Source organism: Cynocephalus volans, chromosome 17 (genome assembly GCF_027409185.1).
Source record: "Cynocephalus volans isolate mCynVol1 chromosome 17, mCynVol1.pri, whole genome shotgun sequence".
Taxonomy (NCBI): Eukaryota; Metazoa; Chordata; class Mammalia; order Dermoptera; family Cynocephalidae; genus Cynocephalus; species Cynocephalus volans.
Window position 1 is genome coordinate 5187857 of NC_084476.1, and position 68760 is coordinate 5256616.

Consider the following 68760-nt stretch of genomic DNA (forward strand, 5'->3'; position numbering starts at 1 on the left):
AACAATAGAGGCAAGTTGAAAGTAAAAGAATGGAAAAAGTTATAATATGCAAATATTAACTGAAAGGAAGCAGAAATCTTTTTAAAGTCAGATAAAATATACTTCAAGGCAAAAAAGAGTTAACAGAACCAGAGAGGGATATTATATAATAATAAATGGGCCATTCCACAAACAAGACAACAATCGTAAATGTGTATGCACCAAACAACAGAGCTGCATAATATGTGAATCACAACTCATAGAACTAAAAGAAGAAATAGACAAGTCCACACTTACTGTTGCAGACTTCATCACCCCTCTCTCAGCAATTGATAAAACAACTAGACAAAAATCCACCAGGCACCTCAAACAACTCAAGGACATCAACGACTGACATATTCTAATTGACATTTATGGAATGCTTTAAGCAAGAACAGCACTGCACATGTTCTTTTCAAGAACCCACAAAACATAAACCAAGACAGAGTATATCCTGGATCATAAAGTGAACCTCACCAAATGTAAAAAATTTAAATCACGTGGAGTGTGTTCTTTGTCCACAATGAATTGAACTAGAAATCAATACCAGAGAGACAATGGGAAATCATTCTCTAGGTGCTTAGTCACTAAAGAACACAGTTCTAAACAATCCATGGGTCAAAAAGGAAGTTTCAAGGCAGATTTAAAAACACACTGAACTGAATTAGAATGAAAATACACAACGTATTAAAATTTGGGTGACACAGCTAAATCAGTACCGAGAGGAACATTTATAGAATAAATGCATACATTAGTAAAGAAGAAACATCTAAAATCAATCATCTAAGCTCAAAATCAAGAACCTAGCATATGAAAATAATAAAAACAGGAACAGAAATCAATGAAATTGAAACAGAAAGATAATGAAACAAAGGTCTGGGTTTTAGAAAACATTAACAAAACTGAGACATTTCTAGGAAGGCTGACAAACAAAAATAGAAAGAAGGCACAAATTGCCAACATCTGGAATAAAAACAGGGACTGTTGCTGCAGACCTTGTGGGAGACGATTATTTTTAGTCATGTATTTCTATTAGTATTATTTCATTTCTACTGCTTATAACAAAATACTAAGAACTGGGTAATTTACAAGAAAATGAAATGTATTTCTTACAGATTCACAGGCCAGGAAGTCCAAAGTCCAGGGAACACATCAGGTGAAGGCCTTGCTGGTGGCAACAGTGACACAGGGGACTCACATGGTAGAATGGCCAAGCAGAGAGAAAAAGTAACCTCCTTATTCACTCACCTTTTAAAGCCACCAGAACCACTCTTATTATTCCAAGAATGGATCGATACATTCATGAGGGTACAGTCCTAACAACCCAATCACCTCTTTGAGGCCCCACATTTCAATAACCATAATAGGATTTCCCACCCTCAACAGTTCCAGTAGGGATTAAGTTTTGGGGGGACATTCAGTCCAAGGGAGAGAGAGAGAAAATCAAAACAGACGTGTGTGTGTGTGCATGTGTGTATACACATATATACATGCACACACATGCACACATACACACTTACATACATAAAATCAGGATTGGAAGAAAATCCCACCCTGCCAAGGTGACTGTAGCCATGGCCACTGATTCCAGGTCCAGAGGCAGGAAGAGGAGGTCCAGGATCCAGCTCCTGGGGAGGGACAACTGGGGTTTCTCTGACTCCAGAAAGGAGGCTCAGAAACCCTCCAGATGCATCCTCGATGTTATAGCTTTTTATAACTTAATGGAGAGCCATGGGCCTAGGAAGACAAGGGGCACAAATGCAACCCCCAGAGCTGTAGATGAGATAGCTGTCTTCTGATAGGGTGGCTTCATGTGTGACACCCTGTACATGCCAGCAGAACAGAAGCTGGGACCTGCAATGAGAGGTGGGGCTATAAAAACTGCTAGACTGAGATGATAACAACATGGTGAGAGAGAAGGATGAAAATGCGAAGACACCATATCCTCACCTTAACATGAGCTAGCAAGCCAACGTTCCAAGTTACCCAAAGAAATATCACATGAAGACAGACTGAAAATGAACAACTGGTACAGGAATTTATCCCAGATAACAAATCGTTTGCCAAATACTTTTCAATCGCAGCAGTGTGATGAAGATTCCAAAGATTAAAAAGAATAAGAAATTATAAAATTAGAACTGGCCAGGACATTTAAAAAGAAGATATAAAATAGAATAATTATGAGTCTTGAAGAGGAATACCATAGTAAATAAAAACACAAAAGACAGGATAAGTTTAGACTTGACATAGTAGAAGAAAGACTTAGTATACTGGAAGGCAGTAATGATAAAAATCAATGAAAACATAAAAAAAAATTGAAAGAAAAAATTGAGGTGTTAAGAATGAATTCAGAGTCTCCGGCCTATATCTAGTAATGAAATGGTATTGAGGAAACTGACCAGAGTGCAGCAGCTCTGAAAAACAACAAGAAAAACACACACACAAACACACACACATGAAGTTCATACACCTGGACAATAGACCAAGAGGCTCCAAGGGCCGCCCATGGCTCCCTTGGGAGAGTGTGGTGCTGATAACACCAAGGCCACGGGTTCGGATCCCTATATAGGGATGGCCAGTTGGCTCACTTGGGAGAGTGTGGTGCTGACAACACCAAGTCAAGGGTTAACATCTCCTTGCCGGTCATCTTTTTTTAAAAAAAAGAAAAAAAATAATTTGGGGATAATTCACATCATTTCCATGTTTTCTCCCCATCCCATTCCTTTCCATTTATCCTGGCCCCACAGCGTCCTTCACTGTTGGTCTCTGCCTCATGCACACATCGTACGCTTGTTTGGTGTCTTTCCTGGGCATCTCACAGACCCGTGAGCGAGACTGGTGCACAGCAGTGCTCAGGCAACATGCACAGCAGGACGATGCTAGTGCAGGACGTCAGGCCCGTCGGGGCTGCCGGTGGCACTGTTGTTGGCTGACCTGACATCCCTCCGTCCTCCCATACAGACCAGTGTCCTCATGGGTGATGACCGCCCTCTGAGCTCCAGGGTGAGTCTGATCGATCTAACTGTGACCCATCCCCTGGTCTGTGATTGCTCTGGAATGTTCCAGGAAGACCTGAGAAGAAACATGCAGAGGGCATCTCAGAACCCAGCAGGAGCCCTGTGGGATGAGCCAACCCTGTGGACCTCACATAGATGGACATGAAGAGCCAGATCCTCGATGGCATCATGGAAGCCTGACCCACACTGGGACTCCAGCCACATGAGCCACGGCATGGTCAGGCTGATTCAACAGCGGGATGTAAAGCCCGGTGCCCAGCAGGTGCGTTTGAGCCAGCTGTGCTGTGGACAGTGGGCGGTGGGCAGTCGGGGTGACATGGGCATCAGCGGAGGTGAGAGCCATGACTGGTGTGGCATCACGGGAGAGGGCGGTGCTGGGCAGTGAGAAGTCAGGTGAGACACAGGGGCTCAGAACAGCCACCAGCCACTGTCAGAGGAAGCGCCACTGCCGAGTTCCATCTACAAGGAGTGAGGCACTTTGGCAAAGCAGCAGGATGTATGTTCAAAATTACAGCAATGACCTTTAAAACATCAGAGGCAAAGCACACCTGTCTCAACACGCTGAAGTCCTCGCTGCCAGGCAATGACGCAGCCCACTGTCCCCGTGATAGCCGACACCCGCATCTGTGAGCACGCTGGCTCGGCTGCCTGGGCGTTCTGTGGAGAAGAGAAGCTGGCAGCTGGCTCCAGGTCCCAGCACTGAGTGCCAGGCAGGGGGACCTGCCACACCCAGTAGCTTCCGAGGGTCAGTTCAACAACCACAGCCCTTCCGTAGACCAGAGGAAACAAGGGCTGTCCCTTCACCCCTGCTCTCAGGGGTCTGTCTTCTCTCTTTCTGTTCTTCATTTTGTTTTGTCTTTTGGGAAGCGGGAGATGTCATGGGTTACTGTAGAAACTATCCAGAACTAGAAGGGTGACAAAGCTGCTATTCCTCAGTGAGACGCTTCAACGTGGACTCTGGGGCAGCCCTGCAGCAGGGCCACTCTTTATAAATCCGCTGTTTCTGTTCTGAGAATGAAGTTCTCTCTTCTTCCTTTGCTTTGGTTCAGGTGCAGAATCACTCTGGACCACCTCTGATCACTGTCTTTTAACAGCTTTGTTGACACGTGATTTACGTACCATAATGTTCACCCATTTGAAGTGTTCAATTCAAAGACTTTCAGTGCCTTTGCAGGGCTCTGCCACCATCAGCACAGTCTAGCTTTGGAACATGCCCATAACCCCAAAAGTCCCTCGTGCCCATTAGCAATCGATGTCCAGTCCCACCCCAGCCCCTGGGAACACGGCTCTACTTTCTACCTCTGCAGGTTTCTCTATTCTGGACATTTCATGTAGGTGGGATCACACACTATGTTGGCCTTTGGTGACTAACTTCTTTCCCTGAGCATATGTTTTCAAGGCTTCTCAGTGCTGTTGTGGGAATCAGAACTGATCCTTCTGGCGGGATGATGCTGCATGGCACGGATGGACCACGTTCTGTCGTCCGGTCACCGGCTGAGAGACGTCTGGGTGGTTCCACGCCTGGGCTGTGATGGATGACGCCACTGGGAACGTTTCTGCCGTTCTCACAGGTGTGAAGAGGAGTCTCATCGTGGTTTCGATTTGCATTTCCCTGACGACGTTGAACAACTTTTCATGGGCTTATTGGGCACACGTGTATCGTCTTGGCTGAAACACATATTCAAATATTTACCCATTTTATAGAAAAGTTTTCCATCATCCTATTATTTAGCTGAAATAGTTCTTTATACCGTCTGGATCCAAGTTCACAGTCAGTTCTATGATTTACAAATATTTTTCTCCCAATCTGTAGCTTCTCTTTTCACTTTTCATAATGGTGTTTCTTGAATCATGAAAGTTTTAAATTTTAATGAAGTAATTTATCTTTTTCTTATGAATCATGCTTTGGGTGATGTGTCTAAGAACCCCTGCTAACTCAAAGTCCTTTTAACATTTTTTGGTGTTATCCTAGAAGTTTTCTAGTTTGGGCTCTTACATTTAGATTTATGATCCATTGTGAGTTAAATTCTTAATATTCTGTGAGGTACAGGCCTAAATAAATATTTTTTTCATGAGCATATACAATGATCCCCGCAGTATGTGTTGAAATGCTGCTTTTTCCCTAATGAGTTGCCTTGGGACCTTGTCAAAATCAATTAACCATAAATGTCGGTGTTTGTCACTGGACTCTAATTCTATTCCGTTGATCTGTACCTCTATCCTTATATGGTCTTTTTTCTTTTTGTTCTTTGTTTTGACCCATGCATGTCCCCTCAGCCCACCTGAGTCCCTCCACAGCTGGGGGAGCTGCTCTCTTACAGGCCACCAAGTCCCCCTGGAGCACCCACGTCCCTCCTCTCTGCCAGGTGACTCCCTCCATCACCACAGGAGCCACCTATCCTGCAAACTGGAACCAGCCAGTAGTGTGGGGACATCAGTGCCCCATGTAGGACCCTTCACTCATAAGGACAGAGCCCGTCCAGGTGCGATCCAGGTGCGATCTCCAGCAAGACTGATCCCGGTACCCACACTGGGCTCACACATCAAGGCCCCTCGCTGGCTTTCCTCATCCCGCCTCACCTTCCCATGTCCCCACGTGGTCTTCCTGCGATCATCTGCAGCAAACGATTCATCCCTGAGTCCTCGTCTGCTCTCACGGACCCGAACTACAACAAGGTTCCACACTGGTTGGTGACCTGAGCAGATCATCAAACCTTCTGGACTTGAGAGTCCTCCCCTGTAAACTGGGGACAAAGGCCTGCCTCCTAGAGTCATGAAAGGACACACAGCACGTGAAGATGCAAAGTGCTGCACAGTTGAAAGCCAATTGACTGCGACGTGAGACGCAAACCGGGTGAGGAGGCAGGAGCTTGTGTGGCCGGGGAGTGTGCGGGCAGCCTGTCCCAGTGCCGGGGAGAGCTGCAGACCAGGGAGACCTGCAGGGTCCGGCCACCAGACAACCAGCAAAGATGACGACACCGCAGAGACTCCAGTAGGAAAGAGCCAGTCATCTGAGGACTAAGGAGCCCTTGGGAAAACCAGTGAGGCCCCGGAAGATGTCTGCTGAAAGGCCGCGATTTGCTCAGAAAGGTGTGTCACAAATATCTAGTCACTGCTGCATTAATGCTTTGTTGCTTCCAGAAATCAAACATACTTGCAATTAGAACCTACATTTTGTTAAATTTAGAATACATTTTTCCAGAGCTTTTAATATTTTATTAAAGCAAGCAAGCCTTTTCTCTGTTATTTCCCTCAAGAACCTTTTAATAAAATGTCTGATTCCTGGTGCCCATCATCCCTGCTACCCCAGTGGACGCCCCTTTCATGTCACACATTGGACGTGAGGTCCACGGGGCAGCGACCACGACAGGTCAGGCTCACTGAGGGAGCTGCAGTGCTGGGTACACGGAAGGGCCAGTGAACATTTGCTTAAAGAATGAATAAGTGAGTGAAGGAATGAATGAAACCAAAAAGCCAAAGTCCTCTCAAGATGCCTTTATCCCAGGTCTGAGCCCAGCTCTGTCTCCTCAAAGCTGGGGCACTGGCTGCACCCAGGCCTGGCCAGGGGCGAGGGCAGTTTGTGCTGGTGCAACTGTGTGCGGTTAGCACGTGGCGGGGGAGGGGCGCAGTCAGCTCCAGCAGAACTCGGAACCTGGTTGCCAGGCACCCACAGTCCAGACACAGCCCCCTACCCAGCTCACTTGGCCGGAGTCACTGGAGAGAGACACATGCTTTCCTGTTGTGTCCCCATGTGCCGAGGCTCAGGCCTCAGGAAACCCAAGAGCGGGAGCCTGTGCCAACGCCTCAGGCGCTGGGTCAGCCCTCACCTCCGACGCTGGTGGCCTTTCGCCCGGAGGAACCCAAAGGTAACACGGGGGCCGGCCCGTGGCTCACTCGGGAGAGTGCGGTGCTGATAACACCAAGGCCCTGGGTTTGGATCCCATGTAGGGATGGCCGGATGGCTCACTTGGGAGAGCGTGTTGCTGACAACACCAAGTCAAGGGTTAAGATCCCCTTACCGGTCATCTTTAAAAAAAAAAAAAAAAAAAAAAAGATAACATGGTCAGCCAGGCCAGGGCAGCCCAGGCCAGGCCACCGCTGGCCTCTAGCTGGTGACAGGGGTGACCCACTCCACAGTCGCAATCCCGGGGGTCTGGGCCTCCTCCCTTCCTCCACCACCACGTCTGGCCCCAGCCTGGCCAGGTGCAAGGTCACCTCTCACACACCTGTAGGAACATCCAGGAAGACACCGTGTGCTGTCCCTGTCCTCACTTGCCATTCTGGTGACAGGGACTCTGCATTTTGCTACTGATTTTGTGTGAGCTGCTCTTCCTTTTCCCACCCAAAGTGAAAATGAGTCAGCCCAGGCCCTGGATGACACCTGCAGGGTGGGGACCGTCACGGCAGGCACCCTGGAGAAGCTGGTGAATCACCTGGTGCCTTCCCTGCAGAGTGGGGACCCCTTCTTCGTCCCCGCCTTCCTCTGGACCTACAGGAGGTTCGCAACCACCCGGCAGGTGCTGGACCTGCTGTTCAAGAGGTGAGCGTCCCCCCCCCAGCACAGTGGGGACTCGGCCAGCCACTGCTGTGGACCTGGGAATGCCACTTCACCTCTCTGAGACTCAGTTTGCTCACGTGAGGACAGGGGTGCTCAGAGGACCCCCTCCTAGGGCCGTTGTAAGGACAGTGGGGTGAGCCGTGGAAAGAGCCCCCACGCCTGGCCCTGTGGGATGTGCTGCCCGGGTGCTGTTGCTTCTTACTCCTAATTTTCCGTCCCCGTGGAGAAGCTCTCTGCCTCCAGCGTCACTCACACGTGGCCTCGAGCAAAGCGGTTTCCCATTTGTAGAGGAGGTTCCAGGTTCCACCTGGGGGTCCCTCTCTGTCCTGGGTGTAGCCAGAGCAGGGACCCCTGGGGGCTGGCCGAGGGGCCCCAGGCCCACTCAGAGACCTGGAAAGGAGCTGGTTATGGCCCATTCATTCAGCGAACATACATGAAGCACCTACTGTATGCAGGCACTTTCCAGGCATTTAGAGTAATTCAGTGAAGGGAGCAGACAGTCCCTGCCCTCCATTCTAGTCAAGGCGTCACCCAGTCCCACTAGCGCTCCTGGCAGGCAGTGGACACAGGACGTTAGACGTGACGCCCTCCTGACCTCCTCTAGGTACGGATTCTTCTGCCCTGACCGTGAGGAGGACGACCAGCTGAAGAAGTGAGTGGGCTTTGGGACAAGAGGGAGGGATCCTGTCTCCACAGTGGGGACATTTGGGGGCTGTGGCTGGGGAGGGCTGGGCAGTACCCCGGCCCCACACATCTGGGGGTTCCCGCTAGAGGGCTGAGGTCTGGGGCTTCCCCCCAGGAGGAAAGGAGGCAGAGAGCTGGGGCGAGTCCCGGGCACCCTGGGGAGCAGAGGGGAGGCTGGTGGCTCAGAGCCGGCCCGTGACAATCCATCCCCACCGTCGCGTCCCATCCAGGCTTGCCCACCCCCGTCCTGTATCGGGGGCCGTGGACAGGAGGTGTGGGGAGCGGCCGGCTCACACTTGGGCCTCGCTCTCAGCCCTCCGGGTCCAGCGGCACGTGGGCCAGGGTGGCCCCTGACTCTGTGCCCGCCCCACCGCAGCACCGTCTGCTCCTTCCTGGGCTGCTGGCTGGACCTCTTCCCGGAGGATCTCTGCCAGCCCTCGGACCTCAGCAGCCTAAACCAGGTGATGGCCTACGTGCTGCTGAACGTGCCCCGCTCGGCCCTGGCGCTCCGCGTCCACCTCCTCCTGACCCAGCTGGAGGACCCGGAGCCCAGCCAGGCAGAGCCGCGCTGACCCCACGCCCGCCCGGGTCCCCACGCTGGTGGCCTTCCACCATCCTTTCCTGTTGCCCATTGTTGTTTGTATTTATGTTAGGAACTTGGTTTTTAATAAAATTTAACTTTTCAATTATTTAAAATTGTACAGTTCAGGGACAATTACGTGCATTCATGGTGCTGTGCAACCACCACCCCATCTACTGCAGAACGGAGCCTCCAGGCAGAGCAAGGGGGTCCTCGGGAGAGGACCCTCACCAGGTCTCCCCGGAGGAAGTGAGAGAAGCCCCTCGTTTACGGGGAGCAGGTGCATGTGGAGCCCGTCGAGGAATCCGGGAATGTTGCCCTGGCTCGGGCAGTGGGACCTCGTGGTTAGGGACATGGGCTGTGAGGTCAGAAAGACCCGGTGACTTTGGGAAGGTGTTACCATGCGAGCCTCAGTTTCCTCCTCTGTGAACTGGGATGGAGCCCCCTCCCCTGGAGTTATGGAGACAAGTGAAATGTGACTGCACTTGGCGCCCTGGCACACACTGGGAGCTCAGCAGCTACTAGCTGAGGACCCCACAATGAGGGTCACAGGAAACGGCCTCCTGTCCCAGTTGGAGGCACATTCTCAGGTCGCTGTTGGCTCTGAACCCTGTAGCTGTCAGTCATTGTCATGAGAGATGTTAAGTGCCTGTCCCCTGTGTGCCAAGAATGGGGCTCAGGAAGAAGAAGCAGAGAGTGATTTGCACAGCGACATTGCAGGAAGTGGTGTCTTTGGCACAAGAAAGAAACTGGGCCGTGGTCCCTGACCACACTGGCTGCAGACTGCCCTGTCACCAGGGGGATGGGCTGCCTTCGCTGGAAACAGAGAAGCACAGATAATGACACTAATAACAGTGACAGCCCCTTCCTGTGCTGCTACTATGTGCAGCACCTGGCCAGGCACGTGCATGACTTGTCATCTAGGAGACAGTTGCTGCTGTCAGCCCCACTTTACAGATGAGGAAACTGAAGCCCTGGAGAGGGAAGCACTTGCCCAAGGCCCGGATGTGGCTGACTCCGGGGTGTGGCTTCCCCGGCCCCCGAACCCAGCCTGCGTGTGCACAGACTCAATGGTGTGGGAGTGGGAGATGGAGAATGTGAGGAGGTGCAGAGTCCAGGAGGGGTTTTGTTGTGTTTAAGATGTTCAAGGACTTGATGGTTTTCTCAAAGGATTTCTAAGCTCTTCCAGAAGGACTGGTGGGTGGACTGAAGGATGCAGCCAAGCCCGGGGGAATTTATATGTGTTTGTCTGAGGGAATTGGCCTGATACCAAATCTCTCAAAGTCCCCATGCAAAGCAAGACTCTCCTCCAGAATATTCCATGGATCACCACCAAAATAACCCTATGCCACCTGTTAGCCTTTGGAAGCTGTGGATGCTGTTGACCTGCGGGGAGGAGAGATGGGGTAGGGGGGACAGGGTAGGAGAGGGGACAGCAGAGGGGACAGGGTAGGAGAGGTTCGGAGCAATGACCGCTGTGGACTGGCAGTGAGGATGCCATCAGCAGACACAGCTGAAGGAACTGAGGACCTGACAGGCCTCTGTCCCCTGTGAGAGTATCTCATGACACCTCCTGACACTCCCATGAAGGGGTGGGGTGGTTGTCCCATTTCACTGGTGAGGAAACCGAGGCTTAGGGAATGTGCCTCCTCTCTGCCCTATAGATGGCAGAGGCAGGACTTGAACCCAGAGCCTGTGACACCCCATGGGGCCCGCCTGACAAGAAGGCTGCACACAGATGCCACGGGCAGGACCTCTGGGCTCTGCAGTCCCGTGAACCTTTGGTCAAGGGGCTCATTGAGTAATGGTGGTTGGGAAGGAATCCAGAATCCGAAGTCAGAGAGAGAGGCATCCTTGTCCCGCCCAGGCTCTTTCTAGCTGGTGACCTCAGGTAAGGTTCAGAGCCTCAGTTTCTCCATCTGTTCAATGGGAAATACCCGGGCCTGACTGATGGGTTGTTGTGAGAATTTCCTGAGAAACAATTTGGGGCTCTTTCCCTATGCCAGGCACCCATAAAGAGCCACCTGCCAGGTGGTCACAGCGTCCTCCAGGGCTCAGGGTCTGGGAAGTCCCTCCTCAGGTGGCACCTCCTGTGCCCTTCCCCAGGAATACCCAGCAGTGCTGGAGGAGAAGTTGTGGAAGGCCCGGGAGGACAGCACGTGGCAGGTGAAGGGAACTCAGCACTGGAAAGACAAATAGACACACCCTGTGCCCACCGTGCAGGGCATGCCCTGTGACATCTGTGACCCCAGCCCTCATAAAGGCTCATCTTGTGAGGACTGTGGCTTTTGTGGTTTCATTCACTCATTCACTCATTCATTCATTCTTTGAGCAAATGTTCACGGGTCCTCCCGTGTGCCCAGCACTGCAGCTTCATCAGTGAGCCTGACCCGACGTGGTCCCTGCCCCATGGAGCTCATGTCCACTGTGTGATGTGAAAAGGGGAGTCCACTGGGGTAGCAGGGACGACAGGCACCAGGAATCAGCCACTTTATTAAAAGAGGTCGGTATTTGAGAGAAATAACAGAGAAAAGGCTGCTTGATACTTCAACTTGAAAAATGAAATAAAGATATGAAAACCAAGTCATTTTATATTTAACAAAATGTGGGTATTAACTGTAAGTATACACTGATTCCTAGAACTAACAAAGAATACATCCAGTATCGATTGGGAATTTGTGATACAGTTTTTATTATCAAATTATGGAATTTCAGCAAAAATCCTTCTAGGGTCTCATTAATTTTCCTAATGGCTCTTTAATTCTCTAACACTTAAATGATTCTCTTTGGAAATCCATCATGTTATCTTTTTTTTTTTTTAAAGATGACCAGTAAGGGGATCTGAACCCGTGGCCTTAGTGTTATCAGCACCACGCTCTCCCAAGTGAGCCACAGGCTGGCTCCTATGTTATCTTTTTGTTGATTTACTCACCTTCAACTGTTCGGTGGCCTGACCCTGCCGGTCTCCCTTGTTGGCAGCTCTCCCCGGCCCTGGGACAGGCTGCCTGCACCCTTCCTGGCCACACAAGCTCCTGCCTCCTCACCCAGTTTGTGTCTTACGTTGCAGTCAATTTGCTTTTGACTGTTCAGCACTTCGCATCTTCACATGCTGTGTGTCCTTTCATGACTCTGGAGGCAGGCCTTTGTCCCCATTTTACAGGGGAGGACACTCAAGTCCAGAAGGTCCAGGCAACCTGCTCAAGTCACCAGCCAGTTTGGAACCTCAGCGGAGTTTGGGTCCCTGAGAGCAGACAAGACTCGGGAACGAGTCATTTGCTGCAGATGATCCCAGGAAGCCCGCATGTGGACGTGGGAAGGTGAGGTGGGACGAGGAAAGCCAGCGAGGGGCCTTGATGAGTTAGCCCAGAGTGGGCACCGGGCTCAGTCTGTCTGCTGACCTTGTTCCACCTGAACAGGTTCTGTCCCCCTGAGCAGAGTGTCCTATGTGGGGCACTTATGCCCCCACACTGCTGGCTAATGCCAGCTTGCAGGAGAGGCGGCTCCCGTGGTACTGGAGGGAGGCCCCTGCAGAGAGGAGGGACACAGGGGAGTGGCTCCCCCAGCTGTGGACTCAGGGGGCTGAGGGGTCATGTACAGGTCATCAGCATCAAGGCCACCCCACGCTTCCCAAATCCCAAGCCAGGACCGTTTGCACCACTGTGCCTGGCACCCTCTTTTCTTAAAGCCACAACTCCCACCTGCATGGCCCTTCGCAGTCTGCAGCTGCTCTGTATGTGGGTGAGCCCCTCCAGCCTGGAAAGGGCAGCCATGCCCGTGGAGTCCTCTATGTTGTAAACAGGGAACCAAAACTCAGAGAGGGCATGAGACATCTCCAAAGTCACTCATCTAGGGCCGGCCCGTGGCTCACTCGGGAGAGTGCGGTGCTAATAACACCAAGGCCCCGGGTTCGGATCCCATATACGGATGGCCGGTTCGCTCACTGGGTGAGCGTGGTGCTGACCACACCACGTCAAGGGTTAAGATCCCCTTACCGGTCATCTTTAAAAAAAAAAAAAAAACAAAAAAAAACAAAGTCACTCATCCAGAGAGTGGTGCAGCTGTGGCTCCTGCCCAGCTCGGGCGCACCCCGAGACAGGGCCTGCAGCAAAAGCACTAGAAGTTTGTAAGTACGTACCCCCCAGCACAGCCAGGGGGCTGCCTCCCTGGGGTCTCCACATGCAGGTCCGGTGGGAGAGGTGGAAGGAAGTAGCCTGCTGAGGTCCAGCCAGCTGGGCTGGGAGGGCACCCAATACCCAAGAGGTAACCACAGAGCCTGGCCAGGCTCAGAGCAGCTGCTGGGTAGGTCACCCCCTGGCACACCCCGCCCCGAGACGAGGGTGCAGTCATCCAGCAGCTGCTGCTAGTGTACGCCAGGGACATAAGGGCAAACCGCAGCTCATCCGTGCAGGAGTCTCTGAGGCGAGGACTCTGCTTCCCTCTTGCTCTAAGTGGAAAGTGGAGGTGCCAAGATCACTCCTAGCCAGTAGGTGGCAGCGCTGGGGTTTAAGCCAGGTCCCCCCACCCAAAGGCACAAAGCTCCCCACTTCCCCTTAGACCTTACTCCCCTGGGAACTTGGAGTGCTGAGCAGGGCTGTGGGAAGTCAGGAGCCACCTGCACAGTTGTCCTGGGCTACTCCACACACCAGACACACCTAGCCAGGGTCACCTGTCCCCTGACCTCTCCCCTGGCCTTTCTCCTGTCCTGTCCCCCACCAGTCTAACACAGTGTCCATGTGCACACACACAAAACAGAGACTAAGAGTCCACGAAACACTAGCCCTTCTTGGGAGGCTGTTCTCTAATGTTTTCTATTTTATTGAAAATCCCAGGGCCAGCCCGTGGCTCACTCGGGAGAGTGCGGTGCTGATAACACCAAGGCCCCGGGTTCGGATCCCATATAGGGATGGCCGGTTCGCTCACTGGCTGAGCGTGGTGCTGACAACACCAAGTCAAGGGTTAAGATCCCCTTACCGGTCATCTTTTTTTTTTAAAAAAAAAAAAAAAGAAAAGAAAATCCCAGCCTAACCCACTAACTCAGTTCGTGGCCCACTAAGAGGTGTTGATGGGGACCTCTGTCTCACACTGTCAATTTAAATGGCTGCAGTGTGCTCCCTCTGCCAGGGCCACCAGATCCCTCTGACGAACACCGGGGGTGTCCTGTGCGGGCTCTTGGAGGAGGGCAGCGATGACCACGCACACGCATGACCTCCCTGCTCATGTCTCTAATCCTCTCCTCTGGTTTCCAGAAGTAGACAAGCTGAATCAAAGGGAGGGCACTGGGGTCTTATTCCCAAGTCACCCTCCAGGAGTAGAGTCCAGACCCCCCTGCCACTGCTAGGAAGTTAGTGTCCACCCCCCTCAGCCATCCCAAGGGTTTCTAATTTCAAGGGGTTTGGGGGAAGTTGCTGCAAGTTTGGTAGGTGAGAGATGACACCTAATTCATGCCTTATTTCATTGTCCTCATAAGGAGGGAGGCTGGATTTTCATCTTTCAGCCATTTCCAAAGTGTGGCCCCTCCCTCCACCTTTGGGTGAGCCTGCTGAACACACACACCTTCCCTGGGCACCCCCAGGGTCCAGGTCTGCTTGTGGGTCCCAGCACAGCCAGGAAGCTCTCCCCTAGGTGCTGGGAGCTCAGGTCCCAGCCTGCGGGGCCCTGTCATTTTCATAAGCCACAGTCTGCTCCAGGGGCCCCAGTGTGCTGGTACCGGGCAGGTGCTGGGACAGGGCTGCGATGGATTTTGCATGCATCCAGGCCCGGCCTTGGCTAGCGCAGGACAATGGGCTTGGATTAAAGAGTGATCCCTGGGGCCGAGCCCGTGGCGCACTCGGTAGAGTGCCGCGCTGGGAGCGCGGCGACGCTCCCGCCGCGGGTTCGGATCCTATATAGGAATGACCAGTGCACTCACTGGCTGAGTGCCGGTCACGAAAAAACGACAAAAAAAAAAAAAAGAGTGATCCCTGGATCCTCCTGGGTTCTGGGTGGGCCAGGCATGAGGGCTGTCAACACACTAGTCCTCCTGAATGACCAAGTCAAAGAGCAAGCTGCCTGGTAGGGAGGGGTTGGCCCAGAGCCCACCGAGCCCGGGCATTTTTCAACCCCAGTTTTTGGGGCAGTTCTGCATTGTCCTGATGATGAGAGATACAGAACCCCAGTGAATCCAACACAGGATAAAGCGGCCCAGGGTGAAGCTGGGATGAGACCGAGCCTCCCTAACCCTGTACACACCGCAGGTGCTCCACCAGGACTCCTAGAGACACAGCTTGACAAGAGTTGGAGGGATCTATCACCTCTTTTTGTTTGTTTTGTGTTTTTGTTGTTTTGGCAGCTGGCCAGTACAGGAATAGAACCCTGGACCTTGCTGTTATCAGCACCACACTCTAACCAACTGAGCTAACTGGCCAGCCCTGTCACCTCTTTTCACAGTGGGAAAAACTGAGGTTTTGTCCAATATCACCGAGCAAATCAGGGGTGGAAGCCTGGGCAGATGGTCTGAGACCTGAGGTCCATCTTCAGGACTCTCCTGTTGCCACCCACCTACAGGCACCAAAGCCCAGGAGGGCTAAGGTCAATGTCTGGTTCTAAACTGAGCTTTGCAGAGACATTTGCTTGGCACCCAGGAACACTGGCTCTTGCTCCAGACAGAACTTTCTCCCTAAGGAAAGGAAGGTGAGGCCCACACGATCAGCTACAGGGCCTGCCTCCACCCTGCTGAGCCCCCTCTACCCCAGCTCCATGGCCAGAGAAGTTCTGCATACCCCCGCCCCCCACCACCCCTTGGACATTAAAGGTCTGGGGAGTCCTGCCACCGCCCCTGCTCATCCCCTGACTTATTCGACCATGGAGTCCCTCATTTCTAGAAAATACCTTGGGGTATCCTCTGGCATCCCAGAAGTAGGTCACAGCTGGAGACCACTTCTGGAGGAACTGTGCCTGGTGGGGAGCCTAAGGCGTGGGTTTGGAGTCAGGGACTCCCAGCCCAGCTCTGCCACTAACCAGAAGGGAGACCTTAGCCAGTTCCCTGGGGGACATGGTCCAGTTCCATCAGTAAACTCAAACCCTGGCCTTCTGGGGTTACCGGTGGGAAGACAGAGCACAGAGAGTCCTTTATCTGCCTCACAGGACCTAGGCCAACTTCATGGAGGAACCAAGGTATGCATTTACTCACATGCCCATTTTACAGATAGGAAAACTGAGGACCAGTGAGGGGAATGGCCACATCAGGGTCTCAGGTAGCACAAGGGTTCAGACCAAGGACCCCACATCCCTCCACCACAGGCCCCACCCGGGCTGGTCCTGAGCTGCTGGACAAGAACTTGTACATGACCTGCCCATCCAAGCAGCAGCTCTGCAATGACCTCAGACCACATGCCTGAGACCCGTGTTCCCTCATTAAACTCCTGCTCGGGCTGGCTCCACAACAGCGGGGACTCTGCTTGTTCACTGCGGTCTTCCCAAGCCTCTAGACAGCACCTGGCACACAGGAGATACTTAGTGTTTAATGAATAAATAGATGAATGAATCAGTGTGAAGCCCCCAACAGCCCTACCAGGTGGGTGCTCCTATTTTACAGATAAGAAGCCTGAGATACAAAGTAGCCTTGGGTGAGTTCATTCATTCACGTACACATTCATTCATTCATTCATTCATTCATTCATGCATCCAGCACCCGTGTGCTGCTCCCTGTTGTAGGCAGGCACCTGGGATACAGAGGTTTAGTAAACCCCAGACACCATCTGCCCTCGAAGCTCACAGCCTAACAGGTGGGACCGCATCTCACCACAGCCAGTAGAGGGGACCCTTGAACTGGGCCCCAGCTTCAGTGGTCTGCTGCCTAAAAAGATGTTTAATAATATTTAGTAACGGTTTTTAAAAAGCTATACACACAGACACACAGACGAGGGTACTTCAAAAAGTTCATGGACAGATGAAGTTCACAGGGAGGGTTGAGGCCAGTACACAGAGCATCCTGGGCTTGCTCACTTTTTCATTAGAGAATAGTTAGAGGCCCTGGTGTCCAGAAGGCAGATGAGGGAACTTTGCAAACATAAACTAAGTCGCAGGCCAGGTCCCAGGGAACCAGTGCTGGCAGCTAAAAACGAAGCATGACCTTTCAGCCCGTATTCACTAGCTTCCAGGGCCTGTGCCAGGCACCTGCAGACGCTGAGGAAACAGGCCCTGTCCTGTAGGAACCCGGGGCTCTCCAGGGAAATCCAGAGGACACAGACAAACACACCCCGGGACCTGGGAACGATCTGGTTTACGACTTCGAGCTGCACTGTGGCCTTGAGCAAACCTACAGCCTCTCTGAGCCCGCTGTCGTGGCCACTTCTCACTTGGTCCTCCACGCTGTCACTTTGGCTGGTTTCTCCCTCGCCCCCTCCGTCCCCCCTCCGTGTTACCATCTCGTCCTTATTTACCCTCAGGGCCTCTTTCTTTCGTCCCTCCAGTTTCTCCCCTCCCCCACCACACCTAGCAGAGGCCTCTGCCTCCAAAACCCTCCAACCCTACGCTTGGCTGACCCCTGGCGAGCTGTGAGGGGGCCCCTCCTGGGGTCCCAGGGCCCCTGGGTGAACGAGAGCAGCCCTTCGTGGAAGGGTCAATGCTACCCCCTCAGGCCTTGGGAGGAAAGTATGGCCAACCCCACCTTACACCGGAGGAAACGCGCTCGTGGTCCCCCAGCCAGGGAAAGTCGTCAAGCTCAGAGGCCCTGAGCAAAGGAACACCGATCAGTAAGTGCGACCTACTTTCTTCCCCTAACTGCTCCGAAGCTCTTTTAAACATATTCAAGTTTTCCCCCAAAATCGTTTCCCTCATTTCTCCGCCCGCGCCCCCGTCCGAGGTCCAGGACCGTGCTTCCCGCCCCCATGCTGGGACCGAGGCATTCCAGGCCCAGGCCCAGACGAGGAGCGGAGGCCAGATCCCAGGTCAGGGGCTCAGAACCCCGGGTCGGGACTACGGCGAGGGGCGGGGCTACGGCCGGTGGGCGGGGCTCGCGCGCTGGGGGCGGGCTGGGGCCCCGGGCCCGGCGGGAGGTTCTTGTTGTTCCCCGGCCGCCTCATCCCGCCCAGCCCCCATGACTAACGGCTCTGCTCCGGGCTCTGTCCCGCGCGCTGCTAGGAGCGCCCCGCGGCCATGTGGGTATCGCGAGGGCCCAGGAGAGCCGAGCCCCTGGTTTCCGAGCCGGCTGCGCCCCTCCGTCCATCCGAACTCCGGTCCGGCCGCAAGGAGTGAGTCTGCACCCCGCAGGAATAGTCGCGCTCCCCGCCCCACCCTGTCCCCGCACTGCACCGCACGGGGGCGGAGGAGGAACGCCCCGAGCCCGGATCCCGCACAGGTGGGTGACAGTCTAGCTGTGTCTGGGCCCCGGGCTCCCGGGTCCGGACTCCAGGCTGGAGCGGGTGGGGCTCGGGCCTGGGCCTTGCGTCGGCGCGAGCGACCCCGGCGGCCTGAGTCCCGCAGGAGGCTGGCGTTAGCTGGGCTGGAGGTCCGGGCTGCGCTCCAAGGCCTGGGTGGGGAGACTGAGGCCCCAGAAAGAGGGAAAGGAAGCGGGCTTGCCAGCGACTCCCGAGTGAGCGTGGTCCTGACCCCCGGGACCCCAGCCCTGGGGTCTTCCTGTGACTCTGGGCTGACCTCTGCAGGGCAGCCAGGGATCTCGCACTCACTGTGGCCCGGGCTGTGCCAAGCGCTTTACAGCCATTCCCGCACGTCATCCTCGGGGACGTGCGTGCTGTTCCCCGACCCCGTCCCCCTTTAGCCGAGGGGCGGGGGGATGACTTGCCAAGGTCACCTGAGCCAGTGAGAGCCGACGCGCGTTGCCGCCATCCCCTGGACAGCCCAGGCCCCGCCACCCACCCCCAAGGGAATCCCGGCCGCCCCTCCCTGCGCAGCCCCCGGGAACTGGGTGTGTCCCCCCCGCCCCCCCCCCCGTGCCTCAGGGCTAGATTGTCGTTGTCCTAGCTGCTGCCCAGGGGAATCCTCTAAGCCCGCCCCAGGGCTCCGCGCTCGTGCCGCGGTCCCTGCTCCTCGGCGCGCCGGCCTCTGCTCACCTCCGCTGATGGAAGGGGCCTCCGCGAAATTGACCCCAGCACTTCTCCTAAGGGACAGGTGGAGGCTCCAACTGAGCCCTGAGCCGCTGCCAGAGCTGAGCGTGGGGTCCGGCTGGACTAGGAGAGACGGGGAGTACACGTTCCCCCGGTGGGTGGCCCAGGGGAAGGGAGGGCTGCGGGCGAGGCCACTGACCGGGAAAACGAGCATCCTTTGCAGGTGTTCCCAGCTCCCCAGCTCCTCGGAAACGCAGGCTCAGACCCCGACAGCCCTGCAAGAGGGGACCTGATTCACCAAGGTCCGCGGGGTCTCTACAGGTGCCCAGGCCTTGGCACAGCAGCCAGCGATGCACCGTGGGAGGCTGGCCCTGGGCTTAGGGTTCTGCCTGCTGGCAGGCACAGGCCTCTGCTTCCTGTGGTGAGTCCACCCCATGGAGCTCTCCATCCCTACTCACCCCATGACTCCTCCCTGTCTTTGCATGTCAGCCACAAAACCTTGATCCCCTCGTGTTATTTTCCGGTCTCACCAACCTCTCCTTGCTCAGTCCCAACTCCAGCCAGACCCACGTAGTTTCAGTTTCTGAATTTTGCCTTGTACTGGCCTCTTGGCTTTTGACTTGCTCTTTCCTCTGCCTGGACCATTCTTCAACCTGTGTTGATGAGGAACTCCTGTTCATGCTCCCCAATCCACTCCCTGTGTCCTGTAAGCTCCTGGGGCTGCCCCTCACCCTGCTCTTTGTGTGTGGAGCCTGGCATCAAGAATACACATACCCCAGGAATGAATGACTGCATGGGTAAATGAGTGACTGCATTCAAGGTCTGTGATGCATGCAGGGAATACCAGACTTTGTCCTCCAAGGTCAGCCACAGAATGACAGGAGACCCCCCTAAATGCACTGTTGGGGCCTTCACTCCCAATATTAGGTGCCAAGTGGGTTTTTAGCCTCTGGGGCAGAGTGGAGTCAACCGGTGTTTTTCCTTTCCAGGGTGCATGTTGAGAACTGGTTGCCAGTCTCCTATGTCCCCTATTACCTCCCCTGCCCAGAGATCTTGTAAGTATGGGGCTAGATGAATTGGGGACCCTGTGGGCTGCTCACAGTTGGAGTTTTTAAGGTCACTTTGTGAGTTCCCAGGTCCTAAGCTCATGGCTCTGATAAATGAGACAGTGTTTAGGTAATTTATGGGCTGCCACAAATGTGGAGTGAAATTCCCATTTCAGTTTTGGAGCATCCTTGTAGCCCCCTGAATGGTTTGACCTTGGACACAAGTGAGCTCTGAGCCTCACTTGCTGCATCTGTAAAATGGGGTGGTAAAAGTGCCCCTCGCAGGCCACTGGGAACAGGGAGTGCGATGATGCCTGTCAGCAGCCTGATGTTGCCCTGGTGCACAGTAGGTGCTCAGTAAACAGTGCTTTTAGGACTTGACCTTTTTGCTCACTTTTGTGTTCTATGTGGATTCAAGGAACAAATTAACATGTGACCAAAGTCTTCTCCACATAACGAATCTGACATCTTGGCAGTAAAGAGTGAAAAAGTGGGGCTGGCAGGTTAGCTCAGTAGGTTGGAGCGTGGTGCAGACCAAGGTCCAGGGTTCCATCCCTGTGCTGGCCAGCTGCCCGAAAAAGGTGAAAAAATGGGTTAGGACAGTCTCAAAAGAGCATCCGGCTCGTTGGTCCTTTGCTTTTCATGACAGCTAAAGGAAAGTTCGACAAACACCTGGACCATGACTACTAATTAACAACGAGGCACGTTTTATTATAAACATAGTATAGTAAATGAGGAACCTAGAAAACAGAAAAGATGACAGAAAAAGAAAACTTTTCGGGTCCCCCTTGTCTGAGTTCTGCTCTGATTTCTAAGTTCACTGTTGGTCGCTGGCTTGCTTGTTTACTGTGTTTTTTTTTTTTTTTCTTTTATTAATTTATTTGCTGTGCTTTCTAATTGAACAGATTATACATTTTCATGGTTCTAAAAGCAAAATGGCTGCTTGCTGTTTAAAACAGTTCTGATCATACTGTTTTTGCACTTTTTATCCTGTTTTCCCAGAGTGGACTTTCCTCTTCAGTGTGTGTCCCTCCCCTTCATGGTCACCGTCGTTTTATTCCCCCCAGGGGCTGGGTCACAAATCATGAGCCCCTTCCCTTCCCACTAACAATGGCTCGGCGTGTGGGTTGTTCCCAATCTCCCAGGGTTCTAAAGACTGTCATGAGCAGCTGTGGGCATAACCCTTTTTCCATCTTAAAGATCATCTCATCCAGGTATGTTCCCTTCCTGGGCCAGAGGACGTGGATAGGTTGTTGATCCATCCCCATCGGCTTGACTTCTGTAAGGGCCACAGTACGTCAAACACTCACACTCAGCATGTACCCCTGCCTGAGCAGTGACCCACAAGACCACCCCCATATCGCACCAGGGCTAGTGCTGGGAATAGTGGGTGTCACGAAGACAAAAATGAACCCACCTTGCTGATTGGAGAGATGGCTGTCTCTTTGGTTTAAATTTCATCTCTGATTATGACTGAGGCCCTCATTTCTCCACGTCTTCCTGTTAATTGAATTTCCTCTCCTGGGAGAGGCTTACTTTGCCACCTTCTCTCTTTGGTCTGCTTGTGGGTTCTCTGTCACCACCCTTGGCTGAGCATATCTGCTACATTTTTTTTTCTTTGCAGTTTGTCTGTTGTTTGGTCCTACTGAATTATTATTATTTTAGTAGATTGAAGTTGGAAATTTTTGTTTATCTTAGATGATCAAACCTTCCCCTCTTCCTGGGGATTTTTTTTTCTTTTACTTTTAGTTTTATTACCTTCAGAGGTTTGAAAAGGTGAAGTTCCTTTCTTCGGCAATGGCTCGTCTGTGGATTTTGTGTTCCACATCTAACTCTTTAAGGCAGCTGGAGCGCGTCTGGGCTCATGGAAAAGGGAGCAGCTCATTGCCCGGGAAGCATGGGATGCTGGGCTGGCCGCTGCCTCTTGCTTCTGACCACCTCCTCAGAATCCCAGAGGTTTCTTTTTTTTTTTTTTTTTCTTTCTTTTTTAAGATGACCAGCAAGGGGATCTTAACCCTTGACCTGGTGTTGTCCGCACCATGCTCACCCAGTGAGCTAACCGGCCATCCCTATACGGGATCAGAACCCGTGGCCTTGGTGTTATCAGCACCACACTCTCCCAACTGAGCCACGGGCCGGCCCCAGAATCCCAGAGGTTTCTGAGCAGGGACTTGAAATATGTTTGTTTTTAAGAATCTAGGGCAGATGGCCAGTTTGATGAGTGACTTAAAAATTGTCTATTCAAGAGCAGAGACTAATTGCAAAAGGACAAATATTGTATGATGCCACTCAGTGAGGTGCCTACAGACCTACAAGAGTCAAACTCATAGAGGCAGAGTAGAAGAGTGGTCACCGGGGGCGGGGGGAGAGGCAGTGGGGAGGGACTGTCGGACACAAACCAAGTTTTAGTTTCGGGTGATGAAAAAGTTCTGCACGTGGAGAGTGGTGGTGGTTGCACAACAGCGGTGCAGATGTACTTAATCCATTGAACTGTACACTAAAAAATGGTTAGAGTGGTAAATCTTATGTTCTATATATTTTACTGCAAAAAGAGACATAGACCGAAGAAGGTGGGAGAACTCCTGGAGCTTTAAGCCACCCTGTCGTATATGATACATTGAAAACTCACAAGTGACTGGCAGGCAACCCTATCATCAGGTGGCCTGTTCCTTAGGAGCTCCTGCCTCAGGACAGTTAGGCTCAGGCCTCTTCTGGAGCTGGCTCTGCTGCTCGGTGGCCTCGGGCAGGCCTGTCTCTTCTCTGGGCCTCACTTGTACCCCCTGGAGAAATACTCTATGTGCATGGTTATATGGCCTTACCGAGCGCCTGCCCATGCTGGGCACGAGCTGCGAGCCCCTACTCCCATACCACGTGCACTCCTCACGGCAACTTGAGGGTAAGGATGGTTGGCCCTTTACAGATGAGGAAAAGTGGGTGTATTGGTCAGGGTTCCACTGGAGAAGCAGAACCAGTAAGAGCTAGGTAGGTAGGCAGACGGACAGACAGACACGTATTGCAAGGAGCTGGCTTATGTGATCATTGGCTGGTTAGGCAGGTCTGAAATGGGTACAGCAGGCTGGAGCTCTCGGGCGGGAGCTGATGCTGCGGTCCACAGCGGAGACTTCCTCTTCCTCAGGGAAACGTCAGTTCTGTTCTTAAAGCCTTTCAATGAACAGGATCAGGCCCACCCAGGTAGTCCAGCTCCTTTACATAAAACCCACTGACATACAGAGCACTTTCACAGCAGTGCCTTGATCGCGCTTGAGACGCTGGGTACTGCCACTGAGCCAAGCGGACATACCCAGCTGACTGTCACAGTGGGCCCCGCTCAGCCAACTCATCCAGGGTCCCAGGTCCCCAGGTCTTTGCAGCTGCTCCCACCTTCTACCCAGTGCTGAGATCCTACAGAGCAACGTAGCTTTGGAACCAGGCAGGTTCCGATCACCACCCTTCCACTTCTCTCTCAGTGACCCTGGAACCCTCAGTCCCTCCTCTGTAAAGTGGGCAGAGCAGTGGGGAGGTCAGAGGGAGACTGTGTGGCACCTGGCGGTGTTCGACTCTCATTCGTCCTGTGCTGATGTCTGCCCCCAGCCCTGGCACTAACAGCTCTTTCTTATCTCTGCCTCCAGCAACATGAAGCTGCACTACAGGAAGGAGGAGCCGCTGCCGCCCGTGACACAGTAAGGACACTGTCGTTTCCCCTTTTGTGGCCCTGTGGGGGGGCCACTTCCCCTCACCACTGGGCCTTCTTGGTTGCAGAGCACGGTACCCTCAACCGAAGCTGCTGGAGCAGAGGTAGGTGTCACGAGAGGCCTGGTCGGGGGCGGGGTAGGGGTGGTGGAGAGGTCAGTGTCACAGCAGCCCTGGGGCCCAGGCAGTCTGGGACCGTGGAGAGATAGGCTGGGAGTCAGGGACCTGGGCTCCAGTCCCAGCTCTGTCACTAGCTGTGTGACCTTGGGCAGGTTACCCAACTGCTCTGAGCTTTTTCTGTACAGGCGGCTACTGCCAGGTTGGAGGACCAGATAAGGTGGTATTCGTGATACGTGTACTGTGCCCACCACATCGTAGACGCTCCAGTCCATTGCTGACAATAGTACTGCATCACCTTGGATGACAGCCCCCATGTGTTAGGCACTCAGCACGCACGGGAACGTGAGGCTCCTTCTAGACACTTGGTGTGCACTACTTCCGGGGCCCCTCGACCCCACTGGGAGGTAACTATTGTTATCTCCACTTTCCACACGAGGAAACAGGTCCAGAGCCAGGGTGGGAGTTGCTCTGGGTCCCACAGTGTGAGAGGCAGGGCCAGGACGGGACCCAGGCCTTCGTAAGAGGAGGGTCTCCGTAACCACTGCCTCCCTGCTGCTAGGCCCACAGAGCTGCTGACACTCACGCCCTGGTTGGCACCCATCGTCTCTGAGGGAACCTTCAACCCGGAGCTTCTGCAGCACATCTACCAGCCGCTGAACCTGACCATTGGGGTCACGGTGTTTGCCGTGGGGAAGTGAGTAGCGGGCTGGGCGGGGGCAAGGGGGTTCTCGATGAGCCCCAGGAGCTTACAGTCTAGGGGTCAGACAGGACGTACACACAGGATACCAGCTGGGCACCAGGGAGGCTCTGAGCCAGGTGCTGAGCAGAGGGAAGGTACAGAGTGTGATGGGGGGTGGGGGCAGCTTCCTGGAGGAAGGGGTCTGGCCCTGACATGGAAGGGGAGTTGGAGGCAGCCCAGGTAAGGGAATAGGAGCCTTGGTCAGGAGGCGCCCGTGCCCCACCCCCACTTTTCCTGGACTCTTGCTCTACTCTCCTGTCTCTTCCCTGACCCCACCTGGCCTTTCCTTCAGGACCTACCACCTGGCAACTTCCCTCTGAGGCTCTTCCTGAGACTCCTGAGAGAGGGACCATGAGGGGGCCCCAAGGCCTAGAGCACTGGCTAGATGGTGAATGGGCAAGCTTCTAGGCGGCTTCTAAAGATCAGCCAGAATGAGAATCCCATAGGACACTGCCCAGCACTTAGTGAGTGCTCGATCAAAGTGAGCTTGGTTCATGAATACTGTATAAAGAATCAGCATTCAGGATCATTCTTACAACATTCTTAAGAGGTTGGTACTAGGACTGTGGGTTTGACAGACAAGGACCCCAGGTTCAGACCTGCGTGACTCTCGAGGTGGGAAGTACATCCAGCCTGGCTGAGCCAGACCCCATGCCCCGCATGGTACCAGCACATGGTGGAGAACCAGGCAGTGCACTGCTGGGGCAGCGGAGGGTGACAGGGTTACCTTCACCAGGTACACCCTCTTCGTCCAGCACTTCCTGGAGTCGGCCGAGGAGTTCTTCATGCGTGGTTACCAGGTGTACTACTACATCTTCACCCATGACCCTGCGGCCATTCCCAGGGTCCCCCTGGGCCCCGGCCGGCTCCTCAGCATCATCCCCATCCAGGGTCACTCCCACTGGGAGGAGATCTCCATGCGCCGGATGGAAACCATCAGCCAGCACATAGCCAGGAGGGCCCACCGGGAGGTGGACTACCTCTTCTGCCTTGATGTGGACATGGTGTTCCGGAACCCATGGGGGCCTGAGACCTTGGGGGACCTGGTGGCTGCCATTCACCCAGGCTACTTCACTGTAACCCGCCAGCAGTTCCCCTATGAGCGCAGGCATGCGTCCACTGCCTTTGTGGAAGACAGCGAGGGGGACTTCTATTATGGTGGGGCGGTCTTCGGGGGGCGGGTGACCAGGGTGTATGAGTTTACCAGGGGCTGCCACATGGCCATCCTGGCAGACAAGGCCAATGGCATCATGGCAGCCTGGCAGGAGGAGAGCCACCTGAACCGCCGCTTCATCTCGCACAAGCCATCTAAGGTGCTGTCCCCCGAGTACATCTGGGATGACAGGAAGCCTCAGCCGCCCTGCCTGAAGCTGATCCGCTTTTCTACACTGGACAAGGATGCCAGCTGGCTGAGGAGCTGACAGCGGAGCCATGCTGCCATGACCGTGGACCCAAAGCTCTGCACCTACCTGCACCAGGGCTTCCCTCCTCCAAGCCTTACGGGCAGACCAGCCCTGTCCTGCCTACCTCTCAGTCTAGAGAATCCAATCAGAAAATGGATGTGGAAAGGCCATCATAAACTGTGAAGGGCTGTGCACACATGAGGATCACACAGTGGCGTGTGGCACAAGAATGGGTGGACAGGAGGACAGGAGACCAGTGGTTAGAAGGCAGGGCCCAGCTGGCCTTGCCTCGCCCAGCAGACATGCCTTCAGCAGGCAGGCCCTGGAGTCTCTGCCCAACTCAAAGTGCCTGAAATCCCGCTGCCGTCCCCTCTTTGTTGCACAGTGCCCTTAAAGTTGCACTTCTAACACCCTAGTGTGAAAGATGCCCGGACCCTTTCTCTCTGGCTGTGGAGGTTCCAGGAACTGTGATATGCCCCAGCACATGTAGCCAAATTTCTCACTCAGGACCCCACAGCCAGCCTTTGAGATGGACCAGGGCTAGGCTCCCTTTGGCTTCCTGCACCCCATGGTGAGCCACACTCTTAGGGACTAGCTGCCTCCTTTCTAAGAGGATTTGGGAAGTTTTAAATAAAGGTGGCATCTGCTAGGCCCTAACCAGGGTTTTTGCACCTGCACATCTAAGCATCTGTTCTGCAGGCACTGGGGATACAGGCAGACTGGATTTCAAACACAGTCAGCTTGGGGAAAGGAGCGGCTAAAGCTGGCTGCTGCAACAGACAAGATTTCATTCGAATTCTCTGGACAGACTGGGTGAGGGGAAGCATGCTGACAGATTGGCCACGTTCTCAGAGTGCAGGCAGCAGAGCCAGTCAGCTGGACAGCTCTGGACACGTAGGTCCTGAGAGCTGAAGGGATGTGTCTATCAGCCCTCCTGCCTCCAGGGTCACCTTAGCCCTGGCAGGCCACTGGCTGGTATGGGGCTCCAACAGCCTGTGAGGACAGCCTCGCCAGCTCAGGCCCAGGGGGACTTCAGAGGCCCATGTGGTTCTGTCTGCCTGGCCAGACAGACAGAGGGTGAGGCACAGGGTCAGGCATGGTTCCCCCTCCCATAAGGGCAGCAACATCTTTTCCATGGAAGGAGGAGACAGAGGGTAAGTTGGGGTATACTCTGTGATCACAGCAGAATGAACAGGTACCCACCCACCTGGCCACCCCTGCCAGCCTGGGGACCAGCCCTGAGCCCACTCTTCCTGCAACCTGTGGTTTGGCTGGCAAGCAGGGACAGATCCCAAGAGTACGAACATCCAGCCTGGGATGGAGAGGATCAGAGTCAGGGAGAGGCCCTGGGTGCTTCCTGGGCAAAGGGGCAAGAACGGGCCCATGGTCTGTGTGTCCCCAGCAGGAAGCACCAGGGCTGTGTTGAAGGAGCAGGCCCTGCCTTCAAGGAGCTTCCAGTTTAGAGCAGAAAGAGGCCTCTGGATGTGGAGACCAGCAAAGGCCTCAGGAGGGGTTGGCCCTGAGGCCTGGGTAGCATGAACCTTGCAGGGAAGAAAGTTGCTCCCAGCTATAGGCCCTCTTTGAGTGCCCGCCCTCTCCTAGACCCAGCTGGTGGGCCTTCCCAGCAGTGGTCTAAGCTTCTGGGACTATGGCTAACTCTAGTCCCTGTCCCAAGGCATGGTCCTCAGACGAGCTGAGTGAGTGACAGAACACAGCTCCTGGAACCTAACCACAGTCCAGGCTGCTTTCCAGAAAGAAGCAAGGGCCTGGGGCTGGAGCTGCTGCACAGGTGGGAGAAAGTAAGGGGCCCTGACCCAGCAGAGGAAAGTGGGAGTGTCCAGGGACAGTCCCAGCAGAGGAAAGTGGGAGTGTCCAGGGACAGAGTCCCAGCAGGGAGCCGTCAGCCCCTGTCTGGCAGAACCGGATCTGAACTTTGTATAACTATAGGGATCAATCTTGCCAGGGTAGATCAAAGTTTTGTGGGCTCTGAAGCTTTTAAAATTGCAAGGGTACCTCTTAAAAATAGACAAAATGACAAAAACAGTGTATGCAGTGCCCCCTGCAGAGGAGGCCCCCAAGCGTAAGCTTCTTGTCCCTTCATGGCCAACAGCCTCTCTCCCCACCTATTGTAGTCCAGCGTGCCCCTCCTACCACTAGGCCAATTCCTGGGGACTCACTCCTGACATCACCTCCTCTTGTAAGCCTGCCTTGATTTGTTCTCTGCTCCAGAGTGGATGACTTATTGCTTCCCCATAATCCTCCTCATCCCTGTGCCATCATTTACAATGCTGTCAGGCCCCTTTCCACCCCATTCTCCAAGCAGTAAGCTCCAAGAGGGCACAGACCAACCCCACCCAGGCACCTGGCACCTGGCAGGCACTCCATGAGTTTTTGTTAAATGACTGTGAGTGCAAGGCAGCTGAAAGAACATGGGTTTAGGAGTCTGTCCTAGAACATGTGGGATGCTGGGCTGGTCATTCCAACACTCAGCCCCAGCAGGGAGGGTTAAGTGAGATTATGGCTAGAAGATCTCTGGGCACCCACCCTTCTTGAGCAGCTACCTTGACAAGTGGCCAGCTTTGGGCCATCCAGGCAGCATGTCCAGCTTGAGGAGAGGCAGACAGTTGCAGACCCCCACTGCACACACAACACCAAAGCAGGCCCCATCCCTGGCTAGTGCTCGGGGAACGTGCTTGGGTGGGGTTGAGTAATGTGCCCATTAAGCTCACTCCAGCTCTAGGATGTGTGGCTCTGATAAGACCACCTGAATTGGGTCCCCTGCCCCTCAAACTTGCAGTGATCCCAGCTCCTTGGACGACACTCAGAGCCCCATGTAATCTGATACACACGCTCTCCCCAGGGCACCCCACACCCACCTCCAGCTTCCCTGGAGCCACCCAGGGACCTCCTCCAACCCTTGTCCCCTCAGAGCCTCCTGTTCATAGTACCCCTCCCAGAGCCCCAACCACAACACTCACCTTCAGGGCTGGGCTCAGAGGACACCTCCTCAGGGCTCCTGTGCATAGCACAGACTTTGGGGTCAGGTGACCTGGGTTCCAACCCACAGCTGGGCCACTTGACACGGGCCTGTGACCAGAAGCCCATGTGGTGACTATTCAGGGCCTCAGTTTCCTCAGCTGAACATGGGCCTGCAACTCCCACCTGGTGAGGTTGTGCTGGGGCGTCAAGCTGGGAGTTGAAAGCTCCCAAAGTGCTGGACTCCTGTCGCCTGGCTGAGGAGGCCCCAGCACAGCACATGGCCTGTGGTTATCAGTGTGGGGACAAGTGATGGTGATGAGCAGTGACTCTGAGCCCCACGACGCTGGGCTTGGTCACTGAGAGCTGTGTGTCCTGAGTGCTGGGGCCACTGCTCATGTATAAAATAGGATGAGGTCACTGAGCACCCAGCGGGCTCCCTAATAATAGTGATAACCCCCAATATTTGCCCAGTCCCAGTCGTGGGGCCCTCTCCTTCCAGGATCCCTCCACCGCCTCTTACGCTAGCCAGGGATGCAAGGATAGGCCGGACCTTGCGTTCCTGGGTCCTGCCAGGGAAAAAGGGGGGGAAAGAGGGGGAACATGACCCTGTCCCTGCCCAGACTCGGTGTCCCCTTGCCTAAGGTCCCCTGTCTCCTGCCACGCAACGAGCTGAATCCTCAGGTGGCACTAGGGTACCTGGGCGACAGGGAGAAGGGTGTATACATGGTGACTCTCGCGTCCCCAGGCTCTGCACGCCCACCCGGCCCTGCGATCCCCGCCTGTCTGGGATGAGGTCCTAGCGGGGTGGGGTGCACAAAACAGGCGGCTGGGGCGGAAGGACACGTGAGACCGGCAGCCTGGGCAGCACTTTGTGCGTGGCGCTTGCGCGCAGCGAGGCGGGGTCACGTGCACGCGCCGTCCGCGGTCCCGCGCAGGCTCCGTGTGCGCGCCGGGCGTGGATAGCAGGCCCGGGGCTCTGTGCGGCGTCCGCCCCGAGGAGGGAGGACCGAGCGCGCCCCCGAGTCCGCGCGGTGGGACCCGCCCCTCGCACCTGCGGGCGGGCGTGCGGGGCGGGGCCGCGGCTGTCCCCGCCCACCCAGGCCCGAGCCCCGGGAACCCCGGCAGAACCGAGCGGCCGGCGGCGTGGGCGGCGCAGACAATGGGAGCGGCGCAGGCGGCGGCGGCGGCCCGGGCGGCGGCAAGGGCCAAGGAGCCCCCGGCCCAGCGGGGACGGGAGGCCGCGCCATGAGCCCCGCAGCCGGGCGCCCCCCTGCGCCGCGCGCGGGCCCAGGCGAGCGGCCTCTGCGAGCCCCGCGCCCCGCCCTGGGGCCGGCGATGCGCTGCCGGGGCTGAGGATGATGGTAGATTGCCAGGTGAGTGCCCCGCACGGCCCCAGGCCGCCCCCGCCCACACCCCACCCGGGGCGGAAGGGGCCCACGCGGGGCGCGCGCCTATGCAGTTCCGCGTCCTGGTACAGTTAGGAAACTGAGACCAGGAGAGAGGCAGGCCCGGGACTCACGAGGTGGGGCAGAGGCCAGCAGAGAAGGGAGGATTCCGGCCTTCTAGGCCGGGGCTCAGCCCACCCATGAGGTTTGCTTTGGGAGTGAGAGATCCTGGGGGACCCCTGCCCACCACCTTCCACGTGGACCTCTTTTCTCTGGGCATCCCCCCCCACACACACACACACACGCGCGCGCGCGCACGCGCGCACACACACACACACACACGCACGCACGCACACACACACACACACACACACCCTCTCATCCTAGGGATCAGAAGAGGACAGGACCTCTTTTCTCTGGGCATCACACACACACACACACACACACACACACACACACACACACACACACACACACACACACCACACACACACACACCACACACACACACACACCACACACACACACACACACACACACACACCACACACACACACACCTCTCATCCTAGAGATTAGAAGAGGACAGGGCACTGGGGAGGTGACCGGTAAAGAAAGAGGTTGGAGGCAACTCTGACATGGAGCAGGGCATCCCGTCTCCTAGCAACATGCCCGGGCCCGTAGCATGGGGAAGAAGAGAAATGCCAAGCTGATGGGCAGGGGTCTGTCTGTCAGGAGGCGCCACACCAGAGCAGCCTCGAGAGCACAAGTGCCCACTCTGGGCACCTAGAATTAGAATGAACTTCCCTCCTCAGTATGGAGGGGGCTGCAGGAGAGAAGGCCTCAGTTTCCTCCTCTGCGAATTGGGGTTCTTGGTCAAAGTGACCCCAAGGGTCCCTTAGGCTAACAGAAGTGTCGGTTGGCCTTGGTTCTCCATGGATGGCCCACTGCCCTCCCAGGCCCTCGGGAAATGCAGATCCTCCTGAGCAAAGAGCAGCCTGGGGTTGGAGGACTGAGGACTTGGGGAGGGGCAGAGTGTGGCAGAGTCCTGGTCGCTCGTCTGGGGTCCAGGAACAAGACCTTGTTGGAGCCTCGGGGTCCTCATTTGGAAGTGGGGCTGGGGTCATTGCCCTGGCTGGGGTGAGGAGGCCTGGTGAGGGGACTGGACACTCCAGGGCCAGCAGAGGGAATGAGGGGAGCGCGTGAGGCTTCTGAGGTTCCTTGCATTACCTCTGGAGCCTGCAGGTCTTGCTCCTCTGCCCTGCTGGGGCCCGAGAGAAGCGCTACCTTAGCAACACCCAAACAAAGGTGTGTTTTGTTTCTGGGTTTCCTGCCTGGGGCTGCAGTGCTATCACTGGCCACCAGGGGACGGCAGTGACCACTGTGCTCAATGGAGCGACTGGAGCCCGGAGGAGCTTCCCGGGGTCATTCTGGGGGACCCCCGCCTCCCACCCAACGTGCGCCTCCCATTACCAGCATCCCACGGTGTGAGCTGCTCCGTCGGGGAGGAGGCTGAGAGATCCTCTCATGTTCCATCCAGCAACTGTGCTGAGCGCTCACCCCGGGCAGGGCGTGTTGGGCTTGGGTGCAGCTCTGAAAGTGACCACAGGGCCCTGCCCTTCAGGAGCTCTGCAGGGAGGCGGACAAGAGCAGGGGAGCAAACGCGGGGGGAAGGAAAGAGCGGAGCCACAGCGACACTAAAGCCGGTGCTGCGAGGGCCCGGGCCCCTGGGTGGGGTCGGGGAGGTCTCACTGAGGTGACACTTCTGCTGTGACAGAAGGACAGGAGGGAGCAGTCTGGGAACAGCATGCAGGGAAGGCTCAGCAGTGCAGAGACACGGAGGCAGAAGTGAGTTTGCCCAGAGAGGAGGATACAAAGGAGGCCAGAGTGGCTCCAGAGCTGGGGAGGGGACAAGGGGAGGCAGGACCGGGGCTGGAGGCTGCACTGGTACCCACCACTGCTTGACAACATGGCCCTAACACAGCTCACAGCAGCCGACATTACTGTCTCACAGGCTGTGTGGCCGCAGATCCAGGCGGGGTCAGTGGGGGCCTCTATCCCGGGTGTCTCAGGAGTCTGGGGCTGGGGTTCCACGAGGCTCTGCTAGGCAGGACCCGCCTCTGAGCTCATTCGCATGTTACTGGTGCTTTCACCTTGGACTGAGGGCCTTAGTCACTCTGTGACTGTTGGCCCAGACTCTCTGCTGGTTCCCTGCCATGCAGGCCTCTCTATCAGGCAGCTCATAACAACAGAACTTGATTCCGCAAAGTGAGGGATAAAGATGGGGTGAAGGGCAAACGAGAGAAAACAAGCAAGACAGGAGTCACAGTTTTTAATAAATCTTAGTAGTGATCTCACATCACTTTTGCTGTATTTATTGGTTAGAAGCTTGTCACTAAATCCTTGGTAGGAGGAGATTGTTCAATGACTTGGGTACCAGGAGGCAGGGATCGCTGGGAGTCATTGCAGAGGCTGCCAAATACATGGCCTGAGATGAAGCCCTTGGGTCTGACTGTAAATATAATGGGAAGCCTTTGGAAGGTTTATGGCAGAGGGGATGATATCTGAGTTCTGCTTAATTTTCAACCCTCTTGTTGTGCAGACTAGGAAATGAGGCCAAGAGGAGGGGAAATGACTTTCCTAGGGTCACAGTACCAAGTCCGGGCTTGTTTTGAGTTGTGTTCCATGTTATATATCTCACCCCTTCTTGTAGTTCTTCCATCTGAAAGTTTTTGCATTAGCTACATGGGACATCAGCCCACAGGTTTGTTTGTTTGTTTGTTTTAATAAAAGATGACCGGTAAGGGGATCTTAACCCTTGGCTTGGTGTTGTCAGCACCACAGTCTTCCAAGTGAACTAACCGGCCATCCCTATATAGGGATCCAAACCCGTGGCCTTGGTGTTATCAGCACTGCACTCTCCCAAGTGAGCCACAGGCCAGCCCAGCCCACAGGTTTTATAGATAATATCTCACATGCACATGAGGATGTCCCTAGGAAGTAGATGCTAGAATGATCCCCATTGTGCAGGTGGGGAGACTGGGAGGACCTGACAGGCACAAGGACTTGGTCCAGGGTTACTGAACTGGTAGCAGGGAGAAGATAGGTGACCCAAATGACTTTACTTCCTGAACCTGGGGGCTGGGATTATGGGAACCCAGTGATTGGTTGTCCTGGCTCCCGGGGTAGCAATGCGCACTGGAAGCTCCTACCTTGGGCGAGCCCTCCTCACCTGCCATCACCCTCCTGTTTCCCTTCTCCTCCCTCAATTTTTACCAACATCTGAAGATAGAGAAGTAGCAAAGGAGAGAATTTGTTCGTTCACCCAGTTGGTACATGTTTCCCGGACCCAGGCCATGCCAGAGGAGGCAATAAGAACAATCCCAAAAGTTGTCCAAGGAAGGGGCAGTGTTCCTCTGGGAAGTGGGAGGGTGCAGAGAGAGATTCCCGTGTGCTGCGGTCACGGTTGATTCGAGGAAGGCAGGTGTGATGACTGCGATGCGGCCGATGACTGGAGCTGGTGTCTGTCGTCCTAGTGGGCTGCTGTAACAAAGGACCACAAACTGGGTGACTCAACACAACAGAAATTGATTCTCACACAGTTCTGGAGGCCAGAAGTCCAACATCAAGGTGGCAGCAGGGCTGTGCTCTCTCTCTGAAGCCTCGAGGAAAGGATCCTTCTTTGCCTCTTCCAACTTCAGTGGTTGCCTGCGATCCTCGGCGTCAGAGCTTTGTCTTACAGACATATCACCCCAGACTCTGCCTCCATCTTCACATGGCCACCTCTGTGTGTCTGTGTCTAATTTTCCCTCTTCTCCTAAGGACACCAGTCACTGGATTAGGGTCCACACTAATCCAGCATGACCTCGTCTTCATTACATCTGCAAGGACTCTATTCCTCAATAAGGTCTCATGCACAGCCGTCAGGGATCTTTTGGGGAACACAATTCAGCCCATAACAGGGGTATTGGGGGACTGGGGGAGCAGCAACTTAGCCTCCAGCTGGGGGGTGGGGGTGGGGCATGAGTGGAGCCATGGTCCCTGGCTCTCGTGTTCTGGCGGCAGCACCGGTAGGTGGCACTGTGACCTCCCTGCAGGCGCCCCAGCACTGCATTAAGCTCCAGCAGACAAAGGTCTCGCCTTCTAGTTGCGAGGAGACTGTTTACTCTCAACTGTAAACAGACCAGGAGCACAGTCATTTCATGGGTGGCACTCGTTGAGGGAAATCAAACCAGGTGGGGCCGTGAGATGGTGACTGGATGGCAACTTTGCACTGGAGGCTGGAAGGGGATGGGGGGGCTGCCTCCTTGAGGAGGTGACGTGGATGGCGAGGAGGACCGTGTACTATGGAGCGGGTGTCAGAGGAAGGAACAGAAAGGAAGGCAGGGGCGAGGGGTGGGGGTCTGGGGAGGCGGTGGAGCCAGACCCACAGGGGTCAGGAGTGTGCACTCTGCCTCATTCCAGCCTGCAAGCTGAGCTGGCCCTGCTCCACCCTTTCCAGGGGCCCTGCGGCTAGATTACACCTGCAGTTTGCAAACAGCTCTCCTGTTACTGCAGCGCAAGCAAGGCAGCTATGGAGACCAGTGGGGAGGGGTGGGCTGTCCATGCAGGTCATCACTTGAAGGGTCCTTTCCCCAAAGAGTCTCTGCCCAAAGGGGGCAGTGCTGCACCCGCAGGCCCAGCATGGTTCTCTTAGATGCCTCTTTGATATACAAGGGGTGGGGCAATGTGGGGCTGAGGAGGGGCCCAGTTCCTGACCATGGAGTGGGCTCGCGTGGACATCATTGAGTGCCCAGGGAGTTGCTGACCCAGCAGCAGAGGTCATTTCTTACTTTACTGTCACCCACACACACATACATACACACACCCCTGAACCCCTCAAAGCCCCTTCCACCACCTCAGCCACTAGTCTTTGACGGTGTGGCATGGGCAGCAGCTCTTCTAGAGAAGGCATAGGCTGGGAGCCTGGGGACCTGTGCAGTGGCGGCTCTGCCACCACCACATGCCAACCACAGGGCCGTGCTCCGCAGTCCTTCCCAGGCTATTCCCAAGCCTCTGTCCTGTGCTGTGCAGTTGCCTGGTGAGGACAGCCATTGCGCCTCCCGTGTGCCTGGCTTTAAGCTATATAGTGTCTCGTGCCTGCCCAGCATTCTGCCAGATAAGTGCCATTGCCATCCTCACTTCCAGGTGGGGAAACTGAGGCACCTCCAGTGGGGAAGGGACTCCCACAGCTAGGTGTGGCAGGTCTGTCAGGGGCCCATCCCTGTAAGCAGACAAGCCCAGGAGAGGCCCGGCGCCAGGCTGGGACCAAATTCCTTCCAATTACAGTGGACTTCCAAGGGTCAGGGCTAGGCTGGGCTGGGCAGGGCAGGGCTGGAAGGCCCCGAGGTGGTGGTTAACGGTGGGAATGGAGACGTAAACAGAGCTAATAAGCCCCTTTCGTCCTCTTCCTGCTCTAATGAAGGCCTTGGACTCTGGTCTCTACGTTTTCTCGGGGTTCTTGGATGCTGAACCTCAAAGAGTTTTCTTTAAGGCCAGAGTTGGTTAGGCCCCCTTGGGGGTGGGGGATGAGATTATGGACCCTCAGTGTCCCCTCCCAGAGCAGCCATGCCAGGGTGAGGACATAGAGAGGAAAGGGCATGGGAAGCATTGTGGCACCCCCCTAAAAACGACAAACCCAGAAGAAGGGAGAGTTCCCGTGGCAACTCAGCAGTTGCCTGTCAACTGCAGGTCCCCAAAATACTTGCCTGCAGGAAGGCTCAGGACTAGGGGCTTTCCAGTGGGCTTTCTGGTGCCTCACACCCCCAACCCCTGTGGGGGCTCACTCACTCCTGGCCCTAAGAGAAGATTCCTTGAGGCTCAAAAACCAAGAGCCCTGAGAAAAAGCAGAGACCAGAGTCCAAGGCCTTCACTAGAGTGGGGAGACCAGTGGGCCTTGTTGCTGCGGTGCTTCTTCGGGGCTCCCCATGGTTGAGCCACCCCCACCCACACCACCCCCTAGATCCTTCCTGAGGGAAACCCCAGTCTGCTCCCCTCTTCACATCACGCCATTCTGCCTGGCACCTGGCAACGGAGGCCATTTCCTGGATACCTGAGTGACAGTTGACAGTGGTAGAATGTCAGAAAATGCAGGGTTAGAAGGCACAGTGGTGGGGCCACCGCCAGCAGGGGGAGGGGGACAGGCATGGGGCCTTGTGCTTTGTGGCCCCTGCAGCCACAGGCTTCCTGGGCCTGGGCAGATGGCACGCCAGGGTGTGGCAGGGGTGGATAGATTCCCTGGAATAGAGGACATTGGTCTGGGCCAACATTGAGACTGACTAGCTGAGTGACTAGCATGTCCCTTCTCGTCTGTGGCCCACTTACCCCTCCCTGTTCACCATTCAGTGCATAAACTTTGCCCTGTGAGTTATGTCACCTCCTGGGGCCTTGGGGCAGGAAGGTGAGGGGCCAGGACCAGGCCAGCCACTACCCTTCCTCCTCCACCTGCCTGCACCCATCTGGGCATCCAGGCCCCTGTCCTCAGGTGAGGCAGGTGGAGTCAGTTAAGTGCATTGGCTTTGGAGCAGGATGCCTGGGTTTGAATCCTAGCTCGGCGCTTATTACTGGGTGTCCTGGAACAGGCACTAAACCCCACTGAGCCTCACTGTCCCCGTCACCACCCCCCATAAGGAAAATACGCAGTTCCCGGTGGCTGTGAGGATGGAAGGAAATCGGCCCTCTGGGCTCCCACAGGGGCTGCTTTAGTCTGCGGGTGCCGACCCTGTGCCCAGAGCTGGGATGGGGACGCAGACGAGGGGTCCTGCCTGGAGGAGCCAGGGGTGCGGCACTGTGGAGGAGGTCAGGTGGGGGCAGACAGCCTGCTGGTAGGACTTTGGAGCCAGGAATGGGGTGAGACCAGCTGCCCTCAGATGCTCTCTCTGGAGATGGCAGGGAGGGGTGGGACTGCTGGTGACCTACCCCACCCCACCCCCAGGGGGGCTTCCCCAGTGTCCTCAGGGAGCCAGGATTCTAGTGTGACCTAGGTCATCCCATTCGCTCACTGTGTGACCTTGGGCCTCACCTCTCTGAGCCTCCCTGCCCCAGCTGTCAGACAGGGAGGGGCACGCCCAGCCCCGCAGTTGGGGAGGCTCCCAGGGGACCTTCTGCCCTGCACTGCGCACGTGCGTTCATCCGGAGGCAGCGGCTCAGGTCCATCCCCAGCCACTGCGGAGGAGAGGCGGGGCGAGGGCGGCGGCGCAGACGAGGGCCTGGCCCCTGGCGGAGGCGGTGGGTGGACGCCGGGCGGGGCGCGGGGCAGAGCCGCCCGACTCCTGCCCGACGCCTGGGTGAGCCCCCAGCCCCAGCCGGGTAGGAGGCAGCAGGAGGCCAGACGGAACCGGAGCACGGCCCCTCACCCACTCCTGCGTGGGTGCCAGGGACACCCCCACCCCCACCCTCTGCGCCACTCTGGCCTCCTCCCCCTGCCGGGTGGGTGCATAACTAACTGAATCCTCCTGGGCAGGATAAGAGGGGGCTGGAGCGCACCCCGGGTCCGTCCTTCTTTGTGAGTTGGGATCCTGGACACCCCCTGAGATTCCAAGTGTGCCCATCTGACCTTGGTGTACCTGCCAGGGTGTGGAGGGGGTGGGCCTGTCCAGTTGAAAGAAAGGACCCGTGGCCAATAAGTGGCCCGGACTCCGAGAACTTCCCCACTTCTACCCTTCCCCCTCTTGGGACTCCATCCTGACCCCCTCTCCAAGGGAGCCTGGGGGGTGGGATGGAAGGTGTCATGCCCTTTCTGTGTTAATGTCAAGCTCAAAACTGGGAGGGTGAGAAGAAAGAGAGAAAAAAAAAGAAAACAAAACTGGGAGGGTAAGAATGTGGGGGGTATGGGGGAGGGTGCTTAAGCCATTGGGGCTGCCACCCCTTGTACCAGATTCCCCCCCCACCCCGAGGGATTCTTGCTCCTGCCCCACCCCTGCTGGGCTGTGGCCTGAGGGAGGGGAGAGCTCAGCCCTGATTACCCAGATCATCTGTCAGGGAGGGAACAGAAGCCCAGGGAGGTTAGGGCTATCTAGAGGTCAAGGGGGAAAGGGTGTCAGAGGGCTGGGTGGTGGCCCTGGCTTAGACTTGCAGGTCCCAAACAGGTGGGCTCCCAAACTCCTCCACACCTCCATCGCCTCCTCTGTGGACCCTGAGAGGTGTGTGCAATGTTCCCAAGGCAGCTGGCACTGGCACACGCAGGCCTCCTGCAGGTGGAATAAATGGCCGTAGGACCCACGCACCATGATTGCCCTTGGGAAACCGGGGTGTGGGCAGGAGGTAGAGACACTTGAAGGCCCTGGGTTGAATACACGCATTTTTCCAGATAGGGAGACTAGGGCCCGGAGAAGTTAAGTAAATTGACAAGGTCTTATGCTATGGGGGGGACCCCCTGGATCCCCTTCTTCCCTGAGGCCAAGTTCTAGGCCCCTGACCCTGGTTGCTCAGGGTTGGAGTTCAAGGGTAAGGCAGTCTGCCTGGCCCGAGGCACTGGGTAGCCAGGGAGGTGACAGCTGGGGGCTGCCGGCAGTGGGCAGGCAGGGTAGTGCCCAGTGTGGGAGGGTTGAGCTGGCAGCACCACCCGCCTGGATCCCCTGCGGCCTCGCAGCAGACACTTGAAGTTCTTGGGGATTCCATGAGAGTTTCCTTCCCAGCTGCTAGGGCTAGGAGATCCCTGCAGGAAGCATGTGCCTCCTCCCCTTTCAACATCCCTGCCAGGAGCAGACACTGGGTGGGCACAGAAGCAGGCATGCAGGTCCTGAGGGAGTGAGCTCACTGGGTCTGGAGACATGGAGGTGGCCATCATTGTCTGGCAGATATGCAGGGAGTAGGGTGTACATCCAGAGCCTCTGGGCCTGCAAGAGCGGGCTGGGTCTGCTGTCCTGTGGCGTGGGATTGTGTGTACATTCTTGCATGTGTGTGTCTTGGGAGCACCTCCCTGCCTTTGGGTGACTGTACCCATATTTGAGTGAATACATGAACTCATGGGTCGTTGTGTGCCAGCGATGTCTGTGTCCTCAGGCGTGACAAACAAGCACATTTGTGAAGGGATGCATGTGGCTGTGTGTGGGGACCGTGGTTGGTGCCTGGGGAAAGAACATCATGTCACAAGGTGTGCATGTGTGTGTGTGTACGAATATTTTTGCGTTTAGCTTTTTCAAAGCACCAGGCCCCAGTCTTGACCATGAGGAAGACTGAGTATTCACAGCCCAACCCCTTAGTCCCTGAGCCAATTTTCTCATCTGTTAATGGATTGATGACCGTGCCCAGCTCAGAGTTGTGGTGTCTGGAAAGTGCTTAGTGCAGTACCTGGCACACACAGTCACTCTGTTGCTTGACAATGGCATAAAGACCTGAACAGCTCTTGGAGGGTCCCAGGCAGGGGAGGGCACCTGGTGCCTTGCCGTCCCCTTGTCGGGCATCCCGTGAGCAGGTGGAGGCAGAGAGATACCCTTGAGCCTCGCCTTCTAGGGGAGGGACCAAGGAAGGAGCAAAGACCAAGGGCTGGCAGAGGAAGAGGGTGGTGGGAGAGTGGGAAAAGGCATGTCGCTCAGCCCCAGGGCCCTGGTGAGCCAGGGCATTGCCTGCCCCCAGCCTGGGGGAGCTTTCTTGCTGGAAAAGGACTGTGGGAAAGAGGGCAGCAGGCACCAGCCCCACCACCTCCTGGCAGCCAGCTGGAGCCCTGAGCCCTCTCCAGAGGCCAGGGCAGCTCAGGAAGTCCCCTCTGAAAGGGCAGCCCTGCTTCCCAGGCCCTCAGCCCCCTCAGGCAGGCAGCAGGCCGGTGGCAGTACCGGGCACGCAGTGTCCCTGGCACAGTAGGCAGTCTCCCACACCACAAGGACCCGTTTGTCTTGATTCCCCTGGCCCTGGAGCACCGGGTGACCAGGACCTGCTGGGCACAGGGGCCTGACTGTGGGCTGAGCCCACATCCCCCCACCTCACCAGGTCCTGGCTGAGCCTTAGAGAGGGTTTCTTTGCCCAGGCCCACGCCACATCAGAGCAATCTCTTCTTATCCAATGAGCAGACCCATTCCCCAAGAATTGCTCCTGGACCAGGAATTTAAGAAGGGGAAAATCCCTTATGTTGATCCAGACCTGACCTGACCATCTACCTCCCTGCCTCCCACACCCCAGGGCAAGCTAGCTTCTGGGAACCTCCAGGCCCTGCTTCTAAGAAAAAGGGCTCTCACTTCCCAGAAAGCCTGCTGCCTCCTTCCTCCCAGTTCCCCTGCCTGGGCCTGCCTCCCGCCTCTGCTCCAGGCCTCGCTCTCTGCAGAGCACTTTAATGGGAGCCAGGTGGGCAGAGATGGCCTGGCCCCTCCCATGACCTTCCTCCTTGCCCCCCCTCAGCTTCCACCCCAGCCTCACCACCTCCTCCAAGAAGCTTTCCTGGTGATCTTCCCACAAAGAACTCTGAATATTTTAGAGTCCAGCAACTTTGAAGCTGGGGGAACCATCTGGGACATGGAGGCCACTTGTTCTTACAGGTGTTTATTGAGAACCTACTATGTGCCTGGTACCATTCTAGGCATCAACACATCAGGGGACAGAGCTCCTGCTCTCAAGGAGCGTATGTGAAAACTTCCCTCCCCTTCCGATTTTAAAAAGAAGGAAGGGACGCTGGGTTAGGATGCCAGTGCTCTTTACGCTTGTGTGATGCAGGTGTGTGTGCACGTGTGCACACAGTCCAGGGGACATTCATCCATTTACTTGTTGGCAGTCGTGAGAGCTCACTGTGGGCCAGCCTTATTCCAGGCTCTTGGTATTGAAGGGGGAACAAGACAGACAGGCCTGCTGCCCCCAGGGAGTTTTCAGCCTGATTAGGGGAGGGGGGACATGAAAGGATCCAGTGGTTTCCAGCGTGCTTCCTTGAGTGCTTCCCGAGCTGCTCCTTAGCTCGCCTGGCCGGCATCTGCAGCAGCACCTCCAGCGTGCCCAGTGCCCGTATCCTGTCCTATTTTTTCTTCTACAGCATTCTCACCTTCTAACATGTATTTTGGGGCCGGCCCGTGGCTCACTCGGTAGAGTGCGGTGCTGATAACACCAAGGCCACGGGTTCGGATCCTATATAGGGATGGCCGGTTTGCTCACTGGCTGAGCGTGGTGCTGACAACACCAAGCCAAGGGTTAAGATCCCCTTACCGGTCATCTTTTAAAAAAAAAAAAAACATGTATTTTGTTATGGTGAAGGAGCAGAGGTGATTTTTATCTGTTGCTTTCCCTAGTGTAACACCAGCACTTGAACAGTGCCCGGCACCTAGTAGGTGCGCAGGAAATTGTGTGGGCTGGCTATGTTGATGCTGTAGTGCTCCAGGTCCCCTCTGTGATCTGTAGATCCTTATCTACTTAAGTACAGAAATTGACGTTTTTTAGAAACAGTAATCTGGGGCCGAGCCCGTGGCGCACTTGGTAGAGTGCTGCGCTGGCAGCGCGGCGACGCTCCCGCCGCGGGTTCGGATCCTATATAGGACTGACCGGTGCACTCACTGGCTGAGTGCCGGTCACGAAAAAACGACAAAAAATAAAATAAAAATAAAATAAAATTAAAAAAAAAAAAAAAAAAAAAGAAAGAAATCTGAGGCTTTGGGGCCGGCCCGTGGCTCACTCGGGAGAGTGCGGTGCTGATAACACCAAGGCCCCGGGTTCGGATCCCATATAGGGATGGCCGGTTCGCTCACTGGCTGAGCGTGGTACTGACAACACCAATTCAAGGGTTAAGATCCCCTTACCGGTCATCTTTTAAAAAAAAAAAAAAAAAAAAAAAAGAAACAGTAATCTGACATTGCTGCGACATTTTGGTTGCATTTTACAAAAGTATCAACAGGTCCTAAGTTAAAAATGAGAACCACTGGTTCTTCTCCACGGAGAGCATTCTAAGCTACCTTGGGGTATCATCTTTTGAACACGTGGCATATGCCAGGCCCTATCCTAAGTGCTTTCCATCCAGTGTTTCATTTCATTGTGCAATATTTTTTTTTTTTTTTTATAAAGATGACCGGTAAGGGGATCTTAACCCTTGACTTGGTGTTGTCAGCACCACGCTCTCCCAAGTGAGCCACGGGCCAGCCCTGTGCAACCTTTTTTTTTTTTTTTTTTTAAAGATGACCGGTAAGGGGATCTTAACCCCTTGACTTGGTGTTGTGAGCACCACGCTCAGCCAGTGAGCGAACCGGCCATCCGTATATGGGATCCGAACCCGGGGCCTTGGTGTTATCAGCACCACACTCTCCCGAGTGAGCCACGGGCCGGCCCCCTGTGCAACCTTTTCGAAGCAGAATTATCCCCACTTGTGGGCCAGGACCAAAGCTCAGCCAGGGAATGAAACTGTGCAGCTTCACCCAGCCAGTAAATGACAGGCTGGGAGTTTGGCTGCTGCTTCTACCCAAAGCCCCAGCTCAACAGCTGCTGCTCTAATCCTTGCAGTTGGAACTTGGGCTCCTAGTGGAGCCAGACCTGGGGGACAGGTCCAGGGTGGGGGAGGAGAACGTGTCCTTGGCTGTCATGGAGGGGCAGCTGCCGGTGCCCTTGACAGTGCTGGATCTGTTGGGTTCAAAGCCAGCGGGAGTGGCTGGGGCAGGGCCCGGATTCTTGGATCCTCAGTTTCTTGGCAACCTGTGTGACTCAGTGGGCTAATAAAAGGGACGGGCAGGCAGCCAGTGCAGGGGAGCCCTGTGGTGGGTGAATCAGCCAACCGCTGAGTTACTGTTCTGCTGGGGTGGGGCCAAGCCTCCGCTGCCAAAATACCCATAGCCTCTATTCACCTTTCTCCCCCAGCTCCCCATGCAACCCACCTTTCCTGTACCTCAGCAGGTGCTTCTTATGACTCTGCTGTTCCCAAGGTAACTAGGTCTCCCCAGCCTGGAGCAGAAGAAAGGGTCTCCCCATGGGGGTGTGTAGCCTTCCACAAGGCACTCCAAGGCTCTGCCCCCACCCCCTTGGCCTTCCTGTAAACCAGGGGCCACTGAGATAACGTGCCCTACCCGTAGAAGGGCACCATGAGGATAAAATCACCCTTGACTCTTTATGAATAGCTGGGAGTTTGCAGAAAGGAACAGCTGGGAGCAGCAGCCTCAAAGCCAGATGGGGTTGTAAGTTTCACTGTGTCTTGTGGCTTTGAGTGGTTTTGTGCCATAGCTTCTGTCCCCAAGTTCACCTGCAAACCTGCCCCACACATCATGATGATTAAATGATATCCACAACTGGCACATCAGTGAATAGTAGAAATATTGGGGGGTCATTGACTCCGGTTTAGTCACCAGGTTGGGGGTGGCGTGATCTGGGGAAATGGAAATCAGAGTCCATAGCCTGGGCGTCATACAGGAAAGAAACCACCCACCCTGGTGACAGGGATCCAGCAACCCCAAGTCTGCCTTGCACTGCTGGGAACAAATCTACTTGTGATTTTTAATTTGCCACAGAGTAGAGGAAATTAAGCAGTCCTGGGGGCCAAACAGGCCTGGGCATATACCTGGTCTTGCCACTGACATGCTGTGTGACCTCAGGCAAGTTGTTTGCCCTCTCTGGGCCTCTGTTTTTCCAGTTTTAAGTCAGAGAGAATGACTGTGGCTTCATTTGTATGATAGACACTGCATAGAAAAGTGCTTTGTCCCCACTGAGGGGTGGTAAATGCAGGACCAGACTGGGCTCTGGGGATGAAGGGGCGTCAGGAGCTGCCCCCACCTACAAGGCTTCTAAATGTGGGCAAGCATTTGCCTTCAGGCTGCGGGGTGGCAGGTGTTTGTAGTGCCAGGGTCTCTGGGAGTTTCCCACTCAGAGCCGAAGAGGGAGGGGATGCCAGGCATAGAAGCAGCCCAGACCCAGACGTGAGCCTTTTCCCACCTCCAGGGGCTAGGTCTGTCTCGTGCACAGCTGCAGCACCATCCCTACCTGGCAGAACTGGCCGGGCCACCAATGCATGTTGAGTGTTTTGATGATGGATCTCAGGTTCCTAGAAATGAGCGGGAGGGGAGCTGAGTTGTCTCCCCAGCAGGACCCCGAGTCAGGTCGGAGGCTACAGGAAAGAGGAGCAAAAGCCAGACCTCGGCCTCTCCTATCTTGCTTCCTGGACAGGATGTTGTGCGGCATAAACAGCTTCAAGAGGAGTCACCACTCTGGCTGTGAGTCACAGCTCCTAGCGACAGCCACATGGTGTTTATAAACAATGAGCCAGGGCCTGCCCCCACCTTGAGAGGGTGAGAAGACCCTGCCCAGATGTGGGACCCTCCCCAGGGCTTGTGTCTGAGCCAAAGCATTGGTGCAGCCTGTGCACACACACATGCCTGGGAGTCGGGTTTTGCTGCGTCTGGGCCTGTGTGTGGCTGGCCAGTACATTATCCTAGGGCCACCTGGTGCGGGACAGAGCATTGCGGGACCCACAGCAGGTCATGTGACCTAGGTGTCCTGGGACAAGCATGGGGTCACACACAGTAGGTGCTCGGAAACAGTTGTGCTGTGTCTGATCCTAGGTAGAGCCAGCCACGGAAGGCCAGGTTGGACGGAGGGCAGGGGGAGTTCCTGTAAGCCCAAGAGCCAGGCAGTGACAGTGATGTGGTGCATCATGTGCCAATGCCAGACCGGCAGGGAACAAAGGCCGCACTCTCCCTCAAGCAGGCAGGCAGGGCGGGTGGCCAGGGACCACGTGGGCGGGAGGAGGGGTGGATGTGCCCTGCTCCTCCCCTCCCACCAGCCCTGCCTCCTCGGGGATCTGGCCTTTCTGTGCAGCGGCTGGTCCTGCTCTTGCTGTGTGACTCAGGCTCCCAGTGGCCTTCCCAGAGAGCTCAGCCCCCGCTGCACTGGGGCAGCCCTGCCTGTCAGGGCCTGGCTCAGAAAGGAGTAGCCCCAGGATTGGGCCTGAAGACCAGGCTGACCTGTGCCAGAGGCATATGGGGGCAAGAGGCTTGGGAAGCGAGGCGGAGCAGGGGTGTTAGAGAACAGCTTAGGAAGCACGGAGCTGAGCTGCGAGGCCTTGCACAGGGCCTGGCACCTCGTGTCCAGTAAGTGTTTGTCCAATCCAAGCATTGGCACACTTAAGGGCAGGGCAGCCTGATTCCCCATTGGTCCTCCACTCACCCCCTCATTGTTTTGTTTTTTTTTTAAAAAAAAGATGACCGGTAAGGGGATCTTAACCCTTGACTTGGTGTTGTCAGCACCACGCTCACCCAGTGAGCTAACCGGCCATCCCTATATGGGATCCGAACCTGTGGCCTTGGTGTTATCAGCACCACACTCTCCCGAGTGAGCCACGGGCCGGCCCGCACCCCCTCATTAAACTTGAGCACTATAGCTCACCCCCCACCCACTCATTCACGCTGTGGGAAACTCGGTCCCATTTACTCACCCGCTTCTCTCTTCCATGCCCAGAAGTCACTGTAGAGACAAGGAAACCGAGCCTCAGAGAAGGACCCCCCCGCCCCAGTCCCCCATTTCATCTGGCGAACTCCTTGTTAAACCTGCAGCCAGACTGCACCAAGCAGTGCCCACGACCACACGGCTAGGCAGTTGGCAATGCAGGGGTGAGAGGCCAAGGTTGGGGTCAGCCCAGGTACCCCAGGCTCTGATCCACCCCTTCCCCAAGGCTGGACCTTGTGGCAAGCCTCACGGCTCGGCACCCGTGGGCATGGCTGCGCCCCCACAGCTCCTCCCCTCTCCCGATGACCTGGGTTGCCTTACAGTACCTCTTCTTGTGTTTGCTTTTATATCGACAAACATTTTTTGAGTTATCTACGGGGATCTAGTTACATGGGCACACTCTGCACCAGGCAGACCCCAGCTGCCATCCGGCACTTGTTCACAGGGTGCAGAGCCAGGCTGCAGCACTCCTGGCACACGGGCAGCATCCACCACCATTTATTGTCTGTTGCCACCCTGGGAGATAATCGGTGCGTCTGCTGAGTGCAACCAGTCCGTGCTGAGTTCTTGTGGAATCTTCCAGCACCCTCATGCCCATTTTACAGATGAGGAAACTGCAGCCCAGAAATGCTAAGTCACTTGCTCAGGGTCCCAGAGTACGTGGAGGTTAGGATTGGAACCCTGGCTGATTCATAGCCTGGTCGGCTCTGCTGTTGCTCGAAGATCAGTGTTGGCTATCAGCATGTGCAAGAGACCACAGGTGACACCTGCCTTTCCAGGGGACAGGGGCCTCAGAGCCCCTGAAAGTGTGCCAAATGAAACGTGGGATGGCTGGTGGCAGAGACAGGGATGGTGTTGCTGTGTTAAGGCAGTGGTCAGAGAAGGCTGCTCTGAGCCGGGTCCTGGTGCTGAGAACATGGGGGAAGAGCATGGTTTCAAGCAGGGAACACTCATGCCAAGGCCCCAAGGCCAGGCAGTGGTGGTAGCAGAGAGGCCAAGGTCAAGGCTGGCGTGAGTAGGAGGGGCCTGGGAGCTGGGGGCAGGTGAGGGCTTGGATTCTCTTCTAGGTGGGACAGAAACCACTGGAGGGATTTCGGAAGAGGGGAGACCTACTCTGGCTGCGGATCCAGGGTGGATGCAGGGAGTTAGGAAGGCAGCTGCTGCTGGGCCCACCTGGACCCTCCAGCTCTGCATGCCCAGCCTGGCCCCACCCCTGAATGCCTGCCCACATCCCCAGAGAATCTCCACCCCAGGAGTATCTCTAAAATCCTTTCTCCCATGAAAGACATTCTCCTGCAGGAGCCCACTGAGTGAGAGTTCAAGGTCAGAGCTCTAAGTGAGGCTGTCTGGGAGAGGGAAGAGGGGAGGGGCCAGAGTTTGGATTTGAGTTTGAAAACCCCTCTATGCTCCCCACCTTCCCCCCGCCCCCCAATAACAGATCAGGGAGCTGAGACCCAGGGAGAAGAAGAACCTGCCAGGCCCACAGGCAGCCAGCACCAAGCAGGGACAGGAACCAGGCCTCTGCTCCCAGGCTCTGAGCTGTCTGCTCTGCTGGGTCCCCCGTGGCCCACAAAGCTACCGGAAGAGGATGTGAAATGCTCAGAAGAGCAGGGCCAGGGCAGCACGCCAGTGAGCGAGGTGCGGGCAGGGCTGTGTCTGGGCGGGATGGAAGGCCCTGGCCACTCCCACCAGGGCCCTGGGGCCTGATGTGCCTGTGGGGAGGCTCCAGATCTCCTGCCTGCCCTCCTCTCCTCCTTGCCTCTGTGGTCCTTAGTGCCAAGCCCAGTGCCCTCCACTCCAGCCAGGGTCTGGATGTCCACCCAGCCTGTGGGCCTCTGATTTCACCCTGGGATCTCTGGGCTTCGGGATGGGGGTTCTAAACACAGGAGAACAGACACAAGTCCTGGGTTCTCGCCGTGAGAGCTTGGACAAGTCGCTGGTCTCTCTGGGCCTCAGGTTTTCCATTTGTCAAATAGGTATGTTAGACTCGTTCAAAGATTTCTAATGTCTGGTTTGCAGCAAAATGAGAAAAAAGGGGACAAATTAGTGAGTTATTCTTAAAGCCAAATGTACACACTTTATGACTGCCCTTTTCCTGATGCACGCCTTCCCTAGTTAGTTTTGGTGGTGTCTTTTCTGAAATAAGGGTACAGGTGATGGTTGTGGAAGTAGTATTTTTTTATTTTTTACTGTCCTACTTAGTGAAATGAACAGTCGGCAACCCTAGGTTGGCCCCTGCTGTTTAAAATAAAATCCTGCGCCTGGCTGCCAGGGAGGGGAGCTCTGAAGTCTAATGGGCATGGAAGTCTTCCAGAATGAGCGAGTGGGGTCCCCTTCCCTCCTCCCACTGCCTCGGCTGGGCTCACACCGCCTGGTGGCTCTGCTGGAGCCCTGTTTTGATCTCAGTTCTGCCTCTGGTGATGATTTAGGCCCCCCAAGGCAGGAGGAGTGCGGATGGGGACTTGAGGTATTGGGGTAGAGAGCTGGGCCCACCCAAGAGGAGCAAGTCTAGGCTGGAGCTATGGGGCCAGCTTGGGACCAAGCCCCGTCTACTCGTCCGTAGCTGGCCCATGGCCTGGCACAAGCGGGAATTCCTGGCCCTGCCCGTCACAGCAGCAGGTATGACAGCCACGCAGGTGACACCAGGCCTAGGCACTCAGGTGCTCGACTCCACCAGGGTAGGCAGGCGGCAGACACACTGGCAGAGGGCCTCCTGCAGAGCCCACTCCACCCCCAGGCTCCCACCCCACCATGGCCCGGGAAGCCTGTGTCAGACCCGCCGTGCCTAGGGGCAGGAAGGGCTCAGTGTTCTTGGCCTGTGTCTCTGTGGTGACTGCCAGGCGGTGGGCCCTTGCCCGCCGCACTGCTCTCCGAAGCCCCACACCTGGGCTGGCACCTCTGCCAGCACCAGCCACCGAGGTGAGTTTCCAGGGCAGCCAGCGCCTCTGCCAGGGAGAGGTGGGACGGGACACCGGTTGGGCCCCAGGCTCAGGAGTTGGTTTCTTTGGGCTCCCCTCCTTCCTTGTCGGAACTGGTTGAAGGAGTTTGGCTGGAAGCCGCTGTGGAGACTCCCTCTCCAGTGGAAGAGAGGAGACTGGGGTCATGCTGCCGGTGCGCTGGTGCACGCCCACGCTGGCTGACCTCTCCACCTGCCCTCAGCCCCGGAGGGTCTGTGCGGGGTGGTCATGGCTGTCATAGCAGCCACATTCCTGTGTGCTTCTTGGATTACCAAGGGCTTTTGTACGATGTTTTAACATCTGCTCTCCTGAGAATCCTGAGAGCCAGGTAGTGGTGGTGGTATTATTATTATTGTCATTGTTATTGTTATTATTGTCCCCATTTTACTGATGGAGAAACTGAGGCTCAGGGAGGTTAAACTGAAGCTAGGAAGACACAGAGCAAGCACTTGAACCTGAATCTAGGCTCCAGATCTTAAGAGAGTTTCCCAAACTTACAGGAAGGGATGACCCTCAGGGCTGGGCATCCCAGGCCCCCCTGTGCTGCCATGATTTCCAGCTGGCACTTTGCTGAGTGTGCAAGAAGAGTGTGGGGTTGGCAGCTGGCTGACCACCCTCTAGGGAAGGACAGATAACGGGGCAGGGGGATGCCGCAGCCCCCGGAGTGCGATGGCCACTTTCAGGCAGGGTGTGGTGTCTCCTGTCTAGCATAACAGTGGGATGGACATTGTACCTCCTGTCAGGGCCCCCAGGCTTGGGGACAGGTTTGGGGCTGAGACTGTGGGAACCCCCTCCGCCCCGCCCTGGGCCATTGGTAACTTCCTCAGCAACATGTGCCCAGTACTTACCCGGCCGCTCTGCACAGCTACCCATGTGGGCTCTGTGAGGACGGGACCCCTGTCTCCCTTTCTCACATGTCTGTGTTACCCTCTGTGTTTCAAGTCTCCTCTCTGTTCCCATGTGTCTGCGTCCCCCTCTGCCTCTCTTCCTCTCTCCTCTGCTTCCCTCCACCTGGGCTGTCACATGTTGAATCGGTGGCCCTCAGGGGTGTCAGTGACTCCTCGGGGTGTTTGGCACTGAGCATTCCAGGAGTGGGGGACAGTTGTCAGAGTGTGTCTGGATGGTGTTTATTACGACAATGCCTGGAATGCCTCCTCTGCAGCATCCTGAGGGTTAGTGAGCCTGGGTGTGAGCTCCCATTTCCTGGGGAGCATACCGGGGCCCTGCAGCGAGCTCCTGGCTGGTCTAGGGCTCTGCGCCTCCCATCCTGGCCATTTCCACTGCTCCAGGCATTGGTGCATCTTGTTCTCATTGACTTGGGACAGTCAGGCCCTGTGAGGTCACAGATTTGGGGTGATGATGATATCACATCCCTCCACCCAATGTGTTCTCCTGGAAGTTTTGATGCTTGATTTCCCGCCTCCTGATCAGCTCTGAGTTCGGCCTCCAACCCATGGGAACCTCTCCTCATGGAGGGTAGGGAATGGGAAGCGGGGAGTGGGAGGAGGCAGTTCCCAGGAACCCAGCGGCAGAGAAGGTGGGGCTGAGCCAGGCCCATCTGCAGTGCCAGGAGCTCCCACACTTGGCCTAAGAGCCTTACCTCCTGCCAAGATATGTGCTCACCCGCCCACAGAGGGCCACCTCAGGACCCAGGGAGGCCAGGAATGGTGACATCAGTGTCAGGAAATGACCAAGGGGTGTGGCCAGGCCATACCCTCTCCATGCCCTCCCCAGGTCTAAATATAGATCACAACAGACAGACAGATGGGGGTGACCTCCACCTGCCTAGCAAGAGGTAAAAGGTTCTCCACCAGGGCCTAACCCGAGTCCGCGTACATGGCTGCTGTTCCTCACTGGCTTTGGCCAAACCCACGGTGGAAGAGGCGATGGCCAAGGTCTACAGCCGCCTAGAAATTACCCTGTGCCCAGCAGTCCACACAACTGCATTCCCATTCCCTGGGACCCTGTGCGAAAGCCTGGGTCCTGCTTTTAATGTCTGCTGGGGCAGCATTTGCAAACCACCTGTCGTGTGCCTGGCAGAGGGGTGGGTGGAAGGTGGGAAGACCAGCCAGGCGGAAGGACAACATGAACAAAGGCCCAGAGAACGGGAGGCAGGAGGCTCTGGGGAACCACAGCAGCACTGTGTGAGCCTCTCTGGGCGTGGGGAGAGGGCCCTGGAGGTGTAAGTTGGGGCACACCAAACAGTGGGTCTTTTGCCTGCTGGCGGGGTGGGGAGGGAGGGCTTTGAGTATCAAGACTCTGCTGGCCACTGGTGTCTGGAGCACCAGTGGTGGCACGGGGGCAGGGAGGAGAGGGGCCACAGAGATTTGCCCTGAGCGAGCACACCTTTCCCTTAAACCAGAGACAAACCAGAGATGGCTGCTCAGAGGCCAGGGAGTGATGTAATGTGCCCAGGGGGTCTGTGGCAAACCCAGGAGCACATGCCCCGGCTAAAGGGGACAGCTGCCAGTCAGCTCCCACCCAGCCTCTTGTCGCAGGCAGGAATGCAGACCCAGTGTGGTCGGGTCGTCCAAAGTTACAGGAGAAGCCAGAAATGTGGATTTTTATATGAAGTCACCTGATCTTTTACTGTTGGCTCAAAAATTTAAAAACACTTTGCAAGCCAAACAAAGCACGCATGTGGCCTGGATTTGGCCTGGTTCCGGTCTGCAGCTGTCAGTTCACAGCCTGTCTTTTAAAGTTCCCCTTTGAGAACATCCTGGCCACGGAAAGGTCTGTGCAGCATTGTTCTCAGGGGCCTGTGGTCCCTGAGGAGGGGCAGATGCATTCCCCAGGGAGTGGCTGGGAACCTGGGAAGGCTGGTTGTGGGGGTGGGGTGGACTGTGAGCAAGGTGAGGGAGGAAAGGAGAGACACCAATTCATAAAACCCCCTCTTCCTGGGGCGTGCTTTGTGCTCTCCAGGAGTCCTCTGTTCTCTTGGCAGACCCTCTGCATGTCCTCCCAAACTCACTGAAGCTTGGTCTCCACTGTAACTGTTGAGAGTGGGAGATCCTGTTATGGTAATTGAAAGGTGGGGACTTGAAGCGGTGATTGGATTGTGAATAATAAGTTGATAGATTAATGGTGGGCACAGGCGCGTGGTTCTGATGACTTTAAAAGGAGCCAACTGAGGTTAGCTCTCACTGCTCCTCCATCCGCTATGTGAGACCCCTGCGTCACTGTCACCAACACCAAGGCCTTCACCAATATGGTCCCTGGGCTTTGGACTTCCCAGCCTCTGAAACTGTAAACAATAAGTTTCATTTTCTTACAAATTACTCAGTTCCAGGTATATAAGGTATTATATAAAGGTATCTTCCAGGTATTATCAGCAACAGAAACAGGCTAATACACACTCCAAGCACCGAGTGCAAGTGTGATCATCAGCCTTGAGGTTCAGAGTCACCCAAGGTCGTCAGGGCTGCCTCCAGCCCCCAGCCTCCTCTGACAGTCCTGTCTGGGCATCAGTACTTGGTTTCCCAGCTGCCCAATGCCTCGGTCGCTAAAGCGGAGCCCCTAGTCCCTTTTGCTGTAAGGATGCCATGAGGGGCCCCTGGGCATGGAGTGAGAAACATGTGGAATGGTAAAGCTGCCAGTTGTCACTGCCTGGGCCCAGGGTCTCAAGCCTGTGGCCCTCCCCCCATGGCCACTGGAGCCTTAGAGGCATCAGAGGGTAAGTCTCAAACTGTGTCATTTTTCTTTTAACTTTCGTTGTGGATAATTTCAGATAGACACAAAAATAGAGGAAACGACAGAAGGACCCCCAGCTGTAAGGATCATGGGTGCGAGGCCTCTCTGGTCTCGCCTCTTACTGCCCCCACTGCCCACCCTTGCCCAGGGGACAAGGTCTACACAAATCCAGATACATCATTCCATCCACAGATGTTCCAAGATGTAACTCTAAAGTGACTGCAATGCCATTATGACACCTACAAAAAACGATGTCTAATGTCTTCAGGTATCTAGTTCAAACGAGCCCAGTGGTCTCTTAGTTATTTTTAATAGTTGCCTTGTTCAAGTCATGGTCCAGAACGCACACATTGCGTTTGGGCAACGTCTCTTGCCCTTCTTTAATCTCTAGTTTCTCCTTTATTTTCCCTCTGAAACATATTTGTTTAATAACTAGGCAGTTTGTCCCAGAGAGGCTCCCACAGCCTGGGATTTGTGGATTGCGTCCCCGTGGTGTTTAACATGCTCCTCTGTCTCCTGTAATCCCCTCGAATGGTAGTTCTATGTGGGGCCTGGCTGGGTTTAGGTTTGGTTTTGGTGAGAACATTTCGTGAGTGGTGCTCTGTTCTTTCGGCAGGTAGCACATGCTGTCCTTGTCCCCTCTCTTTTGGGATGGCCTTGCCCTTGGTAAGGGATCCACCCCACAGCTTAGGGAAGATTACGGGAAGGTGTGCAGCCTCAGGAGAGGGCCCTGCGTGCAGGAGGCGTCCAGCGAACCACAGGCTGTGGCTAACAGTGCGGGGCAGTCTCTAGCCTGCTGATGTAGGGGTCCTGCGCACCACATCCTGAGTGGGGTGTTTTACCCAGCTGTCTGTTTAGCTTTTCACTTTTGCAAAGGAGAAAACTGTGCCTTAGAGGTGAGGTGACTTGCTTAAGGGGGAAATTGGGGTCACAGAGTAAGAAAGGGGTGGAGCTGGGCCTTCCCTGGGAACTAGGGGTGTGTCTGTGTGTTCCTGTCTGTGTCTGTGTGTGTGTGTACCTGTCTGTGTCTGTATGTGTCTGCATGTGGGTCTCTGTGTGTCTGTGTGTTCATGTCTGTGTCTCTGTGTGTCTGTGTATGTATGTGTCTGTGTGTGTGTGTCTATGTGTCTGTGCATGTGTGTGCATGTCTGTGTATGTCTGTGTGTGTGTTAGTGTGTAGCCAGAGTGGTGAGCAAGCTTACCAGGAGCTGGAAGGGGATCCCCAAAGGGGGACAGATAAGGCAGGAAGGGGAACTTTGTAAAAACACACAGGCACCAACTAGAGGGACTGGTTAAGTAAATGATGGGACAACCCCTCTCCCCCCATGCAGATAAAGTCCAGATAGTCAGATGAGAGGCAGTCAGGGTGTCCCATGCTGGGGGTGCAGCGTGGTTAACTGCCCCCTTCTCACCTCTCCAGCCACCTTGGGGCTGCCCCACCCCTGCCCTGTACCCTGGACCTTCATGGCCAGGGAGGTGGTGACTCCTCTGTGTCCTCAAGACTCTCTTGGCCTCTGCGGGCCCCTCCAGCTGTAAAACAGGCAGGAGCTTGCTCCCAGGCTCATCCCTCAGAGAAAAAGATAAAGAGCAGAGAAGAGGAGATAAAGTCAGGGCAGGCAGGTACTGGACTCTGAATTCCAGAGGCGCTGAGAGCTTGGCTGGGGGTTGGGAAGGGAGGGAAGGAGAAGCTTCGAGCCAGAGGGAAGTGTGCCTGGTTGCCCTGGGAGGACCTCCTCCCGCCCCTTCACCCTCCCTGGCCGCAGGGCTTGGAGGCCTCCTAAACAGCCTCTAGGGATCTGTACCCACCTTGCTTTTTTTAAAAGAAAAAAACAAAAAAACCCCATCATTTATTACTTGTGCCTGACTATAAAAATATCTATTTTGGAAAATTCAGAGAAGTAAAAATCTGTGTAGCACCACCCAGAAATCACCGCCATGACTTTTGTGAAGTAGGTCCTCTGGTCGCACACATGTGCGGTGTCTGGCCCAGAAAGCGTGTTCTGCACCCTGGATTTCTCCCTTCACAGTCACAGCAGAAGCATCTTCCATGGACATCTGGGCCTCGGTACACAGTGGGTGCGCAGGATGTGCTTGTGGAATGTGTAGTCTGGTTCTGACGTCTCATTTCACAGGTGGAGAAACGAGGCCCAGTGGTGTGGGACAGGACCTGGGGAGTTTGGTGGCATTGGCAGGGCTGCTGACAGCAATCCTCGGCCTCTGTGATGACTAGGACTAAGGCTGGGGCAGGCCTCAGCAGTGGCTTAGGTGTGGGGCATCAACTCTACAGGCGTCCTTAAAACTCCTTCCCTGACCCTGCTGTTAGCCTCCAGGCTCCTGCTTCCTTCCTCACTGGCTTCTGGGAAGAGAAGCTGAGGCTGCCTAGTCCTGCTCCCTCCTTGGCCCTCAGAAGCCCCATTTCCACCCTGACCTCTGCTCCAAGACCTTGGGTGCTCAGGCCACCAGTGGCTCCAGCTGACCAGGCTGGTGGCCAGGTGCTCAGCTCCACAGTTGTTGCTCTTGATCAGTCCCTCCCTCCTTCCTAAATGTCCGTAGGCCCCAATCCCGGTGACTCCACTTTCCAGTCCTCCCCCAGCTCCCTGACTGCTCCTCCTCTGTCCCCTCTCAGCCTGTACCTCCTTCTCAGGGTAGGGGATAGTGCAGGGTCCTTCCCCAAAAAGGATGGGGCCTGCCCTGTCCCCCTCCCCCACCACCCACACAGCCCAACACTCAGTACTTCTGAGTATATGTGGTCACTGTCACTGTAGCCTCATATGAGCACATCATCAAGCTCGGGCACTGGCTGTGTGCTTGACATCAGTTTCCTACTGTCATCCTCCCAACAACTCTTTGAGGAAGTCATTTTCATTACCCGTATTTTCCAGAGGAAGAAACTGAGGCTCAGAGAGGTTAAGCAACTTGTGGAAGGCCACAGAGCTGGGAGGGGTTTAACTGGAATTCTGTGCGTCCGATTCCGGGGCAGCTTCACCAGGCATCAGCACGTACACACCTCACACCTACATATCACACCTAACCGCGGTACCCAGTGACCCACGACACATACGACACCGGCAGGCCAGGGGAGAGACGGCCAGCGCGCGCGCCCCCTGGCCCTGGCCCCGCCCCCTCCGCGGCCGGCCCCGCCCACGGCCTGACATCAGCGGCGGCCGGGCCGCGGGCGCAGAGCGCAGGCAGCGCCGAGCCGCGCGGGCCGCGCCGCCGCCCCCGCCGCGCGCAGGGCCGGCCCCGCGCCCGCGCCGCCTCGGGTCCTGCGGCCCGGCCGGCTGCCCGCGGCGCGGCGAGCCGCCCATGGTGCAGCGCATGTGGGCCGAGGCGGCCGGGCCTGCGGGCGGCGCCGAGCCGCTGTTTCCGGGCTCCCGGCGGAGCCGCAGCGTGTGGGACGCCGTGCGCCTGGAGGTGGGCGTCCCCGACAGCTGCCCGGTGGTGCTGCACAGCTTCACGCAGCTCGACCCCGACCTGCCGCGCCTCGAGGTGGGTGAGCCGGGGGGGGGGGGGGGGGGGGCGCCACCAGCGGGGGGCGCGTCCGAGCGGACCGACCCACGGCAGAGCCAGGGAGGCCCGGGCGAGTCCTGGATGGGGACCCGGCGACCTTAACGGGCCACCTGCCTCCAACATAGGTGCGGGGGGAGGGTCCTAACGTAGAAACTCCTCTCCTTGCTCCAGCCCCGAGGTACCAACGTGGGCGTGGGGGCTGCCAGCATGCCCCGTCCCGCGGTTTAAGGAACACAGCTGGGTTTTCGTGGCCCCCTCAATTCCATCCCAGGGCCTGCCCTTACCGAGCCCAGGTGTGTCAGCCCCGAGCCCCCGCAGCCCCGGCCGACCTTTTCCCGCGGAACTGTCACTGTCTGTTTACGTCTGTGGCCTGTGAACTCGTCGACCACAGGGGCTGGGCCTCATTTCATTGCGCTGCCAGCCCGGGCCCGCACCGACACTGTTAGGCTCCACAAATGCAGGTGTCCCACAACGGCTTAGAATGGCAGACTCGAATCCTCGGGTGACTGAGACCAGAGGGGCCCTCCAGACACCCCCCACCCTTGGGGCAGACATGCATCTGATGTTCAGGGAGACATCAGGGCTGCTCAGAGAAGGGGCAGGGGAATGGTGGGGGGGGTGAGCAGCAGGCCTCCAACATGTGGAGCCAGGTGCCCAGGTAGTGAGGGGACAGGGATCTCTCAGGCCTAGGGCATGCCTCATCTCTGCTTGATTAGAAAAAGTGCCGACACCCTGGATTTGTTAGGATTTGGGAGGATTCAGAGAAGGGGAGTGGTATGCCTGTCATGGATGGAGGTGGGGGAGCTAGGTGAGGGGTGGGATTCTTGTTTCCAGTGTACCCTGGACAGGGGTCCAATGGGTAATGGGTGGTGCCCTTTGCCTTCTGCCTGACTGCACCTGACTCCATGTGGCGGAGATGGTGGAATGCTGCTCTGTCTGGGCCATCCCTGGGTCAGGGGACTCACGGCCCACCAAGGCTCTGGCTGGGCTGAAGCCTTAACAGGGAAGTTTTTTGTTTTTTGGTTTTTTTCGTTTTTGGGGTTTTTTTTAAAAGATGACCGATAAGGGGATCTTAACCCTTGACTTGGTGTTGTCAGCACCATGCTCTCCCAAGTGAGCTAACCGGCCATCCCTATATAGGATCCGAACCCGTGGCCTTGGTGTTATCAGCACCACACTCTCCCGAGTGAGCCACGGGCCGGCCCCTTAACAGGGGAAGTTCCTGAGCCCCAGTGCTGCTTAGGGTCCTTTTGGTGTTCCTCCAGCCTCTTCGTCACTTTAGGCCATGGTGCATTATAATTGCTGGCAGTTGTCAGCCTGGGTCTTTTGCCTCTGCGTGTTCCAGTGCCTAGAAAGGGCCTGGATAGAACGCATTTTTCTGCTCAGCATGGGGGGCAGCTCTTGGTGGGGGAACCCCAGGCCTGGGAGTCCTGAGCTTGCCAGGTGGCCGGACCAGGCGTGTTCCCCTGACCCTCACCCACCCAGAGCTCGGGTCCTCATTGGCAGCTGCAGCAGGACCCCTGGAAAGGGGTGGGGGTGGGAGGTCTGACACCAGCCCAGCTCTCATCTGGCTTTCATTATGTCTGGCAGCAGCACAGGCTTTGTGTGCTGGGAGGGTCTGGCCTGAGCACTCACAGGGACCGGGTGGGGCCATTTCTCTCTCACTCTCTGTCCATCTGCATCCCTGAGGAAGAGGCAGAGCTGAGCTCCATCCCTGCCCAGGGGTCTTTCTTTTATCTCTGGCTGCTACTCTCCCTCACCCAGCCTCAGCCCTGAGATCCAGCCCGTGGCTGTTGTTTAGAAATCAAAGGGGAAGCTTCTGGCTGGGGCAGGAAAACCAGGGTCCTGGCAGGAGAAGAGGCCACTGCCGGAAACCAAACACAATGACCATTTACCATGGGCGGTGGGGGAGAGGGTGGGGGGTACGGGGAAGTCCCTGTCCCTCTTGCCAACCCCACCCCCCCATCCTGGGGCTGATTTCCTGGTGGCTGTAGCATGCCAGAGCTGAAGTGGCCCGGCTTGTGGTCCCTGTCCTGTCTGGAAACCACCGGGCAGTTTCTGCCTTTCCTCCCCCATCCCCATTTCCCTACCAAGCCTCCACCCAGTCCTTCCCTCTCTGTCCTTGCACGTCTGAGCATCCGCTTGCCATTTCTATTCTAAGCCGAGCCACTGCTGACCCAGCTTGGCTGCGCAATTCTGTGCTTTCTGGAGGTCACCTGGTCCATGCCCCCATCTCTGCGCAGATCGTTTTTCAGCCAGGCAAGAGGAGTTTTTGAGCCTGTAGCATCTACTGGCTGTGGGCATCACCACCATATTTCATCTGGCTTAGACCAACCCTACAGAGTAGGTGCCAACCCCACCTTCTAGGAGACTGGGGGTCAGAGAGGTGAAGTCCCTGACCTAAACACACAGTCAGCCAAGATGGGTTGCAGCCAGGATTTGAATACAGGTGGTGCTCACTATGGGGTGTTTACCATATTCAAGAGCAGGCAGGGATCAGAGAAGGATAGGGCACAGCTCACTGTCGAGGCAATTATAAATGCACATGAGGACCATGGAACTCGTAGGGGAAAGGGAGCCAGGCCCAGGCAGCCCAGAAGCCTCATGGTCATGGGGATGCTTTTATTTTTTTTTATTTTATTTTTTTTTTAAAAGATGACCGGTAAGGGGATCTCAACCCTTGGCTTGGTGTTGTCAGCACCACGCTCAGCCAGTGAGCAAACCAGCCATCCCTATATAGGATCCGAACCCGTGGCCTTGGTGTTATCAGCACCTCACCCTACCGAGTGAGCCACGGGCCGGCCCTATGGGGATGCTTTTAGTTCAGAGCAAGGCCGAAGTGCTATGGGCCAGAGATACCCTGGGGAGAGCTTGCAGGAGGAAGCGAGCCCACATCTGGACTTCACAAGTTTAAAATAATAACTAACAGGGGCCAGCACTTTGTAGGAGGCCTTGTGCTTGGTAATTTGCATGTACCACGTCCTTTTTGGGTTGGAACTATTAATAGTCCGTTTGACAGATGAAACAACCAAGGCACTAGAGGTTAATTGGATTGCACAAAGTCAACAGCACCAGTGGCAGAGGCAGCATTCTGACTGCAAGGCCTGGGGGCATTGTGTGGGTGGGACAGAATGAGGACGGCTTCTGTATATACATGGGGGAGCCCTCCCTCTAGCCTCCCTGCCTCTGTTCCAGCTGCCTGGTCTCTTGATCTGCTGTGTACAGGTTTAACCTCCAGGGCTCATTAGCCCCTTTGACATTGGAAGTCTAGAGGCATGACCTAAGGGGCCTGTTCCTGTGTGTAGGTGTGTACGTGTGTATCGTAAGCTTCCAGGAGAGTTTCCTGGCTGACTCCAAAGGGGCAGCCTGCAGGAGCTGCAGGGCCTATCAAGTTCAGGAGGAGCTGACCCTGGGGTTTCCCTCTTGCTTTACTCCTCAGGTGCCCCAGGAGAAGAGGAGGGAGGGGGCCAGACTGACTGGTACTGGGTCCTTGTTCCTTCTCTAGCTGGGGGATGCCCAGACATACTAGCCTGTTTCCCAAGAGGCTCAGGGATGGCCCTGGAGCAGGAGCGGTGGCAGTGGACAGCCCTGGGCAATGTTAAACTGCTCATAGGCAGGATTGGGGTTTGATCCGCAACCCAGAGATTGGACGTTTCCAGGCCGTCTGCATTGCTGGTGAGAAGGTGTTGGATAGGTCTATCCATGGCATGCAGGCCCTGAGGGAGCCAATGGGGGTGTTTTCAGGAGGCTGCACCCAGGCTATTGAGGACAGGTTCGCAGGGGGTAGCTGGCTGGCTGCCCAGACTTCTCCCATGGCATGTCACTGCCATGCTATGGCCACTCTATCCCAGGGCTGGGCCTCCAGCCTTGCAGATCCCATAAGCGCCATGTTCCTGGACATGCATGCAGCACCAGCAAAATGACCCTTCACAGTCCAATTCTGAAGAGACAGAAGCTGAAGTCTTCAGACTCTTGCAGGAGAGGCCAAACTTTGAACAGACCCGGTTCCCCACACCTTGACCACCCGTAGGCTGGGGAGGGAGCCAGGTGATAGCACAAGGTGCTTGGCGAGCAAGGCAGGAGGTGGAGGGTTCTTGGCCAAGAGTGTCACGTTGGCATTTCCCTCTCCTTCACAGGGAACGCTTCTGTGCCTTTGCAGCCCACGCCTAGAGCATGTTGTCCTTTTGAACCAAGGGTCCAACAGCCTGGGCTCCGGAGGGAAGAGAGCTTAGGTGCTGGAGTGCCAGCTCAGCCCTTTGCAGCCCCAGACCTGCTCCTGCCCTCCAGGCCCCGGTTTTCTCATCTACAAAATGGACATGATGCCAGTTCCTTCTCTTACGATCCTAGTGAGGATGGAGTGAGACAGGAGGCCCGATAAGGTGTCCACACAGCACCTGGCACAGTGTCAAAGCCGGACAGGTGGCGGCTGCCATAATAATGTTTTCTGACCAGGTGCCAGCAGAGTGGCAGGCCTGAGTGTCCGAGTGCCTGTGCCCTGAGTTCCTGGGTCACACTGCCCACCCCATCAGTGCAGCGCTTCCCAGGCCTGGGTCTTGCAGCTGACCGTGGTGCCTCACAGCCCTCTTCCCCGAGGCATGTCCACAGTGCAGGTGTGAGAGAGCTGGCCCTGCCACCCCCCAACTTGCTGGGTGACCTGAGGAAGTCCCTCCTGTCTCTGGCCCTTCTTCCACATCTGTGTGACAAGGGGCTAGACTGTACTCTGAGGCCTTGGCTGTGGCAGAAGCAGCAGCCAGGCCTGGGTGTGTCCCGACAGGCCAGGGTTCAAATCGTGGCTGCACTTCCTGGCTCCTGACCTGGGTGACTCCGTGCCTGGCTGCTTCCTTATCCGTGAGGTGGGGTATTGGGAGGATAAAGGACCTAGCACCCAGAAAGCGTGTGGGCGTGGTGGTCGGTGGTGTTGGTGTTGGCTCCGACCTTCAGCTGGCCCTGCCCTGCACCCCCTCAGGATCTCCCTCCTCAGTTGCCACCAGCTACAACCCCTCCCAGGCCTGGCCCCTCGGTGGCCTTGCCTGACTGTCACGAGCTGGTAATGGACAGGAGGATGGGAGTGGGCAAGGCCACTGGCCGGCAGACCTGAAGGGCCAGATACGCACCCCCACTCACGTTTTTCTTCTTCCTTAAATGCTGTGTGGCAAGTAGCAGGGCTCAGTCCTGGCAGGGGGGGTTCCAGGGGTCAGCCTCTTTGGGGGCGTAGCACAGGCTGGTCCCCAGACTTCACTTTCTGGGGTCATGGAGCACCCTGGTTGCTGTGGCAGTCAGGCACCTGTGTAGTCGCTGGCCAAGCTGCCTCTGTGGGCTGCAGTGCCTGGGGGCCAGGAGTGTGGCCCACCCCCATCCAGGGCTGACTCCATATCCTTTCCCAGGTTCTGTCCGTGTTCTAGGGTAGGGTTCAGGGTGCAGAACGCCCACCCGAGAGCTGGCGACAGGCCCAAGGGCGGGAGGGTCATGGATGCTTGGTGTTTTCACACTCCCTCTCTTGTGGGGCTCACATTCTAAGAGATGAATGTAGACGTGGACTTGAGAAGTCCGGGGTTCTCACCTCAGCCTGGGCACTCTCTAAGTTGACCCCCTCCCCTGGGCCCAAGTCTCCACTTCTGTGAAATGGGGAGGGTACGGGCAGCACAGGGCTCCAGCAGTCCGGGGAGCCTGGGATTCTGTAGAGAGCCAGCAGCCCTCTCCAATCTGTACCATGTTTTACCTTCTGCATTTCGAGCCAAAGGCTAAAAAGTCAGAACACTGCTCCCAGCTGCAGGGTTTTAGGGTGACACGCTCTCTTTAATGTGGCCCTCCTGCAGGTCCCCAAGCCTCTGGCAGGTCTCAGACAGGTTTCCCTGAGGTTTTCCCCACCTAGTGTTCATCACCAGCTCCTGGGGGATTGTGGCAGGCGTGTCCGGCCCTGGTGCCAGGTGCTGAGCTGTGTGATTTCTCTCTTGACCCCCGCTGTTGCCTGCTAGGGAGCCGTGCTGTTCTCCGCAGTGCACAGACAGCTCGCTGAGGCTGAGGGGTTTGGCAGAGCCCTTCATGAGAGATGGCGCTCTGGGGTCTGCCAGGCCCCTGGGAAGAGACCCATGTGCTGGCTGATGGCCCGCGAAGGCCCCAGGGTTACCCCTGGTGACTCAGTGGACCTGGGCAGGAGTGCAGGTGGTGCGGCAAGGCCCCCAAGGGTGATCTCATGCACATGGAGGTACTGCAATTAGAGCCACTCCTGCCCCACCCTAGTGGGGCTGAGCCTCTCCATGTGGGCCAGGACCAAAGGTGACTGCGGTGCAGGAGGCAGCTCTTCTCCCTCTGTCTCCGCCTTTGGTCTGCAGCTAGAGGCACCCGTGGGTCTGGGGTCCCCTAAGTGTAGCTCCCACAGGAAATGTGCATCTGAGCAGGGCATGGACCACAGGGGTGATGGGATGCGAGAAGGTGCCACCTTGGCATGTGCAGCGGGACTGGCCTTCAGGGAGAGATGGCAGGCCCTGTAAGGCTCCTCCTGACCCCCATTAGCAGGGGACATGGGATCCTCCAGGCCCATCATGCTGAGAAGGCTGATCAGGTGACACTAACCAGCACCACCCAGGCCCTGTTTCCCCTTCTCAAGTTCAGGGCTCCACCCCATGCCCCAAGGGACAGCGGGGTGTGGGGGGGCCCTGCTCACTGAACAACCCTTATTATTCCCCTGACCCAGTGTTGGAAGGCCAGGCAGTGTTCAGAAGCACTGCTGCCGAGGGGTCCCCGGGCCCGGGGGACATCTGTAGTGGCTGCTGGGGGTTAGGACAGGAGGACCCATCCCCTGAGGACACAGCCAACCTCGTGTCATTCTTTTCTCCTAGCAGCTCAGAGCTGCTGCCTGGCCGCCTGCCCTCAGGAAAGACGTGTTCTCTGCCTCAGCTGTTTTCTAGGCTGCCCTGCTCCTCCCCCTAAGAGCTCCCAGCCCAGCCAGAGGTCCCTGGGGGCCTGGCGCTGCCCAGATGGGCTGTCTGCTCTGCTGACAGACGGTGGCCAAGGGTGCCACAGCCCTGCTCTGCCTGCCCCAGAGGGTCCTGGGGGCAGATACCAAGGCTGTTGGCTGCTTTCCTTCTCTGTCCCTGGAAGAGGGGTCGGAGCACAGGACAGAGGCCCCACTCTGTCACTTTCTGCCCTGAACCCAGACAACTCGCTCTAGAGCAAGTACCTCTGTCGTGTCTGAGTGGACGGTTTAAATGGTGCCTGCACTCAGCATTTCCTGCTCCTGTTGTTATGTGAAGGAACCAGAGAGGACAGGGTTAGCTCCGTGGGCTGGAGCATCTCCTCGTCTATGTGACAAGGTGGTGACTCCCCCATCCCAGGCATGTGTGGCTCTCAACATCCCACCTGTCCCCCCGCCACACCACTCGGTTGGCAGAAAGGGGCCCCTCGGGTGGGGGAAGGGTGCAGGGATCACATGACACCCTTGCAGGGCTGAGCCAGCTGCAGCCGAGGCCCACGGCTCGGAGCTCACTGAGGAGCCACTATTTAGCCCTGCTTGGGGATGGCCGGGGCCACTCACCCCAGTGGGTGGGGGTGGCTGGGGACGTGTTTCTGCCCAGCAGGTGCTGATGGAGCCCCACTGCGAGTTAGGGCTCTGTGCTGGGCTCTCGAGGGGTTAAAGTCCAGTGCCCTGTGGCAGGCAGACCTTGCATGAGATCCCCAAACTGCTGACAGTCACTTGTTCACTCAGGATACTGCGTGACTCCCAGCTGGGTCAGACGTAGCTGAAGTCTCTGGGAGATGGGGAGACCCTTGCAGCCAACCAGGCAGCCTTGCCATGGGCGGTCTCAACCCCTGAAGAGGCTGGGGTGGGCGGGGCCGTGGCCTCTAAGCCTGTCCAAGGGGCAGTTTTCTAGGCGAGGGAGGGGCACGTGGTGGGGCAGAGGAGAGCACGCGCCTGTCTTGGTTTCCCTGGATGGAAGGGCCGGGCTTCCCGTGCGTGGCTCGTGGGTGTGGGTGTGGGTGTGCCTGCGCCTGCGAGCTGCCTGCCAACTTCCAAGAAACAGGGCTGGCCGTCTCGCCAGAGGAGGCGGAGGGGCAGGAGCCCAGCGTGCTGCCCGTGGCTTTCCTGTTGGTTCAAAGCCCAGTGTGGGAGGACAGCCTCGGGTCAGAGGACGTGGCCTTCCAGAGGACAGTGCCCGGGCCTCCTGGAGCCCTCCGAGGCAGGCAGGAGGCCGGAGATGCAGTCCACAGTATGCTGCCTGGTGTGAGGCGAGGGTCTGACAGTGGGCCCCGGGCTGAGTCAGCACTTTCACCTAGCCTTACCCGAGCGCCACGCCTGCCTGGGTTGGGGCAGTGATCCGCGGTCCCAGCTGCTGGCACCCGCTGTGGGGTCGATGACCCTGTGCCTGGCTCGTTCCTCCCAGCTCCTCCCTAAATTGTCAGAGGTCATATCTTTACCCACCAGGCTCCCTCCCCATGGTAAGCTCACCCCTTCCCTTGACAGGGGCAGCTAGGAGCTGTGCAGCCTGGGGTAGCCATGGCCAAGTGGCCTTGGCCGGCCCTGGTGATGCGGCCAGCCTGCCCTGGGGTGTGGGGGAGGCAGAGCATTTGTCTCCTAAAACAAGGGCTTTTCCTTTCTGCTGGGGATCCAGAGAGCAACCAGGTGACAAGACCCTTCCTCTTCCAGACAAGACCCCATGGTTTGGGGGTTCTGTGGACCCCCAGCCGTCTACCTGGATACCAGTACTGTGGCCATTCACACCAGCTCATAACATGATGACAACAGGGAACTGGGAACCACTGTGTTGCCCAAGCAGGCACCAGAGCATGAATGAGCAGAAAGGGAAGGAAGTGGCCTCAGATGTGGCCGTCAGGGACACCCCACACCTGCTCCCAACGCATGATGCTGACTCCAGGGCTGGGCAGGAGCAGCTGCCCACTGCTGCTGGGTCAGCTGGGGCCCCCAGGCTGGGCAGTGGAGGGATGAGTGTGAGGACAGTCACTGGCCCCAGGCCCAGGGGAGGGTCCTTCTCTGGGGGCCATAGCCACCTGGATACTGTTGGGCGTGTCAGTGCCTGGGGATCCCTGCTCTGCTACGTACTCAAGGCAGCGTGGCCGTGGACCAGTTGTTCTTCTCGCAGCCTCCTTTTACCTGCCTGTGAAATGGCTGAATAACAGTCCCCATCTTGGAGAGGGGACAGTGTGGGGACCAGCCCAGGGTGGGAGCAGGTTGGTGGGGGATTGAAGTCTGGTGGGCCCATCATGTTCACACCCCAGCTCATGCTGGCTGAGCGGGAAGTGGAGGGTGGGGACAGTGGCTCTCTGCCTTGATGTTCAGCCCAAGCCCTGAGCTGTCACCTCATCTCATCCTGAGTCAGAGGTCTGTGCGGCCACTAGCCTGTGCTTCCTCTGGGAACAGAAGGTTGCACGGGGCCACCCCCCTGCAGTAAAGGCCAGGCAAGCCCCTGATGTCCCTGGGCTCGACTGCTGGGCACTGTTTTGCAGAGCTCCACGCAGGAGATTGGTGAGGAGCTGATCAACGGGGTCATCTACTCCATCTCCCTGCGCAAGGTGCAGCTGCACCACGGAGCCAACAAAGGCCAGCGCTGGCTCGGGGTGAGTGCGTCCGAGGGTCTCACATGGGCACGGCCCCAGGTGCCACCCTGGTAACTCCACCAGGCTCCTTCCCAGAACTTTCCTGCCTGAGGGCCCCATAGTCCCTCTTCCAAAGGGATCTGGGTCCCATTCCCTCCCCCAGCCCACTGTTCCCATATTTACATGAATGTCAGAGAAGACACCTTTATTCAGTTCTCACTTCATGGTGGGCCGTCAGTGTTTCCATGTTTGGCTACAGGTTTTCTTGTTTTAACTCCCGTCCCCATGCGTAGCCGTCAGCCCGACTGTCCTGCCACACTGTCTCTCAGCCTTACACATTGTCTCACTTGGTAGGACTGTCTTTATGCCAAACGATCACAGGTTCAGGCTGTGGTATGTGCTTCTCTGTACTTTGCCATCTCACAGAACACATACCCGGGGCCCCTGGCTAGACTCAGCCACATGATAAATATTCCAGAAGGGAGGCTGGTTACCATAGTGATTCAGTACCTCACTGCTGTCGGACCTAATGTGATTCTTTTCCGTGGCCATGTCAGTCGGGTTGCAGGTGCATCTTGTGGTCCTACAAGCTGATCCCTCCCTCCCCAGGATAAGCCTCTGTTTTCTTATCTCTAGAATGGGATGTTTTATAAGGACTCACTGCAGGTGATGCTCTGAGTACAGGGCAGTATTAGCATTACTCAGCTCACAAACAGACCTGAAAGTATTCATGTTTTAATCATTCCCACGCCACCAGTTCTACTTTAAAAGCTGAGAACCTTTTTCTGCTAGCGGCATTCACATCCACCTCCTGCCACAAGCCACTGAGTCCCAGCCCCCAAGCCTCCTGGAGGTGCATGGTGCTGCTACTAACTATGTCACTCCTCTGTCCCCTGCAGTGTGAGAATGAGTCAGGCCTGAACCTGTATGAAACGTGCAGGGTGCGGACCGTGAAGGCAGGCACGCTGGAGAGGCTGGTGGAGCACCTGGTGCCCGCCTTCCAGGGCAGCGACCTCTCCTACGTCACTATCTTCCTGTGCACCTACAGAGCCTTCACCACCACCCAGCAGGTGCTGGACCTGCTGTTCAAGAGGTGAGTGCCTCCCCGCAGCACAGTGAGGACTCGGCCACCCGCTGCTGTGGTCCTGGGAATGCCACTTCAGCTCTCTGAGCCTCAGCTTGTTCGTGTGAGGACAGGGGTGCTCAGAGGACCCCCTCCTAGGGCCGTTGTAAGGACAGTAGGGTGAGCCGTGGAAAGAGCCCCCACGCCCGGCCCTGTGGGATGTGCTGGCTCATTCTTATTCCTGACTTTCCGTCCCCATGGAGAAGCCCTCTGCCTCCAGTGTCACTCACACGTGGCCTTGGGCAAAGCGGTTTCCCATTTGTGGAGGAGGTTCCAGGTTCCATCTGGGGGTCCCTGTCTGTCCTGGGTGTAGCCAGAGCAGGGACCCCTGGGGCTGGCCGAGGGGCCCCAGGCCCACTCAGAGACCTGGAAAGGAACTGGTTACAGCTCATTCATTCAGCAAACATACATGAAGTGCCTACTGTATGCGGGCACTTGGCATAATTCAGGGAATAGAGCAGACAAGATGCCTGCCCTCTGGGGCTTCCATCCTAGCCGGGACATCAGTAACACTAGACGTCATAAGCAGGTACGGTAGACGTGACGCCCTCACGGCCTCCTCTAGATATGGGTGCATCCTCCCCTACTCCGACGAGGACGGCGGACCCCAGGACCAACTTAAAAAGTGAGTGGGCTTCGGGTCAAGAGGGAGGCATCCTGTCTCCACAGTAGGGACATCTGGGGGCTGTGGCTGGGGAGGGCTGGGCAGAACCCTGGCCCCGCACATCTGGGGGTTCCCACTAGAGGGCTGAGGTCTGGGGCTTCCCCCGTAGGAGAAAAGGAGGGAGAAAGCTGTGGGCAGGTCCTGGGCACCCTGGGGAGCAGAGGGGAGGCTGGAGGCTCAGAGTTGGTCCCTGTGACAATTCATCCCCACACAGTCCCGTCCCAGCCAGGCTTGCCCACCCCCATCCTGTATCGGGGGCCACGGGCAGGAGGAGTGGGGAGTGGCCGGCTCACACCTGGGCCTTGCTCCTTGGTACAAAGTGCCCAGCTGGTGCTTGGGGGGCAGGGTGCCCCCCCCATTGGGAGAATAGTTTCAGTGGGAAGACAAGACCCACACAGAGCTCACAGGGAATGAGGCAGCATGTAAGCACACGAGCTACAGGATGAGGTGCCACCAGGGCCCTGTGGATGCTGGGCAGAGGACCGGTCCCTCATGGACTTCACCAGTGGGGAGGGGGCCTGGGAGACAGGCTTCCCTGCAGAAGAGGACAGGTGGTTATGCCATTGATCAGAGGCTCCCTCCAGTGGAGGTTCTCTGTAGCCCCTTCCTGCACAGCCACGGGGCCTTGGGCTGGGGTGGGCTGGCCTCTGGATGGGCAGGGACAGGCACAGCAGCCCAGTCTCCCACGTGGGTGCATGGGAGGGCCATGGGGAAAGAGAGGCCAGGCCTCTGACTGTGCTGCCCACCCACTCACCCCAGCGCCATCTCCTCCATCCTGGGCACGTGGCTGGACCAGTACTCGGAGGATTTCTGTCAACCTCCGGACTTTCCCTGCCTCAAGCAGCTGGTGGCCTACGTGCAGCTCAACATGCCCGGCTCGGATCTGGAACGCCGTGCCCACCTTCTCCTGGCCCAGCTAGAGCACTCAGAACTCACTGAGGCAGAGCCTGAGGGTGAGGAGGCCTGGGGAGGGTGGATGGGACGGAGAGGGAGGGGCGGAGCTGGGCCACGCAGGCAGGATGCTGCAGAGGGTGGTGCAGGGCCAGGAAGAAAGACGAGCCTCAGACCACTCAGGCAGTGGGCTACAGTCTGAGAAGACCCTGCCCTGTTGTGGGACCAGGGCTGGGGCTTCTCTGGAAGGCAGGGGGATGTACTCTGTCTTTGGAAAAGCACAGTGAAAGCAGTCATGTTGGTGATATTTTCTCCTTCTGCAGCTCTATCTCCAGCTTCAGTGCCAGCTCTAAACCCAGCTCCAGAGTTAGAACCAGTTCTAGCACCAGCCCTAGCACCCAGTCCAGTGCCAGCTCCAAAGCCAGTGCCAGCTCCAGCTTCAGAGCTAGAGTCAGCTCTAGCCCCAGTTGTGGAGCAACAGCCAGCTCCAGCACCAGCTCCAGAGCTAGAGCCAGCTCCAGCACCAGCTCCAGCGCCAGTGCCAGCACCAGCTCCAGCGCCAGCACCAGCACCAGCTCTGTCACATACTGTACAGCTGGAGCCAGCTCGAGTACCAGTTATCTCATCAGAGCCTCCCTGGCCTTCGCCTGTGGCTGTGGAGGACGGGCTGAGTGAGGGGAAGCCTCGCCTCCTGGAGTTCCCTCCCGACCTGGTGGCAGAGCAGTTTACACTGATGGATGCAG

General features: G+C 56.4%; 3 protein-coding genes across 4 annotated transcripts in view; all 3 read left to right on the forward strand.

Annotated features, from left to right (window-relative positions):
• Positions 1-3195: 3195 nt before the first annotated feature.
• LOC134365517 (ral guanine nucleotide dissociation stimulator-like) lies at positions 3196-9624 on the forward strand. The gene is made up of 6 exons (XM_063081644.1): positions 3196-3367; positions 3647-3725; positions 7384-7575; positions 8198-8245; positions 8654-8834; positions 9526-9624. Exons 1-6 carry the CDS (start codon positions 3196-3198, stop codon positions 9622-9624), a joined length of 771 nt encoding a protein of 256 aa, XP_062937714.1.
• Positions 9625-17959: 8335 nt separating this feature from the next.
• GBGT1 (globoside alpha-1,3-N-acetylgalactosaminyltransferase 1 (FORS blood group)) lies at positions 17960-26533 on the forward strand. Its single transcript, XM_063082380.1, has 7 exons — positions 17960-18194; positions 19124-19321; positions 19890-19955; positions 23576-23626; positions 23706-23741; positions 24316-24450; positions 25232-26533. The coding sequence occupies exons 2-7, from the start codon at positions 19251-19253 to the stop codon at positions 25914-25916; spliced, it is 1044 nt and encodes a 347-aa protein (XP_062938450.1). The 5' UTR covers positions 17960-18194; positions 19124-19250; the 3' UTR covers positions 25917-26533.
• Positions 26534-55566: 29033 nt separating this feature from the next.
• Positions 55567-68760, forward strand: part of RALGDS (ral guanine nucleotide dissociation stimulator) — a 22917-nt gene continuing 9723 nt past the window's right edge. Inside the window, exons 1-6 of one of the 2 annotated variants that reach the window (XM_063081738.1) lie at positions 55567-55766; positions 65250-65360; positions 66239-66432; positions 66992-67087; positions 67886-68079; positions 68341-68759. In XM_063081738.1, the coding sequence (XP_062937808.1) occupies positions 55584-55766; positions 65250-65360; positions 66239-66432; positions 66992-67087; positions 67886-68079; positions 68341-68759 (1197 nt within the window). In that variant the 5' untranslated portion in view covers positions 55567-55583. The remainder of the gene's footprint in view (positions 55767-65249; positions 65361-66238; positions 66433-66991; positions 67088-67885; positions 68080-68340; position 68760) is intronic. The other variant, XM_063081739.1, reaches the window with a different exon arrangement.

Excerpts from the sequence above, each read along its gene's own strand:
- GBGT1 (XM_063082380.1), top strand. The coding sequence starts at position 19,251 with ATGCACCGTGGGAGGCTGGCCCTGGGCTTAGGGTTCTGCCTGCTGGCA. Across the intron at positions 19,322-19,889 it reads ACAGGCCTCTGCTTCCTGTG|GGTGCATGTTGAGAACTGGT; the intron begins GTGAGTCCACCC and ends TTTCCTTTCCAG. Across the intron at positions 24,451-25,231 it reads ACGGTGTTTGCCGTGGGGAA|GTACACCCTCTTCGTCCAGC; the intron begins GTGAGTAGCGGG and ends TACCTTCACCAG.
- LOC134365517 (XM_063081644.1), top strand. The coding sequence starts at position 3,196 with ATGGCATCATGGAAGCCTGACCCACACTGGGACTCCAGCCACATGAGC. Across the intron at positions 8,246-8,653 it reads GAGGACGACCAGCTGAAGAA|CACCGTCTGCTCCTTCCTGG; the intron begins GTGAGTGGGCTT and ends GCCCCACCGCAG. Across the intron at positions 8,835-9,525 it reads AGGACCCGGAGCCCAGCCAG|AATGGGGCTCAGGAAGAAGA; the intron begins GCAGAGCCGCGC and ends CTGTGTGCCAAG.